Raw genomic sequence first — 72,089 nt, forward strand, 5'->3', positions numbered from 1 at the left:
TGGGTGTCTCCCAATTACTGGCACAAGAAGGTAAGAATGGCTTTCCCCTCCTGCTGCTCTGGTGCCCATTTGTGAAAGGAGCAGTGTTCTACTTTACAAAGAGGAACTGCCAGCCTGTCGACCATGTGACCTAGATCATACAAAATAAATTTTAAAAATAAACACATGTGAATTTTCCAACTGTCTGGGAAATTAAAACAATTTCGAGGGACTCAGAAAATCCAGGTTGTAATACGGCTTCTTCCCCCAACATGTGATACATTTAACTATATTGCTTTGATTTCTTGCCCGTAAAAAGGACTAGATCGAAGGCACTCACCTTTTTTTAAAGTGTTTTTATCTGAAAAATTTCAACTCGCAAGAAACATTGCAACAACAGTCTTATGAGTTTCAGGGTTTTTATCACTTAGATTTACTGATGACTGCTTTCTTGATTTTCTGTGATAATGATCACATTATTAGTAGCATTGGACAAAGCATTTCAGAGTAAATTGGAGACACCAAGCTCCTTTAGGTCTAACTACTTCTATAGACAGCCTCTTCCAAAACCACAATGCAATTATCCATCAGAAAATTCACATGGACACCATGGTACTATATAATCCACAATCCATGTTTAAATTCTGTCCAATGTACATCACTGCAATTTTTCCTAATCCAGGGTCCAGTCCGGGATCACACTTCAGTTGAAACTCAACATGCCTGTTTGGTCTCTGATCTAGAACCTAGGACCTATCATCTTTGTCTTTTGTGACATTGATCTTTTGGAATTGTAGAGCGGAGGTACTGGGTGAGTGTGATGTTCCCTCACGGTCGGATTTGGGTGGCTTATTTGGGGCAGGGAGCCCTCAGGGGTGGGGCTGTGTCCTCGTGATTTGGCTCAGAAGCTGTGAGACAACTTGTCTTATTGTCAGAGACTTCGCTTTGATGACTCGGCGGAGAGGTGTTCTCTGCATTCCTCCTTTGCCGCGACTGCCTTCCCCTATGTATAAATAATATGCAGTCTCTGTGAGGTTCTTTAAGGCTGAGCACATAACCTCTTTCTTCATCAAACTTTCATCAAGGAGTTTAGCTTTCTTTGTGGCGTGAGGCCTGAAATGGTCAGCACCACGCTGGCTGCAAAATGCTGATTTCTATCCTTCCTTCTGCATTTACACGTTGGCTTTCGGCTGTAGGAACAGATTCAATCTGCTCCTTTTAGTTAAGCTGTTTGTTGTTTGTTTATGTTTTGTCACTATGGACTTGGGGTTGAAACTTTCTTGACTCAGACGTTGAGATGACACTGGTGCACAGTTTCCCTAGGAAAAGACACACGTACTCACGGACACCTGACAAAGTGCATGTATTGTTCAGGGTTTGCTGGATCCCTAATGTCCATTTATGAGCCAAATCCTAAAACAGTCACGGGAATTTACATAATGGCTCTAAAATGCAGTGATACGTCTGCACCTGTTGCAATTATTTGCAAGGAAGCAGGTGGTAGGCTTATTAAAAGGAGTAGGACAGATGCATTCCTAACTCCTCACTTAGCGGATAGCTTCTTAGAAAGCAGGGTATTTGGGCTTCTTTTATGACTATCACTGTGCAAGCGCTTTCAGCACACCCTTAAACGCCATATAGTTTCCCTTGAATGCTCAGAAAGCTCCCCTCCCCTTGGCTCCTCCTCCTTTTACCTCGGGGGTCCTGCTACTTGGAGGGTGGCTCTGTGGACTTCAGGAGGTTCCTCGTGTAGCTCGGTGTAGCTCCAAGTCACAGTTCATTCCAGGGCGTTTACTGGAGAAAGTGGCAGGAATAGATCTCCCCTGAGTGCCATCCATAAACAATCCCACGTTTATTCCCGTGGAGGGGAAGTATCGTCAATGCTGGAAGCTGATGACTCTGTGTCTCAGGCTCTGAGACAGGTAGACCAGAGTTCAAGACCCTGGTCTCCACATAGGGCTGAGCGTGTTATCTGACAGCCCTAAATATTGGTTTGTGTACACGCACAGTGGGGACTGTAATCATGTCTGCACCAAGTGCCAGGAGGGGAGAAGACAGGGCTGGCAGTGATTCAGAGTGTCACCAAAACTACTCTGGGCATCATACTGCCCAGGTCATTCATTTATTCATTCACTCAGTCCTCCCTCCCTCCCTTCCCTCCTTCCATTGTGAAACAGTTACACAGAGATACTACACACAACTAACATGACAAGGACCAACCCAGCGTTTTATTTCAAGGGAAAAAAATATTAACTGCTTTATTCTTATGGTCCTAAATTTCTTAATGATTTCTTTGAGAAATGCTACTCTAAACTTTACAATTGTTGATAAAGTTTCGGGGATAGAATTTCTAGAAATACCTGATAAGTTCACATTACTATCTATTGTTCAGATCACTTATCTCTACTCTATAGTCCTCATTATTTCTATGAAAGATATTTTAGGTAATCATCTTATTATCTTATTATTATAATAGTCTTATTATTTTAGGATATGGAGCAGATTTTTCTGCTGCCCACACTTCCTTTCATTGGCAGAATTCTCTGCTTCCCTGACAAAGTAAAATGAGAAAAAAGAAATGATCCAGATAGATGTAACCATGTGAGGATGGATACGTGACTGAACACCAATGGTGTCTTTAGAAATGAATAACATATTTAAAGATGTATCCTTCGGTATCAAGTAAGGCACCGGGTGAAGCATAAAGACACTATTGCCACAGGCCCTATCACAGTTTCGAAACTGGGAAGAACTATTTGAAATGTATTCTACCTTCAGCAATAGTTGATATTAATTTTTTCCCAAGTCCTTCAATCCTCTAAATGTTGTGGAACAAATGTTATTATGTCTGAGGAAAATCAGAACCAGGTAGAGTTAATATCATATTCTCTGAGACTTGATGTGTTTGGAGGGAAGGAGCTTTTTGGGAAGTGGTGAGGTGGGGGCAGGTGGGTGGGGGCAGGGGTGAGGGGTGCGGACTGGGGGTGGGCTGGTATGTTGGGAGAGGATTGGTTAAAAAAAAAAGCACTCCAGAGCTGGAATTAGCATCTGGCTTTGTATTTTGTTGAGAGTGCAGCCTTCAATGGGGATGAAAGCTCTTGTGTCCTTTACTACACAAGCTAGTTGTAAAAATCAAATGGGGTAGTACAGAATGTTTATATAAACTGTGATGTGATGGACAAATATAGCATATTTTAGGAAGGGTTTCTATACTCAGGAGGAATCAATCCCATATGATCACCATATGGTGTGAACACGGTCTCCTTTATGTGAGTGAAGGTAGAGAATTCAAACAGCATTTCCTGCAGATACTTACACGTGAATACATTTCTAGTTCTGGAAAACTTGCCATGTTGAATCGTTTTTCTTGAGACAGTAGAATAAAACTAGCACTTACCCACTAGTTCACCGATCAGTAAGCTCTGACTGAATTCCCATGATGTCTTTGAGAACCATGCTGGGCCCTCGGAATTCCAGAAGGTAAGAACAGCCTTTCAACTGAGGACTTTCAGTGTCTGGGGAAAGTGACAGGGCAGGTTTCTTCCTGACGTTAAGCCCCTGGCCCTTTGTTACTTAGAGCATTTGCTTTCAAAAACATGCCACTGGAAATCCTTTCTCTGCCCTTTTGAGATGTGAATCTTCTCCCAGACTCTCACCAGTTTTAAAACTCAGGAAATGTCTTTCTCCAGGACCTGGGAGCCACACCTTTGAAGTATGCTCATCAAGTAAGGGAGCACACCTGTCTTCCAGTCTCCACAAGAGGATGGAAGCCTAACTCTGATCATCACCTTAGCCTCACCACCTTAGCCCACCTGCCCATGACGTCCTACGGGCATTTGCACCAGCTCTCCCCAGTGCCGCAACGCCACGCCCCCTTCTGTTTCCGCAGAGTTGGCTTCAGCCTCTTCTGTTGGAGGAGCCTCTCGTACTGCAGTATTCCTGAATAAAGCCTTCTTTCTTGTCTATTTAACGGACCCAGTGCAATTTTTCTCTGACAAGACAGACACAGAGGAATGAGAACACAGAGATGGATGGAGAATCAGGACAAAGCTGGATGCAGCATGGCTTCCGTGACCCCCGGAGCTGCTTGGGTTCTGAACGGCATTCCAGCCCCCTCCATGCTCCAGGGTCCATGCTTCCCGAGAATCCAGGTACACTGGATTGTTGGGCTGCATCTGCCTTGCTGAGCGGCAGCATCATACACATGAAATACCAAGTACCTGATTCAGCTATTCCCAATACACAACTACTCAGAAGTACAGAACCGCGGCTTGCCAGCGCACGATTCAGATGAAGCCCTGATGAAGAAGGCTTTCCCAGGGAAGGCAGTTAGCACTGGCTTTGAGGCAAAGTGCCTTCAATTTGAGACATTGAGGGTTTGAAACTTCTGTACTCTGGAAACTGGCAGAGGTGCTGAGGAGAGCAGGGTAGTAAGAACTGGGAAATCCATCATGTCTGCATTCCCTATGGTGTCCCTTGGTGGCGTAGCTGAAATTCCATTCCCGATTTTCTTCTTCCATGGACCATGGCGCTCAGCAGCAGTTGACTTCGTTGACCTGCCAATGGTGGCAGACCGGCACAATCGTACCAATAATCTTAGTGGTTTCCAAATCACCGGTGCCACATAATGGAGTTTTACCTGACCAGACCTAAGAGGGACTCCAGCTGGCATTGACATGGCAAGCAATACTGGTGGATGACTGTGTGGCCAGAACTGAGTAGTTTTGACAGGCTTCCTTTGGCAACTCCCTGTCCTTAGGACATCGACAGCCACTGACCTTTGTGGACGATGACCACTCATCGGTTCGCACCAGTGGCTGGAAAGCCAGGCGATATTCATTAGTGTGTTGGTATTTGATGGTTCAACCCACAGACCCACGGGCTTGTCCGACAGTCAGACCCGTCTGGGGTTGCAGGCAGCTCTTTCTTCTCTGCTGTTGGCTGTGGGTTTGTTTTCTCACATGGGAAATTGACGGAGTAATATCTCACAATAATTTCTGCTCAAATTGTATTTTCTTAGCCATAGCTTCCAAAACTGTGGGTCTTCTGAATCTATATTTTCTTTCTTTTCTAGCTGCCTCCAAATGATTTTCTATGTTCACAAGCTGTATCGAATTTTCTCCCCAGTCACTGCTTGAGAGTGCACAGGTGCTTGAGGGGAATGGAAAATGTTTCACCTCGGGAAGAGCATCCTTCAGCCCTCAGCAGAAGGGTCATGCGCTGAGTCCCTAATAGCTTCCCGAGACCCCAGATATGTGAAGGCAGCCAAAGAGCCTATGGCAAGAAGGCCTCTATTCAATAATGGCATTAATGCACATGAAATTGTTTCTGTAACATTGTCCCTTTTGAATATGAGTTTCTCTGCATGAAGGAAGGCTTGATGCATATGAGCCAGGCTTAGAGAGGTAATGGGTTTACTACCAGATACCACTGAATTATTGTGTAATCAAAGATGAGCAGTTTAAGCTGTGGGTGTGTACGTAGACCTTGACGGAGATTCCAACTTGATTCCTCATCACTCGAACAATGTATGTAGAAATCAGCTACTTTAAAAATGCCTATTTCTAGAGGTGCCTGGTGGTTCAGTCAGTTAAGCATCTGACTCTTGGTTTTGGCTCAGGTCATGACCTCACGGTTGGTGAGTTGGAGCCCCACATTGGGCTCCGCACTGACAGCATGGTGCCTGCCTGGGATTCTCTCCCTCTCTCTCTCTCTCTCTCTCTCTCTCTCTCTCTCTCTCTCTGCCCCTCTTCTGCTCTCTCTATGTCTCAAAATAAATAAACAATAAAAAAATAAAAAACAAAAATGCCCGTTTCTTGATAAAAGTCAACCTTGACTTGTTCCATTGAGCAGATCTGAACACACTGAAGGAGGGTTCACTCTCTCCAAATGGATGTCATTGCTATAAAATTTTTTCTTAAACATTAAGTCCTGAAGTAAAAGTAGTTACCAATCGGCCGATGGATTCATGTAGAAATATTAAATATCAAATTTGATATTAAATAAAATATATTTATTTTGTTAAATAATTAAATATTTATATAAATATATTTAAACAAGTAAATAATTATTAGTAATTAATATTTATTAATATTTGATGAAATACTAAATATAATTATTTATTACATAAACATTAAATAAATTATTATTTTATAATAAAATATTAACTAACTATACATTGACATCTCATGATATTCAGTGGGTAGAAAATACCCTTGAGGGAACCGAGTGGTCAAGATCCGCGCCTGCCAACAGACCTCATTTTAACTTTCCAGGGACACAAGATTTGACTTGCCTTCCACCCTCTATATACATGATCCTCAGGAAACCCTCTGGAGCTCACTCTGGTATTTTGGTGAGCCTAACTGGCAGAAAGTTTTTCCCTATATCAAATCCCTATTTATTCTCTCTTAATTTAAACATTATGTGGACTTACATTAGCAGGTAAGTAAATATGGCTTTCTTTAGTCTGCCGAAACAAGGTGCTATGGACTGAGCAGCTTAAATAACAGAAATTTGTGTTCTCACAGACCTGGAGCCTAATATCAGCATGGTCAGTTTCTAGCGAGGACTTTTCTCCCGGTGCACAGATGGCCACCCTCTCCCTGTGCTCGTGTGCAGGAGGGAGACAGAGCTCCCTGATGTCTCTTCCTGTAGAAACACAAACTTTACAGACCACAGGCCTGCCCACATGGCCTCACCCCCCCCCCCGCCCCCGATCACCTCCCAAAGGCCCCACATCCAAGTCCATCACACTGGGTGTGATGGCTTCCACACAGGAACTTTGGGAACACAAGCATTCAGTCCTTGACAACATCCTCTCTAACGCTTTGTTTTTGCTTTGGGATTTATAAGTCTGAAATTCTAAGAACTTCAAAAGATTTACTTTATAGTCTTTTAGAGTATCATCAATGCTAATCACTCAATTCTAGGGAGCTCCTCCTCATCTTTTAAATGTATGATTCTAAGGAGCTACTTGTAATACATATATATCCAAACATACGTGTGTGTGTGTGTGTGTGTGTGTGTGGTGTCTAACCAACATCTGAGGAAAATTAGAGCTGGATGCATAATTCACTGCTTACATCAGGTGAAAAAAAATTAAATTTAAATGAGAACAAAATTTTCAAAGATTCAAACATGATAACACTGACAGAGAATACAGAAATGTTGCTAAGAGCCTCAGCAGACTCTTTTTAGGCAAAAAAATCCCAGACTCAAGTTATACTGATAAATGTTATATTTGATGACCCAAAAAATAATAAAGTATGCTGCTGCATGGAAAAATAAATTCCAGCAATAAAGTAAAAATCAAAATAAAACAAAACAATCAACTAGGACAGTGTTTATAACATGTGTCACAAGGGCACTTGGGTGGCTCAGTCATTTAAGTATCCAACTCTTGGTTTGGGCTCAGGTCATGATGGCATCGTTTGTGAGTTTGAATCCCACGTCTGCATGGACAGTGCGGAGCCTCCTTAGGATCACTCTCTCCCTCTCTCTGCCCCTCCCCAGCTTGCACTCTTTCAAAAAATAAATAAGAAACCTTAAAAAAGAAACTCACATATCACAAATGTAAGGCTAATGTCTTTAAGACAGATCAGCAAAAGCAAACAAAACTCAACCCAATAGAAAATCAGTAATAAATGCGGAGATATATTTTAAAATAAAAAGAAATACAACCTTGCTTATTAAAAAATACAATAACTTAGAAAGCTGTAATAGATGGAACATCACAAGTAAAATGGAAAAAGTGTAAAAAATACAGTAATAGCTAAGGGAGACACTATTTTCAATTGTGCGATTAACAAAAAAAAATGTTTTTAAAGCTTCATGGACATGGACAAATGTGTGGAGAACTCCATTCTGACATGTTGTGGTTGATGCATTCCTTAATATCACTTCTTTGAAGAGTAATATGACTGTAATATTACCTAAGTTTAAGAATTTTGACTTGATGATTCCCTCAGAGGAGATTCTCTCTTGGACAATACTTGTGGGGGAAAGTATGCACCCACAGATACCTGTTGGGGTGCTGGTTGGAGAGACAAAGCACTAGAATCAATACCACTTGGTTCTCCAAATCATGTTTATTCAATACAATTCCAGGTGACCTTATAATGAATGAGGGAGGCTCACCTTTTAAAAATTACATTTTTAAAATTACATTTCACTGTGCATTGATGCATTTTCCTTAACTACTCATCACGTATGTGCATTATATCAAAAACAACTCCAGCAATAACAGCCCTAATGATATTTTGTGAGAAAGTTTTCACCTAACAAGGTGACTAGTAGGAAATATCTTGCTCATCGTTTCTAATTAAGCAGGTCAGAACTACAAGAATTATGTCCTTAATTAGCCCTCGCTTAGTTACTGTTGTCCACTTGATCATCCAAAATGTGTTGTCCCATGGATTCTAAATAGGGTCTCATCATCTCCAGGTCTACTTTGTGTCCTTTAGTCCATGTTTTCCACAAACACCTACATTTGCTGAGTACCCACCATAAGCCAGGCCTTTGCTTAGGCACAGAACACCGACCTCATAAAAGTCTAGTTAACAGTTTGAACACAAAACTCTCCAATAATGAAGCAATAAATAGGAGTTCCTTGAAAAAATACATCGGTACATCTCCATTCCCAAAATTTGAAATCAAAATTTTAATAATTAAAATAGTAATTTTAATAATGGAGTAATCACATGTAACAACCATTTTAATCATTGAAATAATATTTTTATAATGTAATAGCTTTAATGTGGTAGTAGTTATAATAATTCTAAAGAGCTAGAAGCCAAGAAACAACCATGTGGGGTACCGAATTTTGCCTTGGAATCATAATTGCTCGGATTCTTTTTCTAAAGTTTACATGGGCTTTTTGTTTTACTTCTTTTTCTTTTTTCTTTTTTCTGGAAAGTGCAGCTGAACACAAGTAGGTCAAGACAGTTAAAAAGAAAATCATTTTTAGCCACTTATCTTAGCCAGAAAATCTGTTGAAAGTGAATTCACTGCTGTCAAAAAAAGCTGTGTAATACCAGTTTTTAAAAGTACATGGTATTTTGAATTCGATTTTCTGCAACAAAATCCAGGTGGGGGAGGAGCCCTCATTGCCAACTTTTTACATTGCTCTGTTTTGATTTATCTGCTATCAAATACTGTCGCCTTATTGGTGGAAAGCTGTCCACGTGCAATACTTCAACGTGAATCCCTGTGCAATTTGAGTGATTTCTCAGCAGTTATTAATCAAAAAGTAATTCATTAAAATATTTTAATCGATACCTATTGTAAACTGCATTGTCATGCCATTATTTTCACAAGAAGTTAAATGTGAAAGAAGCATAGTTGCAAAAACGTGGCAAAACTCTCAGCCTGCAAGATTCCAGATCATTCTGTCCTTTGCCGCTGCTCTCTCAGAGATGTGAGCATCCAGATACATTTTTCAATAAAAAAATGTAATTAGGAGACATCACAAAGTCATTATGTATTTGAGCTGACTGGAAGCAATTCTTTGTTCATTTTTCTCTCTTGCACTCTGAGATATTAACCTTCAGAATATTTCCCAGCAGGCTGAAGTCATTACTTTCACAGAAAAGGCCAATTCAGCTAAGCCATGCGGCACTGCTCTGTATTTATCACCCGGTAGAGGCAGGCTCTGGGTGGAGCTGGGAGGTTAGGGGTGAATTAAACACTCTCGAGTCTGGTTAAGTGTTGACGGACCTCTCCACACTGTGTCGTTGCCAAAGAGCAGCGCCATGGCTCACGTGGCCGTCCCCGTGCTGAAGGAGGAAGGCAAGGACGGGAGAGCACGAGAGACCTCTGGTAGGATAAAAAGACCACGATGCTTTCAGGAAACGCCAGTCTCCCTGGGAAGCAATGCAAGTGTACAGACAGGTCGTCAAGGTGAGGGTATGGATAGAAATCAAAGTAAAGGAAGATTAAGACCTTAGTGGGATTTTTTTAACGTTTCTATTTATTTTTGAGAGAGAGACAAAGAGAGAGACAGAGTGCCTGTGGGGGAGGGGCAGAGAGAGAGTGGGAGACACAGAATCTGAGGCAGGCTCCAGGCTCTGAGCCATAAGCAAAAAGCCCGACACAGGGCTCGATTTCATGAACCCATGAGATCATGACCTGAGCCAAAATTGGCCACTTAACCAATTGAAGAGGCCTTTGGGTTCTTAGAAAGGCTGATGTTATCAACTTCAGATTATTGAAATACTCCTGAAGGCACAAAAGGACTTTAAACAATAGTAAACAAGTCAGTGACAACTACAACACATAGTTCTTAAAATATAAAAGTCCTTCAGTCATACCTGTACCTACCCTGAGTCTCACTGAAATGTTTTGTCACTAACAGATCCAGCAATGCCCCTGATGATGTTGTATCATGTATCTAGGATTCCCCCCATGTTCTGGAAAGTGATGGCCCATGCACGCTGCAGGCTATGACCAACCAAGTTCAAGATTGCCTGGGCAGCATCTATAGCCCCATATCTACCTCTCCTACCTCTGAGGTTTGTCTTGCTCTAGATAATGTGCTTGGCGGCTGATTCTCCTCTGGCTACATACTTTCATCCAGTGGTTCCCAGCACCATGCCATCCAGAACCCTTCTGCACATCACGACCACTAGCAGTCATTGTCATCAGCCCCCTGAAAAGAATCCAGAGATGTACACATTGGGAAGGCCATGCCTGACTTTTACCTCATTGTCTGGACAGCAGTACAGTGAGTCTACAAAGGATGCTTTGGGCTTAATGAAGAACAGAAGTTATAGAAAAATTAGAACGTAGGAAGAGAAACTTAGAAACTGCAGACTCCAAATGAGTGTTCCCTTCATTGAAGGAATAAGTCCAAAGAGAAGTTAAATAGTGTGCAAGAGACTCTTGTGTTTTGCTTACTGCTGATGTATCTGCCTTCAAGAGAGAACATTTCCCAACAGATCTTCACAGAGATGTACAACTTCACCCATTATGTGGTCCAAGGACAAAGAAATCCCCCACAAAACTTTTCCCATGGAGTGAGTTGGATAGTGTCCCCAGTAAAGACATATTCAAGTCCTAAAACAGGAACAGGGATCAGAATGATGCTACCATATGCCACAGAATGTCAAGAGTCACCAGAAGCTGGGAAAGGCAAGGAAGTTCCTCTCCTTGAGCCTTCAGAGGGAGTGTAGTCCTATTGACACCTTGGTTTCAAACTTCTGCCCCCCGAAAGTGTATGAGAATAATTAGTTTCTTTTGTTTTAAGCCATCAATGTGTTTTTGAGTAGCTCCAGGAAAGTAAAATATCCCCAGCTGGTGTTTAGTCTGGGTCAGGCTAACATGAAGGGGAAGGAGAAAATGAGGGGGGGGGCAGGGGAGGGTCTGAAGCTTCAGGGGATGGGGGGGAGGATGGACTACAGAATGACACCTCTAGTCTTGTATCAGGTGCTGCAAGGTCAAGTATGGATCCCATTCTGTGTGAGCCGAGCAAGCCAGGTGACCTCTGCTCATCTTTATATGGATGGGCACCGAGTCATCCATGCTGCCAATGTGTGGACATTGGACTGGATCAAATCTAACTGAATCATGATTCAGTCAAACACATCCCACTTATCTCAATGACCAGTGTAAATTCTGAAGGATGGTACAGGCTGGATCCACAATAGGAAATAAAAACTTTGCCCTAAATGCAGCACCACTTTCACATACTCCAGCTTAGAATGGAAATTTTATTTTACAATGTGATTGTAAATGTAGCATCTCCCTCTGGGCTCCCTGCCACCCATTACCATTCTCTGGCTGCGGGTTTGCCCCTGTGCTTATCTGTGCCATGAAGATCATGACCATGTCAATAATAAAGGTATGAATAAAAAGAATGGTAGGCACTAATGTAGCACTTACTGTGTTCGCAGAACTGTTCTAAGCAGCTTAGATCTTTATAAATATTACATTTTCAAAAAAAAATCTGAGGCAACAATGATTTTCCCCATTTTATAAAGAGGCTGAGCGCAGAAAGTGACTTGCTCAAAGACACACTTTGCTAGCCAATGGCAGGGACTTGATTCCATTACAGAGCATACACCTGTGTATGGAGACTGTCCTGGGTTGACTCTTGTTCCTCCAGAAGATATGCTGAAGCCCAAATCCCAGGACCTGAGAATGTGGCTTGATTTGGAAATCGGGACTTTGCAGGTGTAGTCAGGTAAGACAAGATCGATCATCAGGGTGGGTCCTAATCCAATATGGTTGGTGTCCCTCTAAGAGCAGGTGACTAGGGCACAGACACAGGAGAAGGCCATGTGAAGACACAGACACAACAGGAAGATGGACCCGTGTAGAGACAGAGTGCAGTGATGCTGCTGCAAACCAGGAAACCCGCCTCTGCAGGAAGCTGGAAGGGGCCGGAAAGCGCCCTCCCCAAAGGCTTCTGGGAAAGCCTAGCCCTGCCCACACCTTGATTTTGAACTTCTGGCCACCAGAACCATGAGAAAACAAATCCCCATGGTTTTAAGCCACCCAGTTTGCAGCCCTAGGAAACTAATACAGAAATCTAGGGAATTTTCAGAAATTACTAATTTTCTTTTTCTCTTCTATTTGTGTTTAGATTTTTTTATTCAAAAAATAATGGACAGCTAAGTAATGAGGCAAGCATCCTGTGCTCACTGCCCAGGTCCCCGAAATACAAAACTTTAAGGGCCCCTCCCAGCAGACTCCTGCATGCATAACACTCTTCTGAATTTATATTCTCTCAGTACCTCAGGAGACATCATAATATCCTAGCTGGGTTTTGCCCATCTTTTTAAAAGGAGTGAGGCAGCGTGGATGAGTCAGTTGCCCATCCATATAAACAGGAGCAGAGGGTCACCTGGCTTGCTCGGCTCCCTGCTGTGCCAGTGAGATCATCCAACGCCCCCACGACAACCCAGTAGACTAAGTTCTCTCACTTTGCCCCTACTGCTGGCTCTCTTCATTTACACAGAAATTTTAAAATAATTTTTTAATGTTTATTTATTGTTGAGAGAGAGACAGAACACGAGCAGAGGAGGGGCAGAGACAGAGGGAGACACAGAGTGGGAAGCAGGCTCCAAGCTTGGAGCTGGCAGCACAGAGCCCAATGGGGCTCGAGCCCAGGAACAGTGAGATCATGACCTTACTCAAGGTCGAACACTTAACCAACTGAGCCTCTCAGGTGCCCTGTTTCCACAGAACTTTTAGAATCCACTTGTTCAGTTCCATTTGAAAACAGCTGTTGGGATTTTTATTCTACTTCATTGAATCCATATGATAATGGGGAAAACTGGTACTATTTCAATATCAAATATTCTGCTCTATAAACATGCTATATCTTTCCATTTCCTTACTTCATAATCCCTTAATTCCACAGGTGACCAGATTGAATTATTGGGCATAATTTATTAGAATTATTCTTAAGTAACTTGCTGTTTTTATGCTATTTTACATATATATCTTTAATTTCATGTTCTGTTTGTTTCTCATATATGGAAGTCTTTTGTTAATTTCTGTTTATTGACATTATAGCAAATGTGTTACACTTTTAAATTCTAATAATTTATCATAGGTTTTGTTATAATTTCAAGATATAAACATTTATATCATCTGCCAAGGTTTTCTTTTCTTTCTTTTTTTAACCTTATTTATTTATTTTGAGAGAGAGAGAAAGAGAGAGAGAGACAGAGTAAGCAAAAGGGAGGGGGAAAGAAAAAGGGAGAGAGAGAATCCCAAGCAGACAGTGCAGGGCCCAAAGCTGGGCTCGAACTCATGAACCGTGAGATCACGACCTGAGCTAAATTAAGAGTCGGATGCTTAACTGACTGAGCTGCCCAGCTGCCCTGCTCTTATTTCTGTCCAAATATTCTACATCTTTTTTTAAAATTTTTCCTCTTCTACTGCAGAGGCTCTAGTACAAAGTTGACTCGAAGTGGGAAGAGTGAGCATGCGTGCCTGATCCCAGTGTCAGAAAGGAACATTCCAACATTTTGCCATTTAAGTGATATTTACCATTTAAGAAAGCTAGTGTTTATGTAGCAGTTTTTAAAAATAGCTTTCCAAGATTAAGAGAATTTCTTTCTGCTACTGGTATTTGATGGCTTTTTAAAAACAGCCAACAAACACTGATGATTGTACAACACATTTTCCCCATCTATTGAGATGATCATCTATTTTCCGTCTTGACTCTACTCATGTAGTGAATCACAGAATTGACTTTGATGGTTAAACAGTTCTACATTTCTGAAATCTGGACCAACTGACTGACTGTGGTGCAATGTCACACATTCCTATAGATTTAAAAATTTTAAGATCATGATTTTATTTATTATTTGTTTTTTATTTTATAATAGTTTCTTGTCAAATTGGTTTCCATATAACACCCAGTGCTTCTCCCCACAAGTGCCCCCCACCATGACCATTACCCCCTCCCCTCCCTTCCCCTCCCCCTTCAGCCCTCAGTTTGTTTTCAGTATTCAATCGTCTCTAATGATTTGTGTCCCTCTTTCACTCCAACCCTCTTTCCCCCTTCCCCTCCCTATGGCCCTCTCTTAGGTTTCTCCTGTTAGACCTATGAGTGCAAACATACAGTAAGATTGTGATTTTAAAATAATTGTCTTTAATTGTATGTGCACATGCAAAACAAAAAACTTCAAAACTGTCTATACTATACATAAATACTTCCTTTTTCTATTTTTGGTAACAGATTGGGTAAAATTGGTAGCATTTCTTGGTTAAATATTGGATAGATTTTCCTGGTGATTCTATTTGGGCACAGAAACTTCTTTGTCAGCCTTGGTAATCTGGATCTTTTATGACTGTGTCTGTTACTTTCAAATTTTAAATTTACCAAAGCAATTCATATTATGCTCCTGTGATCTTTTTTATTATGTGTCAATCTGCAGTAAATTGCTTTTTCATTTCTAGTGCTGGTCTGTGAGTAGTCCCTGCCTTCTCTCCTTTCTTGTTTTGTTTTTTTTTCCTTTTTTTCTCTTATTTTACCATGAATTTATCAATTTTATTAGTCTTATTAAAGAAGTAACTTCTGTTTTTATTGGCCATGGATATTATATATTTTTATGTCTCATTAATTTCTGCCTTTACCTTCACTTTTTCTTTACTTCTAACATCTTTTGGTTAACTTTACAGCTTTTTCTGCAATTCCCTAAAGTGAGTCTTTAGATCAGTGATGTTCACTTTTTCTTGTTTAAGTATAATGAGAAGTCACCCAAGCTAAAAAGACTAGTGATATGACCTCAGTGACATTTTTAAAAGTATTGTTCTGGCTAAGTTCAAAAGATATGATTAAGGGCACCTTGGTGGCTCAGTTGGGTAAGTGTCTGACACTTAATATCAGCTGAGGTCATGATCTTACCATCATGAGATCAACTCCCCCTTACCCCGCCTGGACTCCACATTAGGTGTGGAGCCTGCTTGGGATTCTCTCTCCCCCTTTCTCTCTGCCCCTCCCCCAATCATGCTCGCTCTCTCTCTCTCTCTCTCTCTCTCTCTCTCTCTCTCTCTCTCTCTCAGAAACCCATATAACGGCAACTTGACTTTGCAATTCTAGAGTTGTTTCAATGATAAATATAAAAGGAAAATAATAAAAAAATAAGAGATTTTAGAGAGAGTCAGACCTTCAAACAAAGGGGAAAAGGGAACATGGTTGCAGCATGAGTTCAGGATGTGGTCAATCAGATGGAAAGATGATACTTCAACAAATCAAACAAGCAAGCCATGGGTTTTAAAGACAAAGGACGTCTACAAAATGAAACCAGCATCCTTGAGTTTATTTCCTTAAGACCTCCTAAGGCAAATCGAGTCATCTGGAATCACAGGTCTCTATCTCTTACATGAACGTACCTGGATGGTTACTTCATTCTCTGGAACCCTGTATAAAGCAAAGAATACCACGTCTTTCACAGTTACAGAAGAGTCCATTTGTATTGACATGCTTTTATCCCAAAACAAAAAACCAAAAGATCCTAGCAAGTTGACCTTGTGTACAGAGAAGATCAAGTTCACCTTTGTGAACATGTATTACATGAAAACTTCAAAAAAACTTGAGACTGCAGAAATCAAGTACAACACTTGGAAAAGGTGAGTGATCTACACTAAATCCATCAAAGCTTTTTGCTCAACACAATGTAAGTGTTTCAAGAGGCATCAGTCTACTGTTGAGCAAGTTCTTTGGTAGTAGGAGGTATTTCTAATCGCTGCCCATTGCCGTAGGAACTGCTGTGACAGGTGAAAACACCTGGGACAAATTCTGAAGCAAAAGTGCTGATGCAGTGGCAGAGGAAATTAGAGGTCAAAGAGGTTAACCTGCAGAAATACCTGGAAAGAACAGAAGAGGAGGATGACTTCCGGTAAGTTAATTGGTATCCAGTTCTTCTGGTTACAGGTTGAGAAAGCAAAGGCTTTTAAATGCGGTAGTAGCTGCTTCAAGCTGAGGATGTGCACAGAGCGAGGAGCACAGTGTCGGGACAGTCCACGTGGTGCTCTTCTCCTGTACAGGAGCTTCCGGGATTGCAGATTACATTATCCTCGTGTGCCTTCCTGGCTCAGAGGATGAAGTGCGTGTTCAGTCTCCATGGACTTCATGCAGCTGCTCACCTGACCACGTGCCGAGATGGACCAGGTAACAGAGGGAGTAGACAGGTTCGGAAGCGCTCCTATCTTCAAGGAAGGCATGTCTTTCTCATCACACAAATTACAGTATCCAAAGCATAAATCTCAAAGGGGGTGACTTATTGGCAAGACCAAAACGGGAATGGAAGAACTCTGGAAGAGGAACATGATGACGGAGGAGTGAGTGAGAATGATTGCAAGGCTGTGATCAAGGAAGAGAAAGAATAGGAGAAAAGACCACTTGTGCTGAGGAAAATGGGAAGGAACGTGGGAAAAACCGTGATGACTAAGGCAGAGAAAATGGCACACAAGTGAGAGGGAGGCAACAGAGGTGCTGACTTAGGTCCCTGAAGCAAAGTGACCCAGGATGGCCGAACAACTGTCCAACTGAACAAAACAAATCCTGGCCCTCCTGCTGGTTCTCCTGAGGAATACGGTCCTTGGGAGGGCTTGTCCGGGCCTAGCACACCATCCCAAAGTCTTACCATGGTGTCTATGCCACGCCTGAATGAGAACTCTGTAAACAAGGGTTTTGCTCAGATGCCATAAGCACAGTAAACAGCAAAGATGTATACATATGTGTGAAAGTGATTCACCCCTTCAATGATAACGTGTCAAGTTTGAACAAAGAAGTATACGTATATCTTATCAATTAGTTCATTTTTTAAGATGTCTCAGGAGGGCACCTGGGTGGCTCAGTTGGTTAGGGGTCCAGCCAACTCCGAGATGTCCTCCAATGACATCCACATGCTGGTGCACAAACCTTGTGAAATTCCCTCCCTTCTACTTAGGTCATGATCTCACAGTTCGTGGGTTCGAGCCCCACAACAGGCTCTGTGCTGACAGCTAGCTCAGAGCCTGGAGCCTGCTTCAGATTCTGTGTCTTCCTCTCTCTCTGACCCTCCCCTGCTCACGCTGTCTCTCTCTGTCTCTCAAAAATAAATAAAAACCATAAAATATTTTTAAATAAAAAATAAATATCTCAGGTAGGCGAAAGCATGATGAAGTAGGAAATCATACCAGGATTGTGGGAATGTAAACATATGCAACTGTTTTGAAAAACAATTAAGTCTAATTTATCAAGATGCTTCAGATTCTTATTCTTCTTCTCTCATCAGTGTTAGCTGTAGATATTTATACCGACAGAGAGATCTTTTGGAGCTGCGCATGAATATTTATGCTCAGAGATGTTCATTAAGTTACTTTAGATACCAATGAAAGGATGGAAACAACCTGAATATTGACAATAGTCAACTAGTTAGGCCAATTATATATATATATATATATATATATATATATATATATATATGCTGCACCACATTTGTTGTATAGCAAGTCATTACAAAACGTAATGGCTTAAAATAAAAATAATTTATTCTGCAGGACGACAGTTTGGGCTGGGCTCCATGTGGCTGTTCTTCTGGTTTCCTCTGGGTTTGGCTCTCTGAGCTGTTTTCGATGTCCTCTCTGGTGCCTCGGTCAGGGAGACTGGGGTGACTAGAGGTCTTCGCCACATGGTCTTCACCCTCTAGCATGTTTGTTTGGGGATTAAAGAGTGCATTTGGAAATGTGCAAAGGTTCTTGAGGCTAAGCCTCAGAACTGAAAAATGTCTTTTCAACCACATGGTATTGGTCAAAGCAAGTCCTGGTGCAGCCCAGATTCATGGATGAAGTAAGTAATAGACTCCACCTCGTCATGAGAAGTGCCCATTTTGGTCCTTGATCCCAGTTGCTAAAATTCTCTGTACTCATGAAAATCTCATCTGTGTGGCCACTCTATGGAAAAACATGTCAATGCTAAATTTTAAAAAAAAGATGCAAATTTGGATATATATCATGAGGGCAAAATAAGCTTATTATAAAAGCAGGAAATAATACAACTGGAAGTTAATAAAAATTGTATTTTGGTGGCAGAACAATGAAGAGTTTTTCTGTTCCTCTTTACATTTCTGTGTTTGGAAAGTCCTAATATAACGTGAACATTTGTGCATGTATATGTGTACACACACACACACACACAACACACATAGGTGCACACACACTGGTGCACAGAGGGAGAGAGAGAGAGAGAGAGAGAGAGAGAGAGAGAGAGAGAGAGAGAGAGAGAGAGATTCAGCTTACGCTTTTTCTAAATGGAAATAAATTTTGTGATAGAGTTGGGGGTAGGGTGAGAATGTTTTTAAAACTCATTATGGCTCCCTCTCTATTTACAAAGCAGTCATTTGCTCCTGATTGGGAAGGGGAAAACACTCAGTCTACATAACTGCCTTTATATAATGGGTCACAAAACCTTTATAAGAGTTACAAGCATCATTAAAAGACCACATATAATTAAAACATAAAGAAGAAAACAGAACAGAAGGGATTTAATGCAAACGGAACAGATGCTTTTCCAAGAGACTTAATGTTCTAAATATAAGTGTGGTTGAATACTTCCTTGGGGTATGCGGGACAACAAATGAGGGCCCACGATACCCAACTACTCTGTAGAGCAAAGAGCATGGGTTAGTGTCTTGGGAGGTTAAAAACCACAAAGAATACCATGGAGGATATTTTTTCAGGTTGTTACGGCTCAAATCACAAGCAGAACCTAGTGGTCAAAAAATGGATTCTTTGTAGAAGAGGAGGACTCCAATCACTCTTGAAGTTTATGATGAAATATTTCAAATAAAATGGATCATAGAAAGAAAAAAGTCAGAAGCCCAGCAAGAACTAATTATTCATTGATCCTTTAATGGATAACTGTGACGGGCAAACAAGTGTGAAATCTCAGGCTGGATGGAGCGAAGCAAAGGAGCAAACGAAGCTGGGTTCCATGTGTGCTTGACACACGGGCACCCACGTCCTAAGGCAGCAAGAATTTCTTCTCATTATTTCCTTGGTAGTTCTTGGGTGGATGTTTTTAAGTTTATTTATTTACACACATGAATGGGGGAGGGGCAGAGAGAGATAATCCCAAGCAGGCTTTGCTCTGACTCAGGGCTAGAATTCATGAACCATGAGATCATTACTTGAACTGAATGCAAGAGTCAGACACTTAACCAGTACAGCCAAGATGCCCCTTGGATATATTTTTTAAATTGAACTTTTATTTTAAATTTTAATAAAACATCCATAGGTACCAGCATTTACATAACTGACACTATAAGATTTGGTGGGAGAACACTTACTGCTTCAGTCCATGGCTACCACTCCCTGCTCCCTGCTCCATGCACTGTTCTAGGCCTTACAAGGAAAAACAGACATGCATTTGGGGGGTCGGGAGAATAAGGCAGAGGCCAGGACGGTTCAGTCAGTGAGGAAGGAGGCAGATGTTGAAGGATTCTTTAGTCTGAGGAAGACACTTTAGATTTTACTTCCAATATGATGGAAACTTATTGGAACGTTGATTTTCTATGGAGTGACATTATCTGATTTAAAAGATCATTCTGGAATTTGCATAGAGCAAGAGTAGAAGCCGAGAAATGAATCTGCGTTATAGAAATAAAGGTGATGAAACATCCTATTTGAAATATATCATGAAGATATCACCAACAAACTTGGCTAATGGACCAACTGTGGGGTGTGAAAACAATGAGCCAATGTGTTCGGCCCAAGCAACTGATTAGAGCTAACATTTACAAAGATGAGTGATAACAGCTTTCTGACAAGACATGGGAAGTTTAAAATACCTATTAGACATGCAAGCTGAGATCACAAGTTGCCTGTAAGATTTATAAGCCCAAGTTCAGACAAGATGAAGGCTGGAGATAAAAGTCGGGGAAGTATCTGTGTGTGAATGGGACTGAATGAGATCCCCCAAACAATAGGTACCTAGAAAGTAACTCATGCAAACACCAAGACTAATCTTGTTCATGGATAGAACACTTTGTGTTGCCAGAAACCATTATCATAAATATGTAACTCCTCTCCAAACTATAAATTTGATTTCACCTCTATCAAGATCCCAAAGGAAATGCATACGGAATCTGAGCCTTGAATTCTTTTTTTCTTTCTATACTTATTTTGAGAGGGAGCACAAGTGGGAGAGGGGCAGAAAGAGGGAGAGAGGAAGAGAGAGGGAGAGAGACAGAGACAGAGACAGAGAATTTCAAGCAGGCTCTGGTCAGTGCAGAGCTCAACATGGAGCCTGAACTCATGAACTGTGAGATCACGACCTGAGTCGAAGTCAGACGCTCAACCACCTGAGCCACCAGGTGCCCCTGATCCTCTAATTCTGAAGTGTGTATGTACTTATGTTAAGATGTTTTTGTGTCTGTGTAACAGATGATTCAAAATTCCTTAGGGAAAAGGACCATTCTTTGGGTCACGAATTTCAGTGATGAAACTGCAGTGATAGGTTTATTTCAGCAGGTCAGGGTTTCTTGTGCATTAAGATTGGGCTGCATTTTCCTCTAGACATTGTCCCTCGTCTTCATGCTGGTCCCCTCCCCTGTGTGCAGAACTGATCTTGCTATCCTACCATGGTCCACGTGAGGAGGAAACGCCTCTTATGGAACAGCTCTTTTTCTCATCGAAACAAGGCAGCTCTGTCCCTGGAACTTCCAGAAAGCCTCCCGGCCAGCCTTGGCCTAAACAGGGTCATGTGCCCATGCCTGTCTCAGGGACCAGTCAATGTCACCAATCCATCTTAGGTCTGGGGCTCTGTCCTGAGGAACATGAGCTGCCTGGTCGGGGAAGAGGGTGGCGGGAGACGCCTGAATGAAAACAGGCATATGTCAGGCGGGGAGTAGGAAATGCAATGGATGTTGAGTAAAATATGACACCATGTATTACTATACCAGAGGGAAAAAATGCACACAAGAAGCAAAGACATGTTTAAATGAACAGCAAGGGAGCACTTGGCTGGCCAATCAGTGAACCACGTGACTCTTGATCTCAGGACTCTGACTTCAAGCCCCATGTTGGGTGTAGAGATTACTTAATAAAAAAAAAAGATGTTTAAAAAATAGTGAGGAAGAATTTGCCCTCTTGAATAACATAGTAACCTGTGGAACTATAGTGGGAGAAATGTGTGCTATTGGCGATTAAACAGAACGGAGCCAGAATTTACTGTATCATGAAGAAGCACTGAAAACCAGTAGACATAGGGGTGCCTGGGTGGCTCAGTCGGTTAAGCCTCCGACTTCGGCTCAGGTCAGATCTCACGTTCGTGGGTTCAAGCCCCACGTCAGGCTCTGTGCTGACAGCTAGCTCAGAGCCTGGAGCCTGCTTCCTGTTCTGTGTTTCCTTCTCTCTCTGCCCCTCCCCCTCTCATGCTCTGTCTCTCTCTGTATCAAAAATAAATACAACATTAAAAAAATTTAAAAAAAACAGTAGACATAGTAGATTATTCAGTCAATGGTATCATACATCAATGACACATTTGGGCAAAAAATAAATTAGAGCCCAACTTCACAACAGACACAAATATAGACTATAAATAAGGATCTTAAGATAAAATACCTGTGTTAATTCAAAAAGAAATGATAATTTTTTAAATAATCTTCTGGTGAGTGAAAACAATTCTGAGCAAGTCATAAAGCCCAATATCCATTAAAGAAAAGGCTGACAGATTGCCCAAGATGAAAATTGAAAATATTTGTATGACACAAGATGACATTCCAAACCTGAAAATTAGCCCAGAAGGAAATATTCACATACTGAGAGCATAAGTTATTTAACAAATATCCAAAATGCAAAAATGGAGCAGAGACATACCTCAAGCTAAGACTTCAAGCTAAGAGAATTTCTTGCTCACAGCTTGACACTTTTTCTGGAGAGCTTTCTAGAATGCCCTCAGCAGATGGAAGCCCTCCACCCCAAGGAGTCCCAGAAGACTCCACCCAGAAAGCACAGACCCACCCCTTTGCCTCAAAGGGGGCATCTCCATGGTGTCATGACCAATCCCACCCCACCCCACCTGATCAGTCCAAGGCTAAACCTTGGGACCATTCATTTCCATCAGCGTCTTCCCTTCCCTGTCCCACCTCCCTCTGTCACTTTCTGAAGAGCATGTCCTCATGAGTCCCTGAGCTGACCTGGTGTGCAGACAGTGACCACCCCTGATGATCTCCCTGCTCCTTCAGGTAAAAGTCATTTGAAAGGGAAGTTACCCTGACCCTCCAGACTAACACCGCCCCTTTGTTCCACGCACCGCGCCTCCCGGACCTCTGTGAGAAGCTCCCGTGCAGCTGACTCACACGTTCCGTGTTGTCTGCAGGACACTGGTTTCCAGACTCAGGACAAGGACTCATGAGTGGGTCAGAATTCAATGTCTCAGGTCACAAACTAGCATTTTAACAGATGGTATAGACTAGATTCAGACGGACAAAAGAGAAACAGGTCCGAGCATCGTATAAAAAATAGTGGACATTGCTTCTTTGAGGGTTTTTTCATGTATGTATGTGTGTGTGTTTGTATTACAATATATAGAATGTGCATTTCTTCTTGTGGTTCAGAGTCAAGGTGTTGGCCAGCCCCTTTGCTAGACTGCACACTCTAGGAGGGGACTTGGTTTGCTTGCGGGGACGCTGTGTCTGCAACACCCACTGCCACTGCCAGCATGTGGTGAGATACTTATAGCAGTAATAATATCTAAGAGGCAGAGAGTGCCTAACGTGCACTGGGCACTATTCTGTATGTTGTACGCAGATCTCATTTCAAACTCACAATTACTTAAGGAGACACTATTGTATGAATTTCACATGTAAGGAAACTGATGCTTTGGTAAATACTTTGTGGCACGTGAGTCAATATTTTTATTTTCCCTCTATTAATAATAACAATAACAAAAAATTCAAGTGACAGCCCATTCCCTGTTATGCGGCTTATTGCCAGTTAACTAGCATACATCATATCTCGTCCACTCCAGATTCTGAAGGGCCGACATTACTACTGCCCTTTCCCAGATGTGAGAATTAGGCCCAGGGAAAATGCAGGACTCATCCAATGTAAGGAGCTATGGAGCATTCTCCAAACAGAGCATAGTTAGTACATATTTGCTAACAGTGAACTGTGGTCCTGCATCCACAGGACCGGAATTTCAGTGCCCTGGGAATCACTGATAGTGGCCGAGTAGAAAAATCCTACACACCAATGGCTTTATCAAAAGCAAAAAGATTAGATGGAGCCAAACGGATGGTTCTAGTGTTTTCTTCTGTGCACCTGCCCATCACTGATCAAGCTCTGGTGATGGGTGCAGCCAAACCCGGCTTGACCACTCCCTGTCCACCCTTCTGTGGGTTCTGGGCAGCCTCCGGATTGTTGAAGTAGCCCCCCACCTCCCACTCTTTTTTCTAAATTGTTTTTGGCTATCAGTACCTGTACCTGGAAATAATTGATGCTGGGTTCCTGGGGTAAAAAATGATCATATAAAAATAGTCCTTTTCTGATGTGGTACAGCAGAGTCCTAGAGCACAGAGTGGCTCCAAGCAACATACGTGTGCTCTCTCCCAGTTCTGGAGGCCCTGAGTCTGAAATTGAGGGGCTGGCAGAACTCAACACCCCCACCCCGCCTTCCTGCTCCCCCAGCTTCTGGTTTGCTGGCAGTGCTCGGCTCGTGACTCCAACCTCCACCTCCGTCTTCACATGACCTGCTCTCCTTTATAATATTTGCCATTAGATTTAGGCCCCATCCAGGTAAGCCAGGATGATCTTACCTCCAGATTTGTAACTTCATTACATCTGCAAAGACTCTTTATCTAAAAGAGCCCAGGGATTAGGGTGTGGGGGAGGGGCCCCATTCAGCACATCTCCACCTGGGTACTCCCGAAGCAGAGCCTAACCTGAGATCGGGTGACCCAGGGGCTTACTAGGAGGTCATTTTGGAGACAGGAGTGTGTGGGCTTGGGGTGTGGGTGTGCAGTGGAATAATCAGGGAGAGTCTACAAGATCACCACTGACAGAGCTGAGGCTCAACACCATCTGGAAGTTTCCGGGGTATGTGTTTGTCAAGTCTTTCAGAACACCCCAGAATGTCTCTCCCCCCACTGTTGACAGGTTCCCATGGACCTCCCTGTACCTGTGGCTTTGGAGGGCCCCCGGCAGAAAGTGAAGCACTTTTGAGGCAAGATACCAGAGAGTCCTGGCAGGCAGGATGGCTCATAAAGTCAGGTGCTTTAAAATAGATCCATGCACCTTAAACATTTCAAAGCAGTTTGATTAGGAAATAAGTCACTGCCTTAAAATATGCTTTATTTTTGCTGGTCTTCAGTTAAGATTACCTTGTTTCCACAAGATAGATCAATCTTTTGCAAGGCCTTGGCTTAACGGTTAAACGGGTTTTAATGAAAAAAGAAATGCATTTTAGACTCAAAAAAAAATCGGAAAGCTTCCTCAATAAAAAGCGAAGGTCTGGTAGAATTTAAGTCAAAATCACATTTCACTTAGTCGTGAAACTCAAGCCCACCATCGTCAGCATAGAAGGGGAGGGTGTGCTGCCCAGCCTGGACCCTGGAATCTGCAAAGAGGTGACTGAGTCCAGTTCAACCCAGCTACCTCCTGACACACTGATGATGTAACTGATGGTCCACAAACAATTGTTAAATATCCTAAGAAGACCAACACATTGCGTGATGCACATAGACTTGTATTTGAGGACAATAATAAATTCAGTTTTAAAAGGGGGAAAAGAGAAAGGAAAATCAGCAATGACTGAATAAAGCACATTTATCACCCAAATAGTGGACATGCAAAATACAGTTTACAACAGACATTTTTGGAGTCCGTGGACTTGTATTTACATTTCAAACTAAGGCTGGGTAATCTTTAAATTGAACACATTCTTGGGCTTGGATTCTTTGCCTGCGCCTGTAATTAAGGAAGAGGTTTGTTTTCCCTGTTGATCAGGGCTTCTCAACATCAATCCTATGGATATTGGGGCCAGATAATTCCTCACCCTGGGGGCTGTCCTGAGTGTTGTGGGATATTCAGCAGAATCCATGGCCACAGCGTCCCTCCACACATCAGTTAATGCAAACAGAAATGTCTTCAGACATTGCCAAATGTCCCCAGGAAACAAATTGCCGTGAAGAACCATTGTTGTCCAACAATGCTAATCTCCTCTTCCTTGTATATCAGCTAATGCGAAACAGGGGCTATCACCCAGATTTCAAGTCAGACATTCCTGGGTTCAAATCACACCCCACATTGAATCACACATAGCTCATCATTTATTCAACAAGTTAAGTTACTTAGCATCACTTAGCCTGCTTGCTCATGTGGAAAATGGAGAAAGGATCCCTACCTGGTAATGTCAGTTTGAGGAATAATTTGGAGCCTCGATGTGAAGTCCTTGGCACAATTCTTGGATTATACTGAGCAGACAATAGACAACAGCCACCATGTTCACAACAGGAAGCAACAGCCTGCTGCATCCAGAGAAAGGGCTCATTACCACTATGAATACCATGATGTCTACGATTCCGCGTCATAAGGAATCCTATTTTTCGCAGGTGTAAGTGAGGGTTTAGTTTTCATGCCAAAGCAATGGGATGCAAATCAAGGTACAACAACATGATGGGAGAGTCCTCAGGGCAGGGAAGCAGCCTAGGGAGGCCACAAAGAATGCCATGTATTTGATTCACTCATCTACTGGACAAGCTAACGTGGTGGGAGTACTCCATTCCAGACTGTGCAGTGAGGGGGGGGAGGGGGACGGAACAAGATATAGTTTCTGCCCTTGAAGTACTCAAAATCTAGAAAAGTCTTAGAGATTAAGAAAACTTCAAGGCTACACAGAGAAGCCACGTGGTGGCAGGAATTTTGAGGAATACTTTGGAATAATGCAAAGACCCCCTAGACTGGATGCATAAAAACTATTTAAATTCTGAACTCTGGCTAAGCACAGAGGCCACAGCCCTGAAGTTCCTAAGAAGTAACGACCTGTAATAAGACCCACTTCACGGGTCTTTCTTCGGATTTCTGCACTTGCCTCCTTTCGCTCGTGCACTTTGGCCTTGGATAAAATAACACACCATGGATCACGGTATCCGGCTTGGGGAGGCCAGAAGAGCCAGGGCTCAGTCCACAAATGTAGGTGAACTGAAACTGATGGAAAACAGGAGATGAAAAATGGCGGGACACCCAACCCCCCTCCCTCCTCTTCCTTCCCCTTCTGGAGAAGTCCTATGTGCCGAGTGAGCACTCGGGCTGGGGAGCCCAGTAGGTCCTCTCGTGGCTGGCGTGAATTTCCGCCCCCTCAGTGGTGCAGTCTGCCCGGCTGTCACACACCTCCCCTGCTCTGCACCGGCCAATCTTCCTTCCGGGGCCTGTCTTTCCCAAGGAGTGCAACAAATACCCTGCATGTCCCAAAGTAGCATGACAAATGCGGCCTCGGTCGTAGAGAAGAGATGCAGTGGAATCTGGATGTGGAAGGACAAATTCAGTGGGATTTGCCTTAGCCATTTCTGGATTAGAATTTTTTTTAACCAATCATGGGCAAGAGGAAGTAGAGGTTAATATCAAGGCAGTGTTGCATACTATTTATGGGTTATTGTACAAAATAGCATTTCATGGGCATTGATATAATTAGGCAAGTGGGCCCCCGTCATTTAAGATTCTGGGCACACAGGAGAATAACCTAGAGCCTGCCCAGATGGGGAGTCCCCTGGCCTGCCTGTGTAACATGTCACCGTGCAAACCTCTGGGAAACATAAAATCCAGTGAGACAAATCATTCCCGCTCCCCCAGAATGCAGTTTGCGGGGCCTGTCGGCACTCGGCTGGCATAGCAAGTCAGTTGGATTTGTGATACAAAACTGGTAAACGTTTGGTAGTTAGCTGGAAAATGGTTGTATGGACTTTTCATCTTCCCTAGCAAAAAAGAAAGGGGATTCTCTTGTCCAGGGTATAATAGCCTGATTTTACCATTTTACAGTGAAAACTCTTTTAGAGAAGAGACAAGCTGTCAGTTAGGTCAGAGATTATTCTCAAGAGATTACAGACCGGCAGCCAGACACAGCCTTGGCTTGTCTTTCAGAAGAAACAATGATTGCAGTGCACTTACAGATGCTGCATTGATCACAGGCCACTTTTTAAACTTGGATATTGCTGGGTCAATGTAGCTCATGTTTATTAATGAAAGGAAGAGAAAATTACCCCTGATATTATTGAACAAATTCCTCAAATGCTTGAAAAAGAAGGTGGAGGTTTTGAAAAAAAACTACAAAACACTAATAAGTCTTAAAGACTTGAAAAGAATAACGTCAGAATTATGAAACACATATTACCATTTGTAATAACTTTAGATACTGGAAATAGATAAGAAAAACATTTCTTAGAGCATGCATTCACAATGGGGTGCTATTACCTTAAGGGGAGGAAAATGTGTTTTGACAAGGAGAGCAAAAATATCTTATTCTATTTATGTGTAAAACACAGATATACATAGAATACATTGAAGTGTATCTGCGGTATTAAAATTTCATGAGAGGGGCAATTAGAGAAAATGTACATGAAGAGTTTGCTTAGAGGGCTTAAGATAAAAATCAAGCTTCAGAAAAACTGCTTGAGGGCATGAAATAGATCCATAAGGAAGCCAAATTCAATTCAAAACATATGTATTGAAAAAACATGTTACAATATGCTGTATTATATAATCAAATATACTATATATTAAATTATAAATTAAACACATTATATATTAAATCATTATAATTACTAACATTTACATATACAAAATATATACTACATATATTTATATATATGCAACATATATAGCATATATACAAAATATATGCTAACAATATATATTAGAGAGACACTAAGCTGTGCTCAGCATAGAGAGAAAAAACTGCAACTCTTTTAGGCACTTAAAAAACTAAGTAAGGAAGGGGCACCTGGGTGGCTCAGTCAGTTAAGCCTCCAACTTTGCCTCAGGTCAGATCTCACGTTCATGGGTTCGAGCCCCGCATCGGGCTCTGTGCTGACAGCTTGGAACCTGGAGCCTGCTTCCGGTTCTGTGTTTCCCTCTCTCTCTCTGCCCCTCTCCCTCTCATGCTCTGTCTCTCTCTCTGTATCAAAAATAAATAAAACATTAAAAAAAACTAAGTAGGGAAATGCAAACTATCTATGGTCAGAGGTGATAAAATATTGAGACTGGTAATTTTTAAGCCACGTAAGCAAACAAGTCACCTTGTGCGGGTATGTGTGGACATGCATGGGCATGGGTGGTGGTATCAGTGTGATACAGGCTGTGGGCACAGTACAAATCTAGTGAGATGAGAGATTTGGATGGGTAGGTGGGCGTGTGTGAGTGTGTGTGAGCCTGTGGGAAGGAGAGCATGACTGTGAGTGTGTGAGACAGTATGTGTGAGCATGAGCATGTGTGAGCCTGTGGGAGTGTCAGCGTGAGTGTCCGAGGGAGTGTGTGTGTAAGAGAGTATGTGTGAGTGTAAGTGTGTGTGTCTGCAAGTGTGCCTATACGAGTGTGAGTATAAGTATGTGAGACAGTGTGAATTTGTGAAAATGTGTGAACATGAGTGTGTGTCTGAGTGTGTGTGAGCCTGAGTGAGTGTGTGAACATGAGTGTGAGAGTGTGTGAGTGAGCATGTGAGTGTGTGAGAGAGTGTGAGTAAACGTGAGCATAATGTGTGGTGTGAGCATGAGTAGAATGTGTGGGAGATTGTGTGAAGAGTGTGTAAGAGTGAGAATGTGTGTGAGCCTGTGAGCATGAGTGTGTGAGTGTGTGAGAGAGTGTTGGAGCAGGTCTGAGAGTGTGAGCCTATGCGAGCGTGAGTGTGAGAGTATGTGAGTGTGAAAGGTTGTGTAAGAGTGGGTGTGTGAGCCTGTGAACATGAGTATGTGAGTGTGAAAGAGCGTGGGTGGTTGGGTGTGTAAGAAAGTGTGTGAACCTGTGTGATCATAGAAGTGTAGGTGTGTGTGTGTGACAGAGTGTGTGTGTGCACGTGGATGTGATGGGGACAGAGGTAGGAAGTGGAAGGGAGCAAAGGAGAGATGACAGACAGAATAAATACCAGTTGGACAAGCTTTTCTGGGAAAGGTAAGCCAGCCTGAGGCTTGACAGGAGCCCAGGGTTGAGAAGTCAATGTAAGGAGATGGCATCCTGTCAGGAGGTGAGGACAAGCGTGAACTGGGGTGTGAATGTCAGAGCCCAGGGTGCCCAACGTGGTGGCAGGTGGCGCGAGTCTGGTTGGGTCTGAGCCTGGTCTCTGGCTGACAACGTGGTGCCCAGCTGGGGACAGCGAGAGGGTCCCGTGCTGAGGGGGCCCAGGCACCATGTGAGGGACCTGATGGGAGTGGACACAGAAAAGGGAGAGGCGTGTGGGAAGCATTGACTGATCATAGCGCTGGAAGCCTGACACCTGACCTTTCGGCTTTCAGTTGACTGAACTGCTCATTACGAAACAAAACCAAGACCACACAGAGCATGCTCGTGTCTAGTGCATGGAAATGTGGGATCAAGAGTGCCCAGGAGGCTAATGAAATCAAGTTTTCTAAAAAAAAAAATACCAAACAAACAAACAGAAGCACAACTAGACATCACCTCTCCTGACTTTAACAAAAAGGCTCTCCATGCAGTTAAGCATGTGGCAGGCTGGTCCATGCTAGGACACACACATCCAAGTCACAGCCATTTGCATGAATTATTATCATGCTTTCTGCTGAGATGCTGGCTAATCACATACGCAAACTGTATTACAGAACTACATCTGCCACATACGCTCCTCTTTCCTCCATGAGGGCATCCTGTGTTGGGACTCCTGTTGGATGAGAATGTTTGTCATTCCAGATGTGCTTAGGAAGAAGTGTCAGCATGAAAAGATGCCCAAACATAACTCATCATCAGGGAAATACAAATCAAAACCACCTTGCATGGGTCAGAATGACTAAAATGAACAACTCAGGAAACAACAGATGTTGGCAAGGATGCAAAGAAAGGGGAACCCTCTTGCACTGTTGGTGGGAATGCAAACTGGTGCAGCTGCTCTGGAAAACAGTGTGGAGCTTCCTCAAAAGATTAAAAATAGAACCCCTCTATGACCCAGCAATTGCTACTAGATATTTATCCCAAGGCTACAAAGATACTGATTTGAAGGGGCACATGCACCCCAATGTTTATAGCAGCACTATCAAAAGTAGCCTAATTATGGCAAGAACCCAAATGTCTGTCAACTGATGAATGGATAAAGAAGATGTGGTGTATGCGACGCCTCAGTGGCTCAGTCAGTTGAGCATCTAACTCTTGATTTTGGCTCAAGTTGTGGTCTCCCAGTTTGTGAGTCTGAGCCCTGCATCAGACTTTGTGCTGACAGTGCAGAGCCTTCTTGGGATTCTCTTTTTCTCTTCTCTCTCTGCCCTCCCCCCGCCTCTCTGTCTTTCTCAAGATAAATAAGTAAACTTAAAAAGAAAGATGTGAGGTACATATATAATAGAATACTACTCAGCAATGAAAAATAATAAAATCTGGCTATTTGCAACAACGTGGATGAAACTGGAGGGTATTATGCTAAGCAAAATAAGTCACTCAGAGAAAGAAAGATACCATATATTTTCACTCATATGTGGAATTTGAGAAACTCAACAGATGAACATAGGGCAAGGGAGGGAAAAACAAGAGAGAGGCAAACCATGAGAAACTCTTAAATACAGAGAACAAACTGAGGGTGGCTGAACCCTTCCAACCTTTGGGTGGAGGTAGTTAAATTGGTGACAGGCATTCAGGAGAGCACTTTTTGAGATGAGCACTGGGTTTTATATGAAGAGATGAATCACTGGGTTCTACTCCTGAAGCCAAGACTACACTGTATGTTAACTAACTTGAAAACAAATTAATTTAAAAAAATAGAAAGGAAATCTACACCAAATTAACTAAATGAAAAGAGAGAAGAACCCAGAAATGGAAAGATCATAAATCCTATCTACAGCACTCTTTGAGTAGATTCGTACTCTCAAGTGCCTCATATTATTCCCCCATTTTTTTTCACATAGGGCTGTGTTACCAAAGTTGAGGAGTTTAGAGAGGGGGCCAAGTCGACAGTAGCTGAAAAAACCAAGTGTGCTTAGTTAGAGCGAGCGTTCACTTTTCACATCATGCACCTGCAGCACCATGGAATAAAGTAACTGGAATGGAGGCTGGGAACTAGTGTCTTAGGGAAACCATAGAGATTTATGAAGTAGGCATGGACTCAGGCAAGATTGACAGCTAGAGATTGCCTACCAAGTAAGACTTGGAAATCAAGTTACAGAAAGCTAGAAGACAGCCCGGATTACCTTGCCCTCCCTTCCCATGTGGAAGACAGAAGGTGAGCAGAATCAAAGGGACCACAGGAGACAGAAGGGGCAGGGAGCAGACAAGCACAGCATCCATATAGCCTCTTGGATACACTGCCTAACCCCCATTCCCTCTGTCAAAAGGAAGCAGCATCAAACATGACTGATAAAACCTCTGGAGAGATTCTCCAGTCGAAGATCTGAAATTTTTCGGTTGCATGATTTTCACATCAATTAAGATCTCTCCAGAGTGAGAAATGTCCATCTGGACTTTAGCTGGACATCCTAATTTCTTTTTCGTTGTATCCTAATGCTTTCTGCCTGTAAGAGAAATGTACCCCATCCTGTTAGGAATTCTCACCCTGAATGCATAATGCAGAAAGCATATTAAAACTCTTATAAAAAGAAGCTCAAGATCCCTTGGGCACTGAGAATGATTCATTGACATCATAATCTTCTTAAAAGCTACCTAGAAGGGTCAGGGATGAGGGGAGATGGAAAAAGCTTTTATTCCTGGAATAAAAGTCTAAAATAGACAGTTGAGAAAAATTTTAAATGACAAATTTTGAACAAATTGTTTTGATATTTGCCTTAGAGTTGAAACTTCTTGGAAGGCACAGTGGTGTTGAAGGAGAAACAATGTTTAGAAAAACCTTCCCTAAGAACAATGGAGAGGCCACATACCAGATCCATTGGAGGGGACAGAAGGCTGGCATGACTCCAAGGAGGATGTCCAGCATGTCAGAGGGGAAGACACAGACAAGGGACACCTGAGGGGCTCAGACGTTTGAGCCTCTAACTCTTGATTCCGTCTCAGATCACGATCTCACAGTTTGTGGGGATCAAGCCCTGAGTCGGGCTCCATGCCAACTGTGTGGAGCTTGCTTGGGATTCTCTCTCTCTCTCCCTTTCCCTTGGCCCCTCTCCTGCACTGTCTCTCTCTCTCTCTCTCTCTCTCTCTCAAAATAAATAAATTAAAACATTCTTTAAAAGTTAAAAAAGAAAAACAATCCCAAAGCTAGAAGCTCTAAGGCTACTATGGCCCCAGTAAAATAAAACAAATATTCTGAACTTCTGTTGCTTAACCTGTTTATTGGAAATGATAGTTGGTGTTTGTTTTAGCAGGACAGGATGTATTTATTTATTTATTTATTTATTTATTTATTTAGTATTGTTTTAGAGAGAAAGGGAGCACACAAGCAGGAGGAAGGGCAGAGGTGGAGAGAAAGAATCAGTGTGAGGCTCAAACCATGACCTGAGCCCGAAATCAAGAGTTGGACACTCTACTGACTGAGCCACCCAGGTGCCCCAGCTTGGTGTTTGTTTTAAAATGTGTCTATAAAGTCTCTGATACTTCTCCCTTCCAAAGCTGGGGTCTATTTCCCTTCACTAGATTGTGGGATAGACTCAGTGAGTTGCTTCCAGCAAATCCAACATGGTCCCTGTGTCGGTATGTGAGTCCTGAGTCACGAAAGGCAGTTTTCCCTTTGCACTTTCTCCTGAATGAATTGCTCAGGGAAAGCCGGCTGCCATGTTGTAAGGTCACTCAAGTAGTGGTCATCTCCATGGAGAGATTTACTAATGAGGCCCCCCATCTTGGAAAGGAACCTCCTGTCTAAATAAAATCTTCAGATGATCATAACCCCAGCTAATATTTTGACTATAATTTCCTAAGAGACACTGAGTTAGAACCAACTAAGCTAAGCCACTCCCAAATTCCTGTTCCACAGAATCTGTGAGATAGCAAATGTGTATAGTTTTAGGTTACTAAGTTTTGGGGTATTTGTTATACAGGCATAGATGACTAAGTCACAGCCCATGTCACCTCACAGAAAAAATGTGAAAATTCAGTGAGACAGTGTTTGTGTAAGGACTGTAAGGGCTTGTGTAAATCCACAGTAACCGCAATGTGGCCGTACAGGTCCAGTGACCGTGGTTTTGAGTACATCGGGTAGACAGGCTGATCCCAAGGCCGTAACCCAGCAAGGCAAGGGCTGCACTCTACTTATTCTGCCCCAACCCACCCAGGCATCTCTACCCACCCAGGCCATTTCAGAGACAGAGCAGTTGGGTTACCAAGTTCTGCTAACAGAAGGAATCAACATATTTTGAGCCAATTATTCATATTCTCTAAACTTCAGGTGCCTCCATTGTAAAATAAAGGAGTCAAACTAAACAATCTGAAATATTTGTCCTGGTCCTGAAATAGTTCCAAAATCCGGTAGGCAGAGGTTCGCATGATACTATTTATTTTAGGGACCCCTGGGTGGCTCAGTCAGCTGAGTTTTTGACCTCAGCTCAGGCCATGATCTTGTGGTTCCTGAGTCCAGGTCCCACACTGGGCTCTCTGCTGTCATTGCAGAGCTTGCTTCAGATCCTCTGTCCCCTCCCTGCCCCTCCCCCACCTGCATTCTTTCTTTTTTAAATAAATAAAAAATTATAAATGTTATTTATTTTAATTTACAAATAAGAATATTTATGAATGTTTATTTACTTTATATAAATAAAAATAAATAGTTCCTGCTATTGGCTACCTGTCAGGCATTATATTGTGTTATGCAAGTGTCATTTCATTCTTTCAACAGCCCTATGAGGCAGGTACTATTGTGCTGTTTTTAAAAATAAGAAGTCGATGGCCCAGTGAAGTGACATAACTTTCCCAAGGTTACACAGATGGTCAAGTGAGCCTGGATTTGAAACAGGGAAACTGATCATTACAATCCAAAGATGAGCCTGTTTGAAGTTTCCAACTTTATGGTATGGTGATGTGTCTTCATGCTGATTGCAGAACAAGGGTAATTCCTTATGAATATTCATAATCCTGTGCCTGACATGCAGCAAATTATCCAACAATGCTCATTTCATGACTGAGTGAGTGACTGAATGGATGAACATGCAATGCGGTGTGGAAGTACCTTTAACTCACACTAAACATGGTTGCAAAAATTATGGAAAAATTCAGTATTTGGGGTTCTGTGGGCCATTCACATATTTCTCTTTGGTTACTGGGGCATCTACTAAGTGTTACAGAGAAAGCCCACCTCTTAGCCCTCTCCCTAAACATCAGAGTGTTACTTTGTACTTTATTAAAATAAATGAGTAATGGGGCACCTGGGCCCCTGGGTGGCTCAGTTGGTTAAGCCCCTGACTTCAGCTCAGGTCATGATCTCATAGTCAATGGGTTCAAGCCCTGCATAGGGCTCTGTGCTGACAGCTCAGAGCCTGGGGCCTGCTTCAGATTCTGTGTCTCCCTCTCTCTCACCCCTCCCCTGCTTGCACTCTGTCTGTTTCTCTCTCTCAAAAATAAACACTAAAAAATACATACATACATACAACAAATGAGTAACGTGTAGAATTGTCAAATCACTATGTTGGACACCTGAAACTGATATAAAATTGTATGTCAACTATACTTCAATAATAAAAATTAAAAATACATTTAAAAGTTTAATGAGTTAAAACTCAGATAAATGGCATCACTAAATTTTAGTGTAAAAGATGGAGTAGGTACCATTCTTAGAGTTATAGGATATTAGTGATTTGACCCACTTCCTATCAGATCTAGGACAGATTTGTTTTTCCATCTGAGTTTCGGTTTGAAACATGGCTGTAAAGAGTATTATCTGGTTTTCTGTGGCTAAAGCAATCCAAAGCTGTAACTCCCTGAAGTAAAGTGATCCCATAAACTTTGCCCTTAGTGAAGCCTATTATTAGCTTGAGCATGGAATTGGAAGAATTACGAATTGATGAGAATCTATACATAAGATTTTGGAAGTTTGATTTGAATATTGTAATTCTCTTACAATTACTAGATCCCATTTTTATGGCATAGATCATGAAGTCCTCGGAAAGATGGCTTCCAAATGATATTGCAATAGCCATTGTACCACCAAGAGTTTTTTCTTTCTTTCAAAAATGGGAGGGAAGATAGACGGAAGCCTGAGGTGAATGGTTTTGGTGTGGGAGATCCATTAGAGATAAGGAAAGACCCTCAGGCTAGAGCCACAAGTCAGCTAAGGTTACAAGGGCTGAACATAGGAGCCAGTTCCCAAAAGAGAGCAGGATGCTATAAACAGAAGTAGAAACCTCGGTCTTGAACAAAGAAAGAATGATGGTAATTTACATGAAGTCCTAGACCACATAGCCAACTGTACTTCCTACATTGTGTTCTGTGGAAAACGTTCCTATTGCATTTTAAATTGTGGAAATGAAAACACACCACACCCTCCCTAGCCCTGCTCCTATAAACCATTTTTTCTCAGAGTTATGTGAATTCTCTGCTTTTCCCATGATTTCTCTGTACCTGAGTTACTTTGATTCTTCATTAATTCAGTAGATTTTATCATTTAGGGTTTTTGCTCAAGAAGGACTTGTAGGAACTATGCATCCTAAGCTGTTTTGTGCTTAAAGGACTTTATTTTTCAATGCCAGTTCAGCAGATGCTAATATTCTTCATTATGTTGTTTCTTGGAGACTTTGCACATACCAATCCTGCACTACAGTTGTCAGGGCCTGCCTGACTTCCGCTTGAGGCTTTGTCTCTTGTCCTTGAAATTCTCAGAATGGCCTTGGTTTTGAAGGTTGCATATCAATTTTATGAACCCAGTGTGATTTTCCAAGCTGCAGATTCAGTTCTTTACCAATTCAGGGATTTTCCAGGAAGTTTTTGCAAAATCTATTGTGATTTCACCCTCAAGGCTAGCAATTATATGTTAGATCTTTTCAGTCTGTTTTCCATATCTACTAGCTTCTCTGACTACAACAAAATATTTGTTTTAGTTATCTGCACTTCGGTCATCTCTGATCATCTCAGATCCTCTAGGTGAGTGATGTGACTCTGGGTGAGCCTGTTCTCTTCCGCACTGTTGTGTATTCTTTATTAATTCAGAGACAGTATTTTGTTCTTCAGATAGGTTTCCTTGGGCATAGCTTCCTTTCCACCTCATTCCCTTGTTTATCCATATTGCCTTTGAACTATTATTTCTTTGAACGCATGTCTCATTAACTTGTCATGCAGCATGACACAGTTGTGACAAATTCTCTTATTCTTCCTGAATTTTGTTTTCCTTTTAACTTCTTAGTCTGTCATTTCCATGGCGTCCTTCTTTCTCGTATATTCTGTGATGCGGTGAGATCATAGACACCCCACAGAATTCTTCTTTCTCCTGCTCAGGAGTGAAATACTGTGCAAGCACATTCTCCTTGCTCTGATGTGATAGGGATTCTCTGACCCACTTCTTATCAGAGCCAGGATAGAATTGCTTTTCCTTCTGAGCTTCAGTTTGAGGTCTGGGTGTGAGGGGTGTTGTTTGGTTTTCCGTGGCCCAAGGGAATGGCAGGGAGGAAGGGGATCTGGTGTTATCTCTTCTGCCATCTAATTCTGTGTGTTCAGTGCCCTGTACCCACGTGTGTCTGAGGATTTCCCAAAGCCTAAGACCTGGACCCCAAACTGAACTGTGGGGTCTTTACTTCCCTTTTACTTACTTACCGGCCTTTGCCATTTTCTCCTCAGCAGCGCTTTCCAGAACCCAATAGTTAAGGAAGGTAAGTTTGCCTCTCAGTTTGAATTTCCACGTATTCAGAGGAGAGAGAGACCACCAAACTCTCCCCATAGTGGAATCACCACTATGGGGAATGGAGCAGAGCTGGGAATGAGCTGTGCTCTACTTCCCTTTCTCTTTTTGATTCCAAGATTGGGGCTTATTGAACCAGGTTATGTCCATCTCTGCGTTTGGGGCTATAAGTCCTTTGAGGTGGGGCTTCTGGTTTCTATGAAGTTTTTGCTCTTTGGGTACAAAGGGCGAGATTTTATAATGTCTTTGCAATTTTCTATCTTAAGTTGCACGATTATCTTTACAGCAAATCACCAGTATCTTTATATAACAAAACAACTACAACAAAAACCCCTCCTTTTCACTTTATCTCAAGCACCTTTTGCAGGTTTAGCTTTTTCTGTTTGTTTGTTTCTCATCAAATGATATTTTAGGGACAATAATTAATAATACAGTCACCTCAGTTGATTTGAATAAATAGCTCTATTTTCATATGGTTGTTATTGGTGTAAATATAATAAATGCTCCCTGTACAGAGTCCCAAAGGGAGCACGAAGGATTGAGATGCAAATGATTTGTTTTATGTATGTTTTGCAAAAATGTAATTGAGAAGAAATAGAGCCTAAATGTCCCCACCGTTGTTGTCTGTGGGCCAGGACTTGTGAGCACGGTGAGGCGAGTGGTGGAAAGGAGCTCTCTTCCTGCTTCCCCAGCCCGCCCCTGCCTGGTGCCCGTCCGCCCTGGAAAGGCTGGAGCATGGCAGGGGGCTGCATGGGTTAGCACTGCTGCCCTACAGCTGTGTCTGGTGTCATCTGTGTCATAATTAACCTTCCACACCCAGGTCCACCGAGTGTCCTCACTGCTCCTCGAAACTGCTGCCACCACTTACCCCGCCAGCAGCACTTCCCCGGCTCCTCCTCAGGGAGCGCCCCAGGGCCTGGCTGGAGTGAAGCCCCTCCAAGCACCTGGTCCTTCCTTGAGCGTTTCCCTTCACCTCCCCATCGGCACCTGCAGCTGCTGGCAACCTTATCGACCTGTGTGTCGCACGCACTAGAATGTAAGCTCCGTGATGCGGGAGACCTGGGCTGACTTGTCCACACTCTATTTTTACCATGACTCGGGATTTTTTCCTCCCATGAGTCACATGTGTTTGTGAACTGTCAGGCAGGTCTGCAGGACTGGTCCTGAGCCCCGGATTCCTGCTTGGCATCTGAGTTCTCTTCCAGCGTCTGAGCTCAGCCTTGAGACTCACCTCCAGCGTGGGACCCTTCCAGTCCTCCCGGCCCGTTCTGTCTCCCTCAGGGCCTTCCCAGCCCTGCACATGGATCCCTGTTAGCAGGTGTTCCCACTGAAGAGATCACTCCCCAGCCACACGCATCTCGGGTGGCTATGCCCACCCCACATGATACCTTCAGATGCGCCTGACCTCCCCTTGTTGGACTTCCCAGACCTGCTAAGGTAATGAAGACAGGGTGACAAGAAAAGCGCAGGTCATAGTGACCCATTGCTCTTAATTTCAGCTTCCTTCTGAAGTTCTTTATTCCTGTCCACTCTTGGAATAGCATGGACGGCCCAAGTCTGAATCTTTGTTCTGACCACGCTCTCCACTGCTGCATTTCTTCATTTCACCTCGAACTCCCCAGTGCTGAAGGGATGTGAGTTAGCCACTCTCACAGAAGGTATTTCCATATATATTTAGTGTGCGAAAGCTTTAGGAACAAGGTACAAGTCTTGTTTTTGTTGTACTCTGCTGCAATTCTTTGCAGGAGCATCTCTTACTCCATGGAAAAGAAACACTACTCGTGGCTCTGTCGTTGTTGGAGAATTTTCTAATTGTTCCTTCAGGGGTCAAGGCCAGGACAGGCCCTCCCCTGCTCAGCCATCAGTGCTCTGTGGGAGTGGCAGAGCTTTGGTCTCTGAGTTGCGCTTGTCCCATGGAGGAATCCGTGTGTGTCACTTGTTAGAGAGAATGACCTACCGCCGAGACGAGATCTGAGAATCTGTCTCTAATCATGCAGCTGGGTGGGAATCCCTGCAGGAAAATCCTTCCTTTCTTCCCTTTTCTCTAAAAAATAGGCAATTTCCTCTCGTGGAGTCAGTCCTATCTCGGTAAATCACTTCTGGAGAGGCTCACCTTGACTCCTCAGGACTCAAATAGGGAGGAAAAAGGATTGCTTTACTTCTCTGCTATCACCAAAAGATCAGATGAAATTATTGTAAGTTCAAATGTTTAAACGTATGCACTTGTCAGCAGGAAGTGAGCTTCTGAAGGAAGATTCGGGTGGAAAAGACAGGATCAGAGCCAGCATTAATGGCCAGGCCCAACTGATGCGGAGTCCTGGCTCTCTGTGCCTGGAGAGCCAGGTCACCTTTGCTGTTCTATTTATAAAATTCTCCTGGCAAAAGTCACATTTAAGTGCCTGCTGTAAATTGGGAATTGGATAATTTCTAACTCTATTACATCTCAACAACCAAAAAAAGTCACTTTTCTATAACTTTTATATAAGCAATGATGGGTTCCCAGCTCGACATGAGAGAGCTTTGTGCCATGATGATCTATATGAGGAAGGCAGCAAACATGCCTCAGAGTCTGTGTCATGTGCCGGATCCAGGGCCGGAAGCTGGAAATCAATGGAGAAATTCAGTTTCCCCTTACTCCCAGGTGTGCACCATCTAGGGCATGTAAGTTGCTCAAGGTGACTGTACATAATGAAGGACAAGGAATTTCAACCTGAATTAAAGGAGGGCAAAATGTTGAAGTTCTGTTATGCAGTCCTCAGAATATTTCATATTTCTCTGTCTCTATCTATTTAGAACACTATCTTAAAAATTCCATAACCCATGAAGATTCTACATGAGCTCTTGAAACTGTCAACTGTCTATTTTAAAAGAGAATATTTGGTCCTCTGTTAGGTTTCTCCTGTTAGACCTAAGGGAGGAGAAGGGGGAAAGAGAGTTGGGGAGAGAGAGGGACACAAATCATGAGAGACTATTGAATACTGAAAACGAACCGAGGGCTGCAGGGGGAGGGGAAGAGGGGAAGGGGGGCACTTGTGGGGAGAAGCACTGGGTGTTATATGGAAACCAACTTGACAATAAACTATTATAAAAAAATAAATAAAATTATCTATTATTTCTAAAAAGTAAATAAATAAAATAAAACGGAATATTTGGTTACTGGGCCAGAAATAAGTAACTTTTTAGCTGCTGGTAACCTGAGCAATAAAAATCTAAAATAAATAAATAAGATTGAATAACTAAAGAAGGCACTAAATGAGCTTGAGCATTTATTCAAACACAATTCACCGGACAGCAACTTCAATGGTCAGACTTATTTTTAATTGGATGGGGGGGCTGGCATTCTTTCATTAAAAATAATATTTGTTATGATTCAATACCGATACCTTTTTTGGATATTACCTTTCCAATGTTTCCTGAAATAAGTATAGACTTACGGGCAGTTCCAAAAACAGCGCATAAAGATTCCCAGGAAGCCTTTATGAAACTTCTTCCACCAGTGACATTCTCTGTGAAGGTAAGACGACATCAAGATGAGGAAACTGACCTTGCTGTGATCTTGTGAACTAGACTGCAGATGGTGTGTGACTGCCAACAGCGTTTACAGTGTTAGCACTCGTGTGTGTGTGTGTGTGTGTGTGTGTGTGCATGTGTGCGTGCACAGTACACTTCTGTGGGATCTGATCCCATCTGTGACCCCACTGCAGCCAAGATGCAGACCAGTCCTGTCACCATGAGGCCCTCTCTCCCGCGCCCCTGCAGACCTGCACTACCCACCCCCTCCCTGTCCGCTGGCAACCACTAAATGTTCTCCTACTTGGATTTAATTTTAACTGTCCTGTTTGGCCCACCACCCTGGCTTGGATCTTGTTGCTGAAGAGTTTCAGCCACATTGTGCTTGGCATCCAGAAGGATGAAACATTAAGGGAATATCAAAGAGGGACACATTGACCTTCTAGCAAACTGGAGAAGGTAATTCATTTACTCTGTTGTTCTTTTCCTTTTTTCTAATAGAATAAACTTTGGTTGATCCTTTTTGTAAGTTCAGAAGGCAGAAGTGCCCTCAGAGACAATATAAAGGGAAAATATCTATCAATCTACCTGTCTATGTATCATCGACCTATTATCTTTCTATTGTCTGTCTATCATCTGTCTAATCTAACATCTATTTCCATCCATCTAAATATCTATCCATCCATCTTTCTAAAATAACAGTATAACTTCATTTAAATTAAAAACAAATATATTCCCCCAATAATTTAGCAAATATCAACTTTACAGATTGTGGAGAAAGAAATGGTTCCAGTAACATAATAAGAATTTCATAACATCCAATTAGAACAATAATTCTAAATCCTAGTCTCATCTTCACATTTCTTTTTCATCCAGATAACCTCATAACATTTTCAAATAATTACATGAGAAGTTCCCAAGGGAATTTTTGGCATTCATAGATCAAAGAATCAAATTGACATGAAACATCTGGAAATGTGTAACTAAATGGTTTAAAAATATTTACACTTAACTATTTGGTAAACTAATCCAAGATATAATTATTGTTTATTTATTATACATATACAGCAGTAGTGTAATATGTATATCATATATTATTCTTTATTTTGATATTATATAACATCTAATATAGTCATATTCACACATAATATGGTTATTACAATATATCGTTGATTATTATTAATGTATACATTTTCTTATATATATAATACAAGTATGTAATACAAGTCACTATTATACATGTAATACAATATATTGATGTTTATATATATTTATTATATATTATTATTTAATTTCACAACACAAGTCATTTGGCAACACACGGATATGAGGGTCTCACTGTATATGTTTATTTGCATTTAACACATGGAGGGTTGTTCAGGTCGTTAGCTTTGCAAAGTGACACCATGATTATACTTTACGGTAAGACCGGACCTCACATCTCCCACAGGACCTCGAGCGCCTGAGTGTTTAATTTTTTTTTAACATTTATTTATCATTGAGAAACAGAAAAAGACAGAGCATGAGCAGGGGAGGGGCAGAGAGAGGGGGAGACACAGAATCTGAAGCAGGCTCCGGGCCCCGAGCTGTCAGCACAGAGCCCGACACGGGGCTCGAACCCACAAATTGTAAGATCATGACCTGAGCTGAAGTCAGATGCTTAACTGACTGAGCCACCCAGGCACCTCACTGAGTCTCATTTTTCTTTTTGATTGTTCACTTGTTTAGGGCAAATTTCTACTGTTATTTGGATTCAAATAACAGTTTCTATGACATGCATAAAATATGGGCCAGTTGGACAAGTATCTGTTAGAATATTTCTCCTAGAATCAAGAATAAAAACCAATCTGGATATTGAGTGTCTTCTCTTGCAAAAGCAGATGTTCCCAGTGTCACACTAAGGGCTGAAGAAACATTTATCTTTGGAGTTGGTCCCTGTCCTTGGTGCTGAGCAAGCCTCCTCTGCTGGTCCAAAGACTAAGGCCTAACAAAAATAGTTTTCTTACTCACATTTTCTAATAAAAACTATTGTGTTTTGCAACCTTCATAGCTTTGAAACCAGGGGACACTATTTCACTGGTGTCAAACACTTGATTCATCCTATGATACAAAGTGTCTTTTTAGTATTTTCTCCACTATTTCATTTAGAGAACATTCAAATATAAAGATTAGTTGAAAGAATTACATTAAAAAACATCCATACAACCACCTACTAAATGCTAATTTTTTACTATTTTTTTCTACATTTGTCTCATCACATATCTGTCCACTTATGCATCCCTCTATCCATTTATCAATCCATCCCATTTTTTTTTCACCAGACATTAGGTTTTTGGCATTTGTACATGTCATCCTAAATCCTCAACATACATTTCATCAACTAATGTTTCATATTTCTTTATAGTTCTTTTTATTAGATCTTACTTTAAAAAAAAGAAAAGACATTTCCCCACCATTTGACATTCTGCTGTGAATGTTACAAATAAAAACCCATCTAATACCACTGGTGTTGACATATGCTGCTTGGTGAGATACTGTGGTTATAATTCCAGATTAGTAGATGGCACACATCCTGGATGCAGAGAGGTAGGAATGTTCTTTACCTTCCCGACAGGATGTCTGCAACATTCTTTACGAAGACTCTCTTCACCACATCTACTGAGTGTAAGGTTACTCTGGATAACCAGAGACCATAACTCCTCTTTCTTCCTGAATATGGAGGATGTACTGGTGGACCCACCGGCCTTCTAGAGGAACATCACTGTCCCATGACACTAGTATGCATCCCCCCACTAAGAAACAGATATGAACAAATAATGTTCTCTCTTCTATATTGAGCCCACACTTTCTTTATGGGTAACGAATGTGTTTCCTTGTGCATTCGTCCTGGCATGTGGTGTCTGAAATTTCTTCTCACTGGCCTGATTTTCTATATGGGTTTTCCAGAGTGTTTCCCTTAAGAGGGGTATTTTGCTAATTTGAGGTTACATAATAGAAATGGAAATGTGTATAATTCCTTGTCATTTGTGATAGAAATTGGCATTCTGAGGAGCCACACTGTGGATGCTGAAAGGAGGTCCTTCTCCCTAAGACACATGGTTCATAGGATAAGACTTACAGGCCTTTTCCAAATTTTATACAGAGATCCACTGAATTTTAGCTTTTTCTAAGTTTCTCTAGAAGGAAATAATATGGGTAATCTAATATAATTTTCAGCTAATTCCTTTATGTATTTGCTTTGAACTACTTGTTTTTGTGGGCCATCTTGAAAAGAGTCTAAAGATTACCAATGACTTTTCATTAAGAAGATTATTTTAATAACACCAAAAACATATGATATCCATTAAGTGCTAAAATGTACCAAACACTAAAGGCCTAATATATATTAACCTACTAAATCCTTTAAACAATGCTCTGAAGTGGGCACTCTTATCTTCAACACTTTATAGCTGGGGAAACTGAGGCCAAGATAGGTAGGAGAATTATTTACCCAGGGTCACAGAGACAATGAAAGACCAGCTGTAAACTTTGTGTTCTGTTCTGATTTTCTCTGAACACATTTTGCTGCCTTTAAAACTAAGTCATATGGAGACGTTTCCTGAGAAAGAGTTTCTACTATATTAGTAGGTGGCGGATCATTTAATTGTTTTTCGGCATAGTCCACCAATCCTACTTCTAAGTGGCTTTAATGTAATGAAGAGTCTGTCTCCACTTGTGACATGTGAGTTCTGACTTCTTCCTAGGTGTCACCCTACCTTCCTCTTTGGTCCACATCTAGACAGACTGACAGTAAAGGTTAAATATACATTTTCCCTTGGCACTTGTGGGAGATACAAATATCCTGCACCTGGAGACTCTTCCTGTGGACCTCCAGCCACTGCAAAGGCCAACCTCTCCTTCCTTTTTGCCCAAGCCAGCCCACACCTGTTTGTGTCTGCCCATACACTTTCTCCCAAATTCTCTTGATGTGTAGAGTCTCAATCAAATTTTGGCTGAAGAGTCTATCTGTTCTCTGTGAAATGACCACAAAAGCATTTAAAGATTTGTGGTTTGGCCTAACTTTTAGGTCCTTATTAGTCCCATTATCTTCTAATTATGCAAAAAGAATTAATTAAGGCAGATTAATATAAGACACATAACATGATCCTATCCCAAGATTGTTCATTATTACAGTTTTCTACAAACAACTATTTGTGATTTTATTTTTTAAACCCTAGGTCCTTACACATCCCTCAGTCTCTTTATTTTGTTTTCATCTGCTGACTGATGTGTGGTCCTGGTGTGAAGGCAAGGCTTACATGGTAACCAAGGCCCCCTGTGCCTTACGTGGCTGTTCTGTGAACCCAGAAGGCCAGAGCTCATGGGCTGAAGGATGGCAGGGCAATGAAGGAGGAATCTGGTCCCTGTACTAACTACTTCATAAAACACAGAGCTCACCTTGGACTCTCAACCTGCCCCCAGGACCAGCTGATTCACCTCTGCATGGCCAATGGGGCAAACACATAGAAAGCATCCAATTCTGTTCTTCCTTTTGGCTGCCTACCTTGTTAATAATGTCTATACCCACCTCATGGCTCAGGACAAAAATCGGAGAAGTTGTCTTTGATTTGTGATCCCCATTTGGTCAAATTAAATACTAATCCCTATCACCATCATCTCATGCCTTGATGCTCCGTTGGTGCCCTACCTGGTCGCCACTTCTCCTGGGCACCCCATCCTCAAATCCATTCTCCAGTTAGCAGCCATAGGAACCTTTCCCAAAAAATAGAAGCCCAATCACCTCTCCCCTGATAAGACCACCTTTTACCTTAAATAAATCCCAATGCCTTACCCTTGCTTATATTGGTATGGATTTTTTGATATGCCAGAATTGTGTTCAGAGAGGATTAATTATAGCTAATAGGGTTGTAAGTCAATATCCAAATAACTAAGGATGATGCATTTAAAAAATCAGTTTTCTTTAATCTTTTAAGTTCCAATTGTAAATCTGATTAATAAATCTAACAGAGTAACAATTGTCTTCTGATTCTGATCATGATTGATTATTATGATTATGATTAATGTTAGATTAGCTCAATTCTTGACCAGACCAAACTTCCTCAAATGACTTATCATTTGTGAATTTGTTTAATTGAATTTCTTTAAAAATTTTAGCAGCATTTATAAAATTAATTATCTCTATTCACTACAAGTATTTCCAATAACTAGGCAAGTTTCTTTTTTCTTTTCTTTTTTTAAATTTTTTAAATAGTTTATTGTCAAATTGGTTTCCATATAACACCCAGTGGGCAAGGTTAAGATCATAGTGAGAAAACTGTCCAAACATGAACTCCATATGCCTAACATTGGGCACAGAAAACTCTGGCCATCAGCTCATGTCCTCCTTCTGTTTCTGTAAATAAAATTTCATTGGAACACTAACACACCCATTTATTTATGCGTTATCAATGATGGCTTATAAGGAACAGTTGGCAGGGCTGAGTAGTTACAACAGAATCCATAGGACTCACAAAGCATCAAATACTATCGGATCCTTTACAAAAAACATTTTCTGACTCTTGATCTAAGATATTAAAATAATATAGATAGCAAATCTCAAATGATCCTGAGTAGACTTACACCCTACAAATTAAATCAAATTCTCTTGACAATGATCAAAGTAAAATGACAAGCCTAACACTTTGACACATTAATCTTTTGCCAATATATTGTTCCTAAAACTTTTCAAACATACATGAAACATGAAGAATTGTGCAGCAGTGGCCCGCTGCTCCTACACTTAACACTTTGCTATATTTGTTTTACTCTGTCTCTAGCCATCCATCTTTTTCCCCCCTCTGTCCATCAGTTCATCTCTCTTTTTTCTCTTTTGATGTATTTTCAAGTTACAAATTAGTAAGTTTTACCACTAAAAACTTCAGATGTGTGTCCTTTACTAGAGTTTACTACTTCTTATGGTTCTTTTTCCCTTTATTTTAATTTGCATATTAAAAAGCACACATGTAAAATACATCATTGGAAGAGATCTGACAAATGTGCACCTATTAATTTGGAGGAGCTCATTTTTTTAAAATGTAATTCATTTATAAATTTAAATTTAGTAATGTTTACTCTTTTGACATACAGTCTTACAATTTTTTTAATGCATTGAGGTGTGTAAATGCCATCTGAATTGAGACACAGTGTTGAGCTACCTCCCCACATTTCTCTTGTGCCATTCCTTTGAACCAACTCTTCCTGGTTCCCAGCCTTTGTCAACCACTGGTCTTGTTTTAAAGATTCTTGTGATTATCTGATCTCCATCTTTACAGCTTTGTCCCGTCAGAATGTCACATGTATGGAAAGATATATCCGACTTGGATCACCATCTAGAGAGGCAGTGTTGGGCAATGGTGAGCTGCACAGTCCAGCATCAGATCCCAGCTCTGTTAATCATGTGACCTTGGATAGTTCCTTTTCCTCTCCATGACTCAGTATCTTCATCTGCAAAGTGGAGATAATAACAGAAACTGCCTTCTCAGGATTTTCTCAGATAACAAATAAAAGGTCTGGGATTGGTGACTGACACCCCACTAAGTGCTATAGACATCTCGGATGTCATCATCATCATTGAACCATACCGCTCTGTTTTCTAAAGTGCCAAGTTTCTTGGAAACATTTCCTATCTTTTGCATAGCTCACATATATAAATTATTTACAAAGTTAGCACACAGCATGGATATGGGGTTCATTTATTTCATCATCTTTACATTTAACTGAAAACCCTTCTGAGATAAGAAAGGCTCTTCCCTACTAAGGGGAAATGGTTTTATCATTTCAAGGATCTGAGACCCCAGTATGATGGTCATATCTGGAGAGCCCAGGGGACTTATAGGCCTTGGCTTTGAAACTAGGAAGTGTAACACAGGATGACATCCATCCTGGGTCATGCTACTATATCAATGATGGCACTCTGAGCCCCCATTTTGTAATCTTCATGGCAAAATGGTTCCAGTATGGCAATCTGATGGCATTCAATTTCTCGTGGGCTAAAGTGACTCCCTGATGTAATTTTTTTGTAACTTCTTTTAATTTTATCATCTAAGCTGGATAGTGGAAATTCAGCAATATCACCACTCTTGATTGCAGATGGCTTCCTTCAGTGACTCTCCTTCCTGTGTGGTGGAATCCTGTTCATACCTGCTGCTCTCACAGATGTCCTGATGGTCTAGTTAGGCTCTGAGCACTTTCAAGACCTCAGCCTTGAATGTTCCAGCCTCTCCCACTTATCTGACTTCACCATCTTGTGCCAAGGACTTTCCTTATGTACCTTCCTGAGCCACTGGTTCTGTAAGAAACCAGCTACTTCCTAACACCAGGCTCCATCTTTTCAGGCCATTGGTTCCACCTCGGATGTCCTCCTAGATCTGTCTTCACATGAGTGGTTCCTTCTCATTACTGATCTCACCTCTTCAGAGAGGACTGCACTGACCCTGGAAAAAAAAAAAAAAAAAAAAAAAAAAAAAAAAAAGCAACCCCTGAGTCATGCTGCTGGGTTGTGGTCCATTCGTCCTTTTCCTTTTGGATTTTATACTTATTTCCCACCTTTCTGTCTGCTTTGCACCATATCTTGGAGGGCTAAATCTGTATCATTCATTGCCTCATCTCCAGAACCTGCAACAATGCATGGAACAGAATAGGTGCGCAGTGTGTACTACGTGAACAAGTGAACAGATGGATGAGTGGACGATCTGCTTTGCTTTGGTTTCCTTGTTGGTTTTTTGTGTTTTTTTTTTTTTTTGATGGAGCAGTGGTGCAACATTCACTATTGCTAACATTTCTTGGGAAAACAAGATCTGTTTGAACCATGTCTACTTAATGGCCCTGTGAACTGGGGAAAATATGCATTGGTAACGTGATTGTCTCCTTGCCCAAACTGTTCTGAGACAAGGGGAATTCTGTCTCTGAGACAGCTGAAGCCCAGCTTCTTATCTGTCCTCCACTCCCTTATTTGGCTTGCCTAGCAGACACCCTTTGTCCCATTAGTTAAAAGGCTTTGAAATGAAGGAAGACGAGGTAAAATTAACCACAGGACATTCTGTGCAAACAATTGAAACTTGAAAGACTGGTGATAGCAGTTAAAACATTAAGAAGCTCTGCAAAGAAATGTTAGTAAGACAACCCAGCAGAGGTAGGCACAACCAGCCATAAGTCTTCAGCCTCAGAGCCTGTGAGCTTTTGTGGGGAAGAGTGATCAGAATGCAAAACATTCGATCAATAGATTGGAAATCTAACACAAAAGAGTAGAAAAAGAGAAAGAAAAAAAGTAGTAGCTGAAACCCAAAATATGGGTATTGATTATTGGTTTGAGAGGCATGTGTGTTTTTTAAGAACTTTGAAGTCACATCTCCCGTAAGAGAATTTCACATTTTAAGACTAATGAAGTTTGAAATGCTGGTTGTATTCCTCATTCTCCATTTCATTTGGTTATCAAATGCCCGGGGGGAAATGATGACCAGCTGTATGCAGCACTCTGTGTTGGTGAGGTAATGTTTTTGTGATTTGAGGCGATATTAATTTAGCATTATTTGAGGGTAGATTGTTATCAGCTGCCTAGGGATAATGCCCAGTGCAGCTGAACTCGTGAGCAAATGTAGCACCATTATTCCAAGGGCGCCATGTTGGGGACGGAAGGACAGGCACCAATCGCCATTTGAATTGTGAGAGTAATTACAAACCCTCTGCTTTAGAAAAATGCTACATTCAAACCCTTGGTACAGCTTTCCATCCCTCAGCACCACGGCAGCTCAGGAAAGAATTTAAAACCCCGGGGGGAGTGAGTGCATCAAAGGCAGGCACAACCCTGGTCACCATATCCCCGGATCACAAAACTAAATCAGGGCATAAAAGAATTTTGTATTATAAACTAATGGAAAATCCATAATAAAAACCTATTAGCAAGAGTCTTACTACCAAAACGTCCTTGCTATGAATGTCTTCAGAGTGAAATGGAAAACCGTAGGCATGTGTTAAAAATCCCAATATGCCACATAAGAATTTACTGGAGTGGAAAAGTTTATGTCTGTTTTAACTTATTTTATCTATGTGTAAATTATCTCTAAATTTAAACATGAACCCCAAACATATATCCTTGGGCAACCGAATGGAAAGTTGATAATGTGCAGATAAAAATGAACACTTGGAAGAAGATCTAAGTATCAGGCAGGGACCATGTTCCGTGGGAAGGAATCGATATCTGTGTCCCGACAAACTTCCCCTCTGTTGGCCAGCATCTGCGGAAACTGGCCTGAAGCGAGCCACAGCAGGAAAGGAGAACACACAGTTTTTTGTGCCAAATCACAAGAGTGAGAGCCGGGGGTGGAGTCTCACGTGTTAATAACTGTAACAGCAAAGCATGAAGCCAAATTCTTTCTCTTGTCTAAGTTTGTAGCCCCCAGGCCCAGCTGCGATCATGAGATGCAAGTAAGAGAAATCACAATCTTCTTGTAAAATATAGGCGTCGGAAGGCCCCAGGCCTGCCTCCTCCTTTGTCCTGAGAATGGATGTTGGGTCCCTGGACCTGTTTTCTTTTGTTGTTGTTGTTTTAAATGTGTATTTATTTGAGAGAGAGAGAGAGAGAGAGCTCGTGTGCATGCACGCGCAAGTGGGAGAGGGGCGGAGAGAGAGAGGGAGACACAGAATCCGAAGCAGGCTCCAGGCTCCAATCTGTCAGCCCAGAGTCCGATGCGGGGCTTGAACCTACCAACTGTGAGATCATGACCTGAGCCGAAGTCAGACACTTAACCAACTGAGCTACCCAGATTCATCCCCCAACCCCTGAAATGTTTTCAAACTATAAGCAGAACTATAGTTGTATTAGTTGCATTAACTTAGGTGTTCTTTCAGTTTTGTTCCCTACTTAATCACGTTTTATGCATCTCTTACCCACATGCTTGATCAGTCCTTAACTTTGCCTTTTTCATCTCTACTCCCTGTTTACACACTGATTGTAGAACCAAACCATAATGTTTGTCTTAAAGTCATCTGACGAACCTGATGTTACAGGTCCCATATGGCGCCTTCTCTTCCAGAAGAGTGCATACCTCCAGATGATTTCAACGTCCTCCTACCTGAAGAGGTTTATTTTTAAAATTTTAATTTACTTATTTTGAGGGGGAGGAGGGGCAGAGAGAGAATCCCAAGCAGCATCTGTGCTGTCAGTGCAGAGCCTGATGCTGGGCTCCATCTCAATGACATGCGATCATGAGTCGGACGCTCAACCAAGGAGTGTCCCAGGAGCCCCTTTCCTGAAGGTTTAAAGAAACCTCTCACTCTCCTCTCATGTATCCACCTCTTCCCCTGAACACTTCCCCTAAGCTGTCCCTAGGCTCAACAGGGCAAGACAGCTTTGGGAATGGTCCCCAGCTTTCTCACTGGGCTGCCCTTCTGATAATAAAGCGTTCTGTGCTTCAACACCAGTGTCTCAGTCGTTGGGTTGAGACAGAGCAGGGACTGGACTCGGGTCTCCTCAACCACAATGGCCAAATCCAGCATTCCTCAACAGCTGAAGCCCTGTGCCCCCTTGAGTAGGATATGTTGCAGGAATGTGGAAGCAAGATCCTTACCAGAGGGGGGTCTCGACTGCAAAGACCTGCAAAGACCCAACCAGACCAGGCCTTGCCGAGGTGGACCCGTGCGCTGCCTCTTCACTGACATCCCCCCTCATTTTAATACTAAAAATTACGCCCATGGGTGGACACTTTACATGCTAATGAGTCAGGTGATGTATCAAAAAGCATGTTCTGTCCCTTGCACCTGTGGACCCAACTTTCTGTGTCTTTTCCACCTCTACATGCTTGGATTCCACTCCTTTCCTGCTTTGGTCTTTTTCAAAACTCTCCCGGCTTTTGCTCAGAGAGCCAGCAGGAAGGACCCTTTCCTTTATGCTGTCTCTCATGTGCTCCAGCAAAAGCCCCAACAAAAGCCTTGCCTGAGAATTCCCATTGGGCCCCAGCCATTGTCTATGGCTTGGAGAGTCCAGGACCCGAGCCGCTAACAGACACCCTGATGCACATCAGGTGCGTGGGTGGGTCTGAGTTCTGTAACATCACTGGGCATTTTGCTCCATTCATGAAAAGGCAGTTGCACACCAAGGTTTAGTCAGTGGGGTCAGTGCTGCCCTCCTTCTCTACTCCGTGAGTTCCACAGAGGCCAGCAGGGACTTCATTCCCTGTCACCCCCAGCACAGTATTCAGAACCCAAGAGATTCTTTGTTGAGCCAATGGATAGGAACGAGCTGCTTATTTTGCAGCAAAATGCTTGTGGGCCCAATGGACAAAGAATTTTAAAAGTTTGATCACAGCCAGAGGAAGAGCAAAAATCCAGAAGATCTTACTCTTGTGTGGAAAAGCAAAGGACTGACCATAGATGTTTTAAGTGACAAAAAATACACTAGTGCCAGTTGTAGGTACCTTCCAATGTTCTGAAAAATCAGATTTCTGTCAAACATTGCGACCTGAGACCGAGCATCCGAACATGGGAGTCAATCACCCATAATCCCACAGTGAGAGAAAGAGAGAAGAATCAATGGCTCAGTTGTGAGCATGTAGCATTCAGTGTCACACATTATTCTTATTGGATGATATCACTTGCTTATCAAGTTAAAATTAATTAGAAATGTTTGCTCATCGTGTGGAACACTCACAGAAGAAGTTACTTGCAATCCAAGGTTTTACTGTACATCAACAATTCACTCCTGCTTATTGCTTAGTAGTATTGCATTAAAAAATAAATGGAAAGAATGTATACCAGTTTGTTTAATCATCAACTTACTGAAGGACATCTAGGTTGATTCCATTTTGGGGCTATTATGAGTAAACCTGCTATGAACAGTTACATACAGTCTTTGTGTAATTGTAAGTTTTCACCTCTCTGGGATAAACTGCCAAGAGTGCTACTATCGATGTTCTATGGTAAGTTGAGTTTAGTTTTGCTTTTGTTTGTTTTAAAGAAATTGTAAAACTATTTTCTAGAATGGGTCTATCATTTTACATTCCCACAAGCACCAAATAATTAATCCAGGGTCTTCAGCTCTTCACCAGCATTTGGAGGTATCACTATTTTTATATTAGTCTTTCTGATACATGTCTAGTGATATTTCATCAGTTTTAATTTTATTTCCCTAAAAGCTAATGAGCCCAACATCTTTTCACATGGTAATTTGTCACCTTTTTATCCTCTTTGGTGAAATGTTTGTTTGTGTCTTTTATCCATTTTCTAACTGGGTTATCTTTTTTTGTTTTTTGTTCTTTACTATTAAAGTTTTGAGGATGCTTAAAAAAAAAGTCCAGAAGATATTGGAATATCATGAATGACTACATTCACAGTTTCCCTAGAGGCGGTAACAGGTTTCATGGGGCCTGCGGATGGTGAAACTCACCAGCAAGCATCTGATCTGCAGGCATTATTTCTTCAGGCCTCTGAAGACCCTCATCCGCCCAGACATCCATCTCCCAGCCAGTGGAGGGGGGCATGGGAGAGGCCCGGGGAAGACAAAGAGATGGGCTGCCCACAGGCGTTCCTCTGTAGGGCAATTGTGAGTTCCCAAGGAAACTGAGATGTTCTGGAGTCCCAGAATAAGTAATAATAATGAGACATTGGATTTTCCATGGAAGCAGGGGTGAGGAGGGAGGGGAGAGAGGGTTGCGGGCAATGAATGTTTCAGAGCTGTGTCCTCTGAGCTACCATGTCCAAGGGCTTGCCAATGGCCAGATGGCAAACCTCACAGCTGCCCGCCGCACCTACCTATTGCAGGAAGGGTAGAAGCTGGGGGTTTGGGGGTGAGGGTGGGGAGAGGGCAGCTGCGTTCTGCCAGAGCCCAGCGCTGCAAGACACTGAACTACGCCGGTGCCCCCTGCCACCCTCCTCCAGCAGACCCGACCCTTGGAGGATCCGTCTCCGCAGAATTATAAAAACAGCCGTTGCTCTGCATTTACACCTTCATCAAGGAGCGCGGGCATATCGCCCGCACTGTGCGCTCGCTGCTCAACCGACTCCCCACAAGCCATTCTTCGTAGGTCGTTGGTCTGTTTTCATGGAAAACGGCGCCAACTGCTCCACCAGGGCTCCATGTTTTGGTAAATGGGTCGCATGAACTCTGAATGAAGACACATTCCTAAGAGCTCAGCTGAGAGAAAGCAGAAACGGTACTTTAAAGAGGGCTATGTTCGCAAAAAACAGTTTGAGACAGAATCCTTTCCGCAAGGCCTTACTAGCAAACGCACATCTGACCCGTCGTTTGTGACTCCACAGGTCCGAGCTGCTGTTTCAGTCTGGAAGTTTATGGAATCTTAGAAAGAAACATTTGTGTTGTGTAATAAGTAGAATTTCCGAGAATCTTCAGTTAGGCTCCTCTCTCCCATCACACACAAATGCCCATTCTTCAATGTGTGTTTCCTGCTCCAGGACCTTTGCACCTGTTCTCTCGTGTGCTGATGAATTCCCCCAGATTTTTACATCATAACTATTTTTTTCCTCAGGATTTAGGAATGATAGCTTATGCCGTCTACTTTGAGAGACCCTTCCTGGTCTCTCTAAATAAGAGAGCCCTCGCCCACCCCCACCATTCAGTCATCTGTTGGGTCTGCTTCAGAGCATTTGTTCAGTGAGGATATCTACTTCTCCATTTTCTGCCTTCCTGGGCAGGAAAGCAGCTTCTGCGAGGGCAGGGGTGCCGATCCTGCTTATGGCTGAGTGCATCGTGCGGCATAGAAGGATGTGCTCAGTGCATTTAGGGAAAAGGAGATGCTTGCTCCTGCCACATCCTCATGGTCCCAGAGAACATCCAGGATGAAAAGACAAATGCTTTGCTGAGACCTACCCTCTCTGCCAAGCATCCTCACTGTGCTTACAAGCATGGCTGCCTATTCACCCTTGTTTCTGGGGCAAAGTCTAGTTTCAAGGACAATAATGACCCAAGGAAGGTCGATTTCATTGCATTGCAAGCAAAGCAAACATAGCTGACTTTGAAGTTCTCAGAGTAGCTTCGATTACTGTTTGAAACCACCCCTCCTGCCACGGACACTAGGCAGACAGGCACCTTGCACACATGGGGTGCTCCATAGTTGAACTGAAAGAGGGTGACAAGGGGTCTGTGGAGCTCCTTAGAGTCACCTCTCACTTTGTTTCATTCTTCTATAATCTTAAGATAAAATGAAGAAATTCAAAGAATGTTAATCACAAAATACCCATTCCTGGAGTGATAGAGTCCACAGGAGAGCATTCAAAAATGGTTCTTTGCTGAGACTGACCTTAATTTCCAGGGTTGACCTCAAGTAAAGGGAATGAACAGAATCGTCAAGATGGAGTCCCATGTCTCATCAGTTCTCCCAGACGTAAATATTAGAAACATTAGCAAAATCAAACAGATGTAATGTTGCCAAACAGTGTCTCGATCTCTAGTCCCACCTAAGGTAACAGAATTGACCCTAGAGTCTCTGGAGGCAGCCTCAAGCAAAACTCATGTTCCATGTCACTCAACACTCCTCACCGACACTTCCATTAATGTCCCATTCTTGGCAGTGTCATAAGGGAGCATTTGCTGTAGGAGCTGGCGAACCAGAAACAGCAAGGGGAGATGATTTCACTTCTCTATTCTCACTTTACCTGTTGCTCAGCTGGGCAAAGATCGCATTCCCTATGACTGCTGAGAAGGTAGTTCCTCTACTGAGCTGAAAAACCCACAGGCCAGGACTTACCTTCGACCACTGGCTTTTTGTGTTTTGCTTATAAATTATTTATTGCTTAAACTTCTTCATACTCATCTTCAAAGAGCCATAAATTATTCCTACTCCTTTTCCTCTTCTCTATTGCCTTTGCTAGTATTTGCTCTTACTGAAATTACCCTTAGCTGTCAAGTGGATATGCAGTTTTCAAAAAAGAAAGTAAAAGAAGAAAGAAACATTGGGAGAAGGAAAGCAGTATTTTTTTTAAGAGAGGAATGCCAAGGAAAAGAGAAAAACGCTGAAACCAAACTTGTCAGCACAATTTACACGAGAGATTACATCATATTTTAACCAGGATCCTTTTCTATAAATGAAATCATTTGGCCAGGACCATTTCCCCAAATATGCAGAAAATGTACTCGACAGGACTGCCAACATAATATTGTAATGGGTATTTCTGGGATGTAGTCTAGCATTGTTATAAAAATAGGACAATGTTTAAAACAAGGCTGTATAATTGTGGGCACAATAAAACACACCTCCCAAGGCAGTATGAGGAGGAATAAAAGACTGGGTTTCCCTACCCCTGGGATGGGGAGGGAGCTGCCAAAGTTCTCCCTATAATGTTCCCATGGATTCACAGTCTTTCCAACGTAACAACCAGTGGCTGCCTTGGGCATACATCAGGAGAGTGGACAGACACTGCAGCTTGCAGCCTGTGTAGAGGGGGTGAGAGCACTGTCTCTGTCACCAGATTTTAGGCACATGAGAACTGTAGTATTTTTGCTGGTTTAGCAAGTTTTCTGCATCTCAGATGGTAGGCCCTGCTTGTCCTTTGAAGCTGGTCAAGCTGCTCTCACCAGACACTGTGGCTGTAAGATTTGGGAAAGTCTCCTTTAGGGAAGATTCTAGCTTTTAAGGTACACCCACACCTTTCAGAGTCCTTTGAGAGACCTCCAAAATTTAAACAATGGATGCATTGACATGTCAGCATTAACATAAAATTTTAATACAGCTGTGAGTAATTTGGGAGAGCACATGGTAACTGGAAAAAGAACCCAAGAATGCCTCTGCAGAGTGGCCCCAATGGTACAAATGAACAGAGACAAAGGGGAAAAAAAAGATTGAAGGAGAATTCACCAGAGATGTGAAGCATTAATCATGGCTCTCGCTGGGTTATCACATTATAATCGATTTCTGTGCTCCTTTGAGCCTAATGGTCTACCATGAGATGCATTGAATTATCATAAGGAGGAAATAAAAACCAAGCTACCAGTGTTAGCTTTTAAACAGTACATTCCCCCTGTCTTTTCTGGATCAGGCCATGGAATCTATTTTAATTTGAAAAAGTTAGGGGCGCCTGAGTGGCTCAGTCAGCTGAGTGTCCAACTCGGCTCAGGTCATGTTCTCGAGGTTCATGAGTTCAAGCCCTGTGTCGGGCTCTGTGCTGACAGCTCAGAGCCTGGAGCCTGCTTTGGATTCTGTGTGTGTGTGTGTCTCTCTCTGTTCCTCTCCCACTCACACTGTCTATCTCTCTCTCAAAATAAATAAACATTAAATTTTTCTTTCATTTGCAAGAGTTAGGAGCCAGCCAGGTGAGTTGTGTTTTCAATGATGGTTCGGAGGGAAGGTGTGAGGGGTGCCTGTCTGACTCATTCAGTAGAGCATGTGCCTCTTGATGTCAGAGTTGTGATTTTGAGTCCCATGTTGGGCATGAGATTACTAGAAGAAGAAGAAGAAGAAGAAGAAGAAGAAGAAGAAGAAGAAGAAGAAGAAGAAGAAGGAAAGTGTGAACTCATTAGGACAGTTTAATGTGACTCCGTGGTGCCCTCTGGTGGTAACTCTGGTGTTTAGTTAATCTGCACAGTTTTTCATTCATTCATTCACTCACTCATTCATTCACTCATCACTCATTCCACAAAAAGCTGTTGATTGCTTACCTGTGGCTCACAGCCTGTGCTGTGAACTCTGTGTAGTACTGAGCCGAGCAAACAGGTGCTCCTCGCCCCAGGGAGCCAATGCAAGGGGAGACTCAACACCACTGCACAAGAGTCCTAAGAACACCAGGCAGGACCACTGAATGCATTCGGGGAAGATCAGAACACAGATTGTGTCATCTTGAGCACTATGTGGCTTTCAGTGTGGAAGGAAGGATATATCTAACCAGAAAGAAACCACCAGAAAATATACCTGACATGAGGAAGAGAAATTTACAAAGAAAAATGAGAAAAATAAATAAATAGAAAGGAAAGAAATGGCCAGTATAGGGTGAAATCAGGAAAATCTTCTCAGAAGTAAGTCACTGCTCCCTCCAAGGAAACACATGTGACATTGGCAGTGGCTTAGGGGAGTAGGGTGATGGCATGTGAGGGTCTTAGGTCCAGGGGTAAACAATGCCCTGCTCTCTGGGGGATGGGTGTGGGATCACACCGGTGACCTTTTGCTTACAGCATCGCATCTGTGGGAACCCAGTCACCCTTGTTGGCTCCCGGTCCACATCTGCTGGCCACTTTTGCAGCTTGACAACACCACCGCCATCAGCCATCAGGTGTCCCCGACTATCCGGATAGATCAACCACCATCTCCAGGAACTATAGCTGTAGAGGTCAGGAATGTCCCCTGGGAATTCCCATTTCCCTGGCTCCTCCTTCTGTCCCTCATTTGAATCGCCTTTGTTCCAAAGGATAACATTTATTTTGGATAAACAATTATTTTCTTTTGTTTTTAATTCTTTTTTTAATGTTTTATTTATTTTTGAGAGAGAGAGACAGCATGAGCAGGGGAGGGTCAGAGAGAGAGGGAGGCACAGAATCGAAGACAGACTCTAGAATTTGAGCTAGCTGTTAGCACAGAGCCTGACGCGGGGCTCCAACCCACAAACCGTGAGATCAAGACCTGAGCCAAAACCGATGCTCAACCGACTGAGCCAGTCAGGCTCCCCCCTTTTGTTTTTAATTCTTAAAAACAATTTTTTAGCAGGAGTGCTGATGCATAGAGGTACATATACCCCAATGTTCATAGCAGTACTTTCAACAATAACCAAATTATGGAAAGAGCCTCAATGTCCATCACCTGATGAATGGATCAAGAAGATGTGGTGTATCTATACAATGGAATACCACATGACAATTAGAAAGAATGAAATCTGGCCATTCATAGCAATGTGGATGGACCTTGAGGGTGTCATGCTAAGTGAAATAACTCAGGCAGAGAAAGACAGATACCATATGTTTTCACTGATAAATGGAACAGGAGAAACTTAACAGAGGACCATGGGGGAGGGAAAGTGGAAAAATAGTTTTGGAGAGGGAGGGAGGCAAACCATGAGAGTCTCTTGAATACTGAAAACAAACAGGGCTGATGGGGGAGGGGGAGACGGGAAAGGGAGTGATGGACGTAGAGGAGGGCACTTGTGGGCATGAGCACTGGGTCTTATATGGAAACCAACTTGACAATAAACTATAAAAGAAAAAAGTTTTTAGCATTCATTTATTATTTTTGAGAGACATAGAGGCAGAGCATGAGTGGGGGAGGGGAGAGAGAGGGGGAGACACAGAATCCGAAGCAGGCTCCTGACTCTGAGCTGTCAGCACAGAGCCCGATGCAGGGCTCAAACTCATGAACCTGAGATTATGACCTGAACCAAAGTCAGATGTTTAATGACTGAGCCACCCAGGTGCCCCAGAATAACCAATTCTTTTCTAAACAAGTGCAGATCCCTGAGAACAAAGGCTGTCACCTTTACAGCCACCCACACTCAAAGCAGAGTCTCACAAAATATATGGGGGTGAAAACATTTTGGCAGCAAAGCCACATCCAGAAATCCTGAAAACACAGGCTACTCATGATAGTGGATGCTTCTAGAAGGATCCAAGATTTGCCTTAATAGAAACATTTATATCTGGGGGCGCCTAGGTGGCTCAGTCGGTTGAGCATCCAGCTTCAGCTCAGGTCATGATGTCTTGGTTCATGGGTTCAATCCCCACATCAGGCTCTGTGCTGACAGCTCAGAACCTGGAGCCTGCTTCAGATTCTGTATCTCCTTCTCTCTCTGATGCTCCTCTGCTCACGCTGTTTCTCTCTCTCTCTCTCTCTCTCTCTCTCTCTCTCTCTCTCTCTCAAAAATAAATAAAACATTAGAAAACAAAATTTTAAGAAGAAAAAAGAGAAAAAAAATAAAATTTAAAAAGAAACATTTATATCTTGGTAACTGATGGGCGACAGCCACACATGACTTCGCTGTCAGGGCATCTTTACTAAGAACTGCTGCGGATTCAGCAGGCGACCTGTTCCCATACTATGACTCAGATGGATGAAGGTCTTCCCGAAACATGTCAAAATTTAATAGTGAGTATCTGCATCAGGTTTATCTCTAAGAGGATCTTCACCAAAGCCCCAAGGCTCTACTAGAGGCTAATAATGAATCCATCTTAGGACTGTCTGGGCCACAGGGGCTCTGTGTCCATGCGACACAGGCAAGTCCTAACGTGATGTAAGGGAGATGTCTAAGGGGGACAGAGCACCAAGCAGGCGAGTCCTGCACAGCATGGGGTCATCACACTGGGTTTTATGCATAAAACCACCTCCATGTGGAGCCCCATCAGTTATCTGGAAAATGACATGCTATCAGCAATTTCCAGAGGGTTGGGAGTGAAGGGTCTACTAAAGCAAGAGTGGGTCTGGGGACCACCCAGCTTCTTCTTGCCTGCAGCAGTTTTTGATTAAAGATTGTCTTTTCCAGAATTCAATGTCCTCATCCTTAATATATGAAAGAGCTGAGCCAGATCACCCTGCAGCATCTTAAGGAAAAGGACAAGTATCCGGGTGTCCCTGCACAGCACTTCCTCCCCAGCAGGATTCTTTGTGACACCATCAGTGTACTAGCGGACGCTCAGGACATGAGGGGAAAAAGCAAGTCCATTTTAGTGATCCTCCAGAATTTTGTTCCATGCATGCCTCCCTTTAAACATTGTTCTCTTCTTCTGAGTGATGCAATCCTTAACCAATAATATCGATCATGTGGTTTGTTTCTACCCAACAAATTTCTCCATGAATCTTGTAAAGCTTATCTGGAAATTTATTCTGGGCAACGTGTGTGCAAGGCAAGCAGATGCTGACATTTTCCTCAAATTGAATTTCTTCATCCAAACAACCATTCAGATCACTTTGGGTGGAGCTCCGAGAACGGGACACTTGCAGACCACTGGCAAAAAAACCCACTGGGTTGGTTGGGGGTTTTTGTTGTTGTTGTTATTGTTGTTTTTACCAACCTGCTCCTCCCCCCCAATCATATAGGTACCTCATCAAAACAAATGGTTTCTAATTAGTGCCAAAACACAAGAGTAGTACATATGTGGTATATAAGTTGCAGTATTTTACATTTTCTAGGAATAAAACAAAGGAAGAATAATGTGACACATCTTATAGCTGTCTTGCTGGAAAACCATTGCTTTTAGCTGATAGACACAGAAATCCTGACTGATAAAACCATGATCACAGTCTGAAGACCTGCGTAAAACCTTTAACATAAACTCCAGATGTGTTTCCCATTCTTAACTCACAGAGATGAAATATTCCTCGTGGGCATGGCCACTTCACTGTCACTCTTACCTTCTGAAATAATGTGTGTGAGTGACAAACTTTTCTAAAAAAAAGTGTTTATTTATTTTGAGGGAGAGAGAGAGAGAGAGAGAGAGAGAGAGAGAGAGAGAGAGAGAGAGAGAGAGAGGATACAATCAGGGAGGGGCGGAGAAAAAGGGAGAGAGAGAATTCCAATTCCAAGCAGGATCCATGCTGTCAGTGCAGAGCCCGATGTGGTGCTCGATCTCACAAACTGTGAGATTGTGACCGGAGCTAAGCAAGAGTCTGACACTCAACCTACTGAGCCACCCAGACGCCCATGAGTGACAAGTTTTTTAAAGCCATTACAGGAAAACCTCCTTCATTGGACGAGCCATTTGTGGAACACCCACTGTATGCAGGGCAGTGGGTTCTGCACAGGATACAACACAAAGAAGCCCTCCTGACCATCACCCATGCACAACAGTGGGGGAGCAGCATTTCAACAAACAACACCACTTCAAGCCCGAAGACCAGCCTCGCTCTCTCATCTGGGGGACTCTTGGACCGGCAGGCTCTCTGGGAGGGAGGATGGAGTTCAGGCTCACCAAGGTCTGATTTGGTAAGTCATAAATCCCACAGGTGGAAGATGGATGGGAAGGGGTGGTCTGGACCTTGGGAGAAGCAAAGGCCCAGAAGAAGGCGGGTGAAGAAGGGCCCTGCCACCCAGAATGAGGACCTGGGTGAAGGCGAGCCAGCTGCCAGCCAGTCCAGGTACCTGGGTGGTTCCCAGGGGTCCCACGCTGGCAGTGGCATTATAAGCTAAGCCTGTCACATAACTACACAAGGGCTCTATACCCACTGGAAAGTAAGCGTGCAGGTCTCTGTGTGTGCGTGTGTGGGGACAAAACCAGGGAAGGGGTAGAAGGGAGGTGGAGTCATTTTATCTGGTTATAGCTAAAAATCCCAGAATAGACCACTTAGCCACTGCTAGCTTTCATCTGATGAACAAGTGAAGATTTCAGAGTGATCAACTTCCTTTTTCTCTACAACAACCTAGACACGAGGGACAGATGACCACTGGCTAATGGCCTTTTCTCTGCACCTCAGTTACTTGTGCTCAACGTCAAATCAGTTACTCGGGAAAATCCTTTGTTTTAGGTCTTTCCCAGTACCAACACTGCACTTTTATAAAGCTACATTGAACACTATAAAAACATAATTAAAATGCATCCCAAATTAAAAATGATGGACAGAAGAGCTTGTTATCAGATGAGCACTTTAAAAATTAGGCATTTTATATTCAAATCAATTCAGAAGACTAAAAATAATAAAAAAAATATAAGTGAGTAAAAGACAGCAGGGACATAAAATGAATTTTTTACTATGATTTTTATCTTGACATTCTTAATCATTCAGTTCCATAAAGTTTTAAGATTAAAGATTTGATACACACAGTATAAGAAAAATCCACCTGGTCTCCACCCAAACTCTTGTGCTTTAGGCATTTCAAGCCTTTATTCATTTGTTTGGGGCATGATGTCTGGGGCCCCGCCAAGACATCCAACCTATAGCAAAGGGCCAGAAATTTGAAGGTGGGGAGAAAGGTTAGGATCCACGGGAGAAGAACCTCGGGGCTGAGATGCACATAAGCATGGCTGCGGCGATGGTGGGAAATGCAGACCTCACCTCATGGAGGACAGTGTCTGCAGAGAGCTTTGAAATTCACAATATAACCCCATAAATAAACAGTGTAAAGACCTGAAGCCATAAAAACTCCTAGAAGAAAACATAGGCAGTAAGCTCGCTGACATAGGTCTTGGCGATGACTTTTTTTCATTTGACACTAACAGCAAAAGCAACGAAAGCAAAAAGAAACCCAGGGGATGACACCAAACTAAGAGGTTTCTGCACAGCAAAAGAAGTCAGCAACAAAATTAAAGGGCAACCCACTGAACAGGAGAAAATACTTGCAAACTGTAGATCTAATAAGGGACTCATATCCACAATCCTACTATAACTCAAATAGCAAAAAAAACAAGCAATCTGATGAAGGAATGGGCAGATCTGAACAGACTTTTTTTCTGAGAAAGATGAACATTTGGTCAACTGAGTACATGAAACAATGCTCTGCATCACTAATCATCAGGGAAATGTAAATCCAAACCACAATGATATATCCCTTCATACCTATGGGAATGGCTATTATGTAAAAGATAGGAAATAACAAGTGTTGGATAAGGGGTTGATGAGAAAGGAATGCCCTACACGGTTGGTGGGAATGTAAATTGCTGCAGCCAGTATGGAGAACAGTAGAGGTTAATTGAAAAATTAAAAAAAAATAGAACTATCAGGGCACCTGGCTGGCTTAGTTGAGCATCTGACCCTTTTTTAAAGCAATTTTTCATGTTTATTTAATTTTGAGAGAAAGAGACAAAGTGTGAGCAGGGGAGGGGCAGAGAGAGACGGAGACACAGAATCCAAAGCAGTCAGCACAGAGCCTGATGTAGGGCTCAAACCCACAAACTGTGAAATCATGACCTGAGCTGAAGTTGGACACTCAACTGACTGAGCCATCCAGGCACCCCAAGTGTCTGACTCTTGATTTTTGCTTAGTTTCTCAATCTTACAGTCATGAGATCAAGCCCAGGTTGAAACCTACTTAAGTCTTTCTCTCAAAAAAAGAAAAAAAAAAAAAGAACAATCATGTGATCCAAAAATTCCAAGTCTGGATATTTATCCAAAGAAACTGAAAACACTCAAAATACCGTATTTATCCCCATGTTCACTTCACTGCAGGATTGTTTACAATGGCCAAGATATGGAAACAACCTACATGTCCCTCGATGGGTGAATGGATGGAGAAGGTGTGGTGTGTACATGGAATAGGATATTAGTCAGCCATTAAGAAATAAAAATCCTGCCATTGGGACAATGAGGGTAGACGTCAAGGGCTTTATGCTGAGTGAAAGAAGTCAGACAGGGAAAGACCAGTATTGTGTGATTGCTTTTCTCTAAATGTGGAATCTAGAAAAAGGGGGGGAAGCACAGATACAGGGAAGAGATGAGTGGTTGTCAGAGGTGACAATGATTGTGGTGGTGGGGGATGGAGGGGAGAAATGGGTGAAGCGGGAGAATAGGTAAAAAGAAAAAAATAAAATTATAAAATAAACAATATAAACTCAGAGCAATCTGAGGTTTAAGGGTTTATAGCTGTCCTCGTCACTGAGATCAGAAATAGGTTACCGGTATGGTTCTGGCACATCGACAGTGCCCTTCCCGACTGCCCCGGGCTGCCCCGTGGGGGGCACCGCAGTGCAGGGCTGGCTGGTTCCTATGACAGTCTCCGGACAGGCTGACGGCCCGGGCACAGTGCCGTTCATTGGGAGCAACGCTGTGTGTGTGTTTGTGTGTGTGTGTGATCTTTGTGGTCTGTATGTGTGGGTGAGTGTGTGTGTGAGAGATGTGTGCATATACATGATGCATATGGTGTACACATCTGAAAGTTCGTGATATGTGAAAGTCTGTGTGAGTGTAATTCTACGTATGGAGGAGGTTGGACATATGTACATGTATGCATGGGCAAGTATAAATGTGTGTGAGTGTGCGTGGGTTTGTGAGTTTGCCTACATGTGAGTATGTGAGTTTGTGGTTTGTGTGAACATGTGTGTGCATGGATGCAGCTATGCATATGCATCTGTGTGTGTGGAGGTCTGACCGGGTATCTGGGTGTAGACGTGTGGGGGTGTGTATGGATTGCATGTGAGTGTGCGTATGTGTGTATGGGTGTGTGAACGTGTGCGTGTGTGTTTCTAGCGTGGGTACATGTATGTGGCGAGCGTGCACATGTGTAAGTGCTTCTATGAGTGTAAATGTGCGTGACTGCGTGAATATGCATGTGTGTCTGAATGAGTGTGTGAACGTGCACGCTTAGGGGAAAACCTGAGCGAAATAACGCTTATTAGATCAGCTCTCTGCTGATCTGCCGGGATCTCAGGCTTTATTTTCGAGTGTTCAGGTCTGTATATCTTGTAACTGCATTTCTCAGAACACTATCTTTTTCCACTTGAGGCTTGGATGCATGTTGAACGGAAAGAGATTAAGATCCTCTTCCACACTGGTGCAGACGGTGGGTGTCCTGTGACTGAGCCAGCCCTGCACACACTGCCTGGATGGAGGAACACACCCCTTCTGCATGAAGTGAACAAGCAGTCGGTCCCCCCAGCCCCCTCCCATTGAGGCTCAGACTGTCTTTAGAATTTCACTGTGAATTGGCTCCATTTCACATGCTGGGGAATGACTGGGGTCCACACCGCAAGCACCCCACCCCCAGCTTTGCGGAGATGGTTTGGGCTGGGTGAGGGTGGGGGCAGACTCCACCAGGCACCCACCCTGGGGAATGGACACCCTCGAAGAAGCTGCCCAGGGCCAGCTTCGAGCGTTGCTGCTTCCCTAGGAAGCGACTACCTTTAACTTCCTTGGAGATGCACCTGAAATAAGCAAATGAAGTGTTTTGCCCCATTATTACCCATAGGCGAGTTCCAAGATACAAAAATCAATACAAAACAGAGCATGTTGACTTTGAAAAGGCTACTCTGTAGTCCTGGCAATAGTGAGACACCAGCCACGGTGTCCTCTCCTAACAATCTCTTGAACATCCCAGAGGGACCTTGTCTACTTTTACCTTTGTCCATTCTCAGATACAGAATAATCTAAAGAGAGTTTTTAGTGAAACAGAAACGATCTAAGAGGAAAACACGTGGGCCTTGGGATATTTAGTTTTGGGTTTTTGCTTTTTGTCTATTAATCGTGCTCTCTGCCAACTCATTTGTCTCCCAAGCTTTACATTTTTCATAAGCACAGAGGGGACGGAAACATCCCCTTTGGCCCATCTGCATGGATGCTGTAGAGATAACACATGATTTACACGGAGAAGGAAACAGGACAAGGGAAGCCGTGGCTCCTCCCTGTCTCTGAATGTAGTACTTTCTTGTAGGCTACCTAGTGACACACTTGAGATTTTAAAATGGGATGTGTTTAGGATCCCAGGAAGAAATCTGCATGAAGGGGCCTGTTGCAGAAATGCTGGCCCTCCAACCAACCTTCATCATGTCTCAGCAACTCTAGTGATTTACGGGTAAGGAAGGTTAATGGTGGGCAATTTTCAGTGACCACAGGGCATCATAAAATGCAATTTCTGCGAACTCAGACTGACCATGGGAGGCAACACAAATTTGTGCTGGTTTGTTCAAAGGCATATTTTGAGGGATTTGACACTGCGGGCTGAGTTGTGCTGTGCTCATTGAAGGGTGTGTGTGCTCACACATTTGTATTGAACAGCAGTTCGAAAAACGAATTTTCAGAGAACTGAGGGCTCAGGACTATTTTGGGGCCACAGGATTTAGGGCATCTGTTTCTGCAGGAGAGAAGCAGGGGTGTTTCCTGGATCTGTTTGCCCCCCTCTAGAGCAGGGGCAAGGGTCTGATTGTTGACAGGTGAGCTAATTCCCGGTGGGGACTACTTTGGGTAAACTGAGGACTCTTGTAGTTCTTTCCTCTTTTTATTTTTTATAGTGAGAGTTTCGGCAAAGAATGCTTGAGGAGTGAAATTTATTTTTAAGCAAATCATGCGACCGTTATTTCATTTGAAATGGTTGTAGGACAATGCGGAAAAGCACCTATGGCCAAGAGAGGGCCAGGTGGGGGCAAATCACAACAGCAGAAGGCAAACTTGAACTTCACCGCCAATGCGGTGCAATCTCTTGTTCCAAATTAATATGGAGTACAGATATTAAAAGGTGACATTTCTAGTCCTGCATGCATGGCTGTTTCGTTCTGTTATTCTTGTTAAAAAAGAAACAAGAGGGTCAAAATTGGAGTCATTTGTCCCCTATGATAGCAAACCAAGATTTAATTACAATCTATCCCTGAAAAGTGACCTCCGAACAGTCACTCTGAAATTTTCCAAGTAGCACTAGTGAGGTCACTTCCATGGGAAAAACCATGCTATTCCTTTCTGCCTGAACGTGGACACACTGGCCTGAAACAATGCTTTCTCTTCCTTTGCCAAGCCCTGCCTGCCCTGCCCTCCTTCCTCCAAACACCCTCCACTTTGCACAACTCAGAGCATCTCTCTGCGACACGGGGCACTGTTGATTCATGAAGCACACCATAAAGCCAGTGCAATCGTCACATTTGTGTGGTTCTTTGAATTTTGTTTTTTGACATTCTCTTTCCTTTTTATATATATTCACTTAGAGAGAAGGCAAAGATACAGACTGCTGAGACGAAGACGACCAAGAGGACCTATGACAGCCATTGGCACAAACGTCAGATGCAAGTCACAGTGATAAAATATATCAAAGCCCAGGGATTCCTGCTCACCGAAGGTCCACTCTGAAATACTTTAACCAAAACTTCATAGAGGGGGCAGGGCGAAGGAATCTGTAGTTTTCAAAAGGAGGTTCTTATGAGGAATAGCTTTTAAATTTTTTTGTTTATTTATTTTTGAGAGAGAGAGAAAAGGAAAGAGAGAGAGAGACTATAAGTGGGGAAGGGGCAGAGAGAGGGAGACACAGCATTGGAAACAGGCTCCAGGCTCTGAGCTATCAGCACAGAGCCCAATACAGGGCTTGAATTCACAAACTGGTGTATCATGACCTGAGCCAAAGTCTGAGACCTAATTGAGCCACCGGGCTCCTTTCCATTAGTAGATTTTAAGAATGACCGGGGCGCCTGGGTGGCTCAGTCGGTTAAGCGTCTGACTTCAGCTCAGGTCATGATCTCCGGACTGTGTGCTGAAGCCAGGTGATGAGCTCTGTGCTGACAGCTAAGAGCCTGGAGCCTGCTTCCGATCCTGTGTCTCCCTCTCTCTGCACCCTCCCATCTGTCTCAAAAAATAAACATTTTTTTAAAAAATGACCTCACAAACCCCTCCAAGAGGCCCATGGTTAATCGCCGCCAAATAACGCTGCCCCAGGCAGTCTGATGGGCGGGTCTCTCTAGAGTCACCTCCAAACACGGAGCATCCCAGACAGAAGGCAAGCCCCCACCTCTCTGCATCCATCCCGGTGGCTCCGACTACAAAAAGTAGGGGCAAGGGGGGGCCTGATGAAGCACCTGGATGTGCAGATACCTTGCATAGGGCACACGATGAAAAATGTGAGCTGTTTTGCCCCCAGCCAGAAAACAAAACACAAAAAATAAAAAACCCTAGCATAAATCATGACTCTCTGGACAGGCTGTCTATCTGTGCTATTTCAGTTTCCCTGCGCTCTATAAATAAACCTTTGTTTCCCTTTGTTCCTGGAGTGAGACCTTTACCTATTTTCCCCTGATTCCAACCAATATGCAAAGGTTACTTTGTTTTGCCAAATGTCTTCCTGTATTATCCAACCTTTTTGTTTCCGAACATTTTGGACCACTAAACAAGAAATATGTTTTGATCTAAGCTAATCAATTTCTTGATGTCGGGAGCGCTGCTGTCATTTGCTGATTCCATTCTGGAAGACCTTCCAGGCTGATGCCAGAGGTGGGGGCGCTTCTCGGGCCTGAGACCTCCTCCATCTGAGGTGCCGGGTGCCAGGTTCCTGACTTCTCCTTGAGACGGAAATCAAGGACCAGGGTCAAGTAGAGCAGAAGCGGCTTTACCGCAAAGCGCAGGTGCATTGGAGGAAGACGGCGGCCGCACTGAACTAGACAATGGGCGTCTCGCAGGGTGGATAAGGGGCTTGGGTTCTTAGGCGTGATTCTAATTCGGGGGTTCTAGGAATATTTGGGGATTTCCAGGGACTTTGCATATCATTAGCTACTATGCGCAGGCGCAGGCTGACTTTTCTGGCAAAAACTCCAAATATACTCTAAATGTACAATTGGCCCTCTAGCGCCCCTACTGGAGAGGTCATTCTCGGTCGTTTGCGAGCTAACTGGGTGTGCGCATGCGTGCCGTGGGCTTGTGCACCGAGCGGATGCTTGTGGCCAGAGAGACCGCAGGGTATCACAAGGTTGCTTAATCACCACAAACTCTGTCATGTGTCAGAGTCAGCTCTCTGTTTTATGTTCCCGCAATTACCCAGCAGTTTCCCTATTCCACCTGCCTCAATGCCAAGTTTCTAATAGTCTGCGATCAAATGCTTTAAAATAAGGACACTGTAAAATGCTGGGTCAGGAAAACCCCCGGGGAGGCTTGCAGCCTTTGCTACATCCTTTCAGCTGACTTTCCTTAGTACATTCCAAAATGGAAATGCACTTGTTTTCCGGACCTGCTTTCTTCCTATCTCATTAGGATTCTACAGTGTTGCCAACTAGAGCCACGGCAGGACGGTCAGGTATGTGGCCAGTAGAACACTCCAAAACCCACATTATTCTGACTCGTTTGCTCTCTATCAAATCACCAAGCCAAGACAGTAAAACTTATTCTTTTTTAAAAAATGTTTATTTATTGATTATGAGAGAGAGAGAGATTTAGAGGATGAGAAGGGGAGGGGCAGAGAGAGAGGGAGACAGAGCATTCCAAGCAGGCTCTGCACTGCCATCGTGGAGCCCTACATGGGGCTCGAACCCATGAACCATGAGATCATGGCCTGAGCTGAAATCAAGAATTGGATGCTTAACAGACTGAGGCACCGAGGTGCCCCTATGATAAAATCTATTCTACATGGCAGTAGACATGACAGATGTCTAAGACATCCTATAATCCTTTAGGGAGAAAATTTGAAAATCTGTCAATTTTAGATTTTTTTAAATTTTGTAGTATTTATTTATTTTTGAGAGAGAGAGAGACACAGCGTGAGGAGAGGAGGGGCAGAGAGAGAGGAAGACGCAGAATCAGAAGCAGCTCCAGGCTCCGAGCTGCTCAACACCGTCTCAAACTCACAAACTGTGAGATCATGACCTAAGCTGACATCAGACGCTTAACTGACTGCGCCACCCAGGCGCCTCTGTCAATTTTAGATTTCTGTACACTTTAGAGTTCTGTAAGTGTACTTGCAAATTGCACTTGGGTTTTGCCAAACTTTTAAGCTTGATGTGATTGAATCTCCTTGATTTCTCCAATTTTCTCCTCTGAAAGTGACACAGTCACCCAAATTCAACTGCATCCCTCAAGAAAGAGTGTACCACAGTTTATAACTTCCTGGGATGGCCTAGATGAAGTTCTAGTTACAGCCAACAAAAAGGTTCAAAGGTGTCTCTTCATCTTACTGTGGACTTTAGCTTTGTCATTTACAAAGCTATCTGACCTCATGTAGTGTGACAGATGAGTCGCAGTTATGTGATAGGCAAAATAAAAGGGATTCAGATATAGGGTTCCTCCCTGCAGGTGGCTCCTGGATCACTAAGATAACAGGACAGCAATTCATGTCATTTTTGCTCCCCTTGACCTTGATGCCCTTGGTGCTCTTGAGATCCTAGCAAAAAATCTCAAGTCTCTTGCCAAGTGGGCACAAATGTCAACATCTAAGTTAAGTGACTGTTTTTCTCTTACAGGGTTCAGCACCTAATTGCAATCTCCCTAATCCAAAATAAATAAACAGCCTTTTTTCCTTATGCTCTGCCATTGTCTGAGTTTCGTTCTGTCTTTCTCTTTCCCTGACTATAAAAAGTCTCAGCCAAGGAGGCTCCCTCCCCTGATTCCATCAATTGCTCAACACTTGAGAATCTGATCTGTGCCCAGACCGGACCACAGCCACCACAAGCTTCAAAACTCATGGAGTCCCTGCTCTGCATGGCACGGCTGTGACACCTTGGGCACACTTCACCTCAGCCACCCACTGAAGCAAGAGCCAATACCTCCTTACAATTTAGGATCAGAAATGTTAAGAAATTTTACTCCAGGCATCTCAAGGGGCATTTTTCATCTCATGTTCAAACAATGCAAGACAATGACATTTATGGGGACTGTTTACTAAATCTCAGAAGACCGGCATTCAGAAACCTGCTGTCAAATCTGGGAGACAAAGAAAACATGTCTTAACCCCGCAGAGATCATATAAGTGGAAAATGTGGTTTGTTTTCTTTGACATCTTTTTAAAGACTTTATTTTCTAGAGCAGTTTTAGATTCACAGCAAAATTGAGTGAAAGGTATGGAGAGTCCCCAGACCCCCTGCCCCCACACATGCACAGGCCTCCTCCATTTTCAACATTCCCCAAAGTGGAACATTTGTTACAGTTGATGAACCTATGTCAACTCGTCATAATCACCCAGAATCCATAGCTCCTTTTAGGGTTCTCTCTGGTATTGTACATGCTATGGGTTTGGACAAATGTATAAAGACATGTATCCATCATTACAGTATCACATACAGTATTTTCACTGCTCTAAAAGTCCTCCATCCTCCACCTATTAACTCCCCCCAGGCCTCTCAGTCATGGCAACCATCGATGGTTTTGCTGTCTCCATTGTTTTGTCTTTTCCAGAATGTCATAGGGTTGGAATCATACAGTAGGTGGCCTTTTCAGATTGTGTTCTTTCACTTCGCAATATGAACTTAAGGTTCATGTGTCTCTTTTTATGGCTGGATAGTTCATTTCTTCTTAGGAACAAATAATAGTTCATTGTATGGATGGATCACGATTTATCCATTCACCTACTCAAGGGCATCTCGGTTTCTTCCAAGTTTTTAATGATAGAGAAGCTAAGAACATCTGTTTTCAGGTTTTTGTGTGGACATATGATTGCAGTCTGTTTGGGTAAATGTAGGGAAGGATGATTGCTGGAAGGTATGGAAAGAGTGTGTTTAGTTTTGTAAGAAACCACCAAACTGTCTCCCAAAGTGGCTGCACCATGTTGCATTCCCAGTAGCAATGAATGAGAGTTCTTGTCTCTCCGCCAGCATTTGGTGTTGTCAGGGTTCTGGATTCGGGCCGTTCTAATTGGTGTGCAGTGGTATCTCATTGTTGCTTTATTTGCATTTCTTTGATGATGTATGATGTGGAAC

This window comes from Suricata suricatta, chromosome 6 (assembly GCF_006229205.1).
Source record: "Suricata suricatta isolate VVHF042 chromosome 6, meerkat_22Aug2017_6uvM2_HiC, whole genome shotgun sequence".
NCBI lineage: Eukaryota > Metazoa > Chordata > Mammalia > Carnivora > Herpestidae > Suricata > Suricata suricatta.